This window comes from Apium graveolens, chromosome 2 (genome assembly GCF_009905375.1).
Source record: "Apium graveolens cultivar Ventura chromosome 2, ASM990537v1, whole genome shotgun sequence".
In the NCBI taxonomy this organism is placed as follows: Eukaryota; Viridiplantae; Streptophyta; class Magnoliopsida; order Apiales; family Apiaceae; genus Apium; species Apium graveolens.
Window position 1 is genome coordinate 318,491,107 of NC_133648.1, and position 72,089 is coordinate 318,563,195.

A 72,089-nucleotide genomic window follows, 5' to 3' on the forward strand; every position below is an offset into this window, starting at 1 on the left:
AAAACAGGTGGAAAACTGAAGCTTGCAATTTGATTTTCATGTGTAGCATGTATGTTAGGTGTTGTAACTTGGTTGTTCAAAAACTAAAATGAATATTGATGGAGATGATGATTGTGTGTAATCTTGTTCTTGCTTGATTTATATAAATTAGGATGTAAAAGAAAGATATATTGTGCAAAATGGTATAAGAAACAGTTGAAAATATGTAGAGAAAATAGTTGCAAAATGCGTAGATTAATAACATTTGGCCTCCCCAACTTCATGAACCTGACTTAATGCCCTCTGCCTCACTCTACAACATTTGGCCTCCCCAACTTTAATCTTTAATTCTTTTTTAAATTTTTCCTGCATCTCTTTAAGCTTCCAACTGGGATTTCTTCTTATTCTATTACCATACAACTCTGCTAGGTATTTAGTTGTGACCATCTTGTTATTATAGTGGTAGACACAGTTATGTTCAGAGGCGGATCTGGGGGGTTCAGAGGGGTCCCTGGCCCCCCTGATTTTCTAAATAAAATCTGAGTAGTATGCTTAAAAACACAGTTGTGATAGTAGTTGAGCTGGTTGTTAGTGGAGTTGTTTTCCTTTGTGAACAAGGTTCGAACCCCTCCTATTTTCTTTTATTAAATGTTTTGGTGTGCCCTTTTATCCCTACTTCATTTTTTTTCTTTGTACTCTTTTCTACTTGTATTTTATGTACGTTGATGTACTCTTCCTAATATATAAATCATGGTGAAGAGGTTAAATATGCAGAGTATTCTTATAATATATATATATATATATATATATATATATTTGACTAATTTGGCTTAAATGTCTTACAATTGAGTATATGTCCCAACAAATCTCGGGGGTGAACGAGAATCGAACCCAGAATCTGGGACGACAAGAGATAAGCCCTTAACCACTTGAGTTATATTTAATTTTGCATTAATGTTATATCAATTTTTCCAAAATTTAGGTAAATTAAAATTTTAATAATCGAAAGTTTAGCACGAATTTTTTTTTGGACCCCCCTAAAAAAAAGTTATGCGTCCGCCACTGGTTATGTTCATTATTAACTATCCTCACCTGCCAACATTGTTTATCCTCAAGAAATGACAACCACGTCTTAAATGGACACCCTTTATCACATACAACTTGGATCCTCCTCAAGTCATTCATCCTGTATTTAAGTGGTCTCCCGGTCTCAACAGAAAAGACCCTTACTGTTGCTTTTACTTGGGCCTTATCTTTAAACATGAGGCTTGCAACCCATTTTATATTCTTAGCAGGTGTGCCCTCATTAAATACCACATTTACCCTTTCTTTTATCCTTCTTGCTTTTGGTTCAGCATATGCAACATCTTCATCAATTTGATCCTCAGAATCAGAATGTTCAGAATATTCAAAATTAGAATCACTGTCATCCACAATTTGTTTACCCTTATACAGTGACAAAGTGTCTCTAATTTCCTGGCTCAGTTGAGATTCCAAATCTTTTTGCTCTTTCCTCACTTCAGCTATTATTCTTCTACAATCAGACAAATCAGAGTCACTCCCATCCCCTATTTCCTTTTCAAGATCATCTTCATCCTCCTCATCAGATTCCTCTTCATCATTACTATTAACCCTATTTTCATCATATTCTTCATCAAAATCCCAATCATCACCATATTCAAATGCATTGTCCTATGCCTCACTTTCATCACTTACAACCGGGGGATCAGCCTTAGACCATGAGTGGAACACATGTATCTTACATACTCCAGTTTTAGCTTTGGTAACTGCCTCAACCATTTTCTTAACATTACTATCTTTCCTGATTAATGCAAAACCTTCATCAGGGACATCTTTCGCAAAGTACAATCTATCATCATCACTAACTACAGTCCTAACCATATCCCTAATGTCTTTCACACTAAGATCCCCAACCTCAATTTATTTAAAAAGCTTAAATTTCGGCCCAGCGTATTCCCATTTTTTGCAAGTCATGAATTGACCCCCGTAATATACAACCAAGTCTTGTGGCCTGCCAAAATTAACTCTACCAATTAACAAATACTATGAACACATGACATATATTTACATGAGTATATATCAAACATACACAGAAATCACAAAAAAATTACAAAAATATATGGATATAATATATATATATATATATGTCTTGTGTACATAGTGATTTTGCATATATATATATGCAAAAATAGAGAGGACATAAGCGATTTACATGATTAAAAGAGAAGGAGAGATGATCGGTATCAGTCAAAACACGGAGTCGCCTGTGATTCACCTCCGATGTCGCCTCTGTTCGCCGCTCTTTGTATTAAACCGAATTTCACGATCAATTAAAAGTGATATGTCGGGTCGGGATGGGTATTAGACCCTACAACCGTGTATGCTGACATATGCTGATATTGAGCCTACTACACAGCTTATGTGGAGGCTTTTATCGGAAAACTGTTAAAAGTCAAATGATTTTAACGGTCGTGCAAGAAATTATAACTACAGTTACACGATCTAAACTTTTTTATAACTTTATTAGTTGACTGAAAGGTTTTTCAACTTGGTGATCTACTTGCAAGTTATGTATGAGTTTTGTGATCAATTAGCCATTTTACTGTATACTTTAGCATCAGAGATGTACTATAAAAATTTCACATTTTTCGTAACTTTTACAGGTTACTACTTAATGCGATGCACAAATATTCTTTTAATGATATATATTTTTTAAAAATTTAATTTGACCTGAATTTTTAAATTTGTTCGTTAACTTTTTTTAAAATAATAGAATATTATGATAAAAATATTAATACATATATATGTTCATATTTTATTTATAAGAGTTATTTTAAAGATACAATATTACTGATTGGAAAATATTTTTTATTGTTATTTCAACGTGTATTTACAAAAAATATTCATATTTAATTATAATTAAAGTTTTAGTTCATATTAATATTATACGATTGTTTGATCTGTTGTTTATTTTATTTTATCCAGGATCAATAATTTAAATGTTTTGACCTGAGCCCAGGATCAATAATTTAAATGTTTTGACCTGAGCCCTGTTACACCAACCAAATTTGATTAATTATTTTTGGTTTTATTTAAAAAAATGTAAGCCCGCACCAATAAGATACTCTGGTTTTAGCTCATAAATAGTATATATGATTTTTTTTGCTAAATAGTATATATGATTTTGTTTTAGTTGATCAATGAATTAGAATTTAAATTTGCAGGCAAAGTTGACTTTAAATATTAATTAGAATAGTATAGAATTTGATATTAATTAGAATATAAATTGATAGAGTAAGTTGACTTTAATTGCTAATTATAATTAGAATACAACCAACCAAATTTTTAATATTTTATCTCCTATAACCTAACACATAGTATAGATTGATAGACGTACGCGGAACCATTATTACTCCATCGTTCCACTCATTTGTTTACATTTGGGTAGGCACAAAGGTTAAGAAAAATGATAAATAAATAAAATAAAGTTGGAAAATTGAATAAAGTGATGTGAGTTATTAATATTATATGTATAAAGTAGGTATAGGCCGGGGAGATAAGCAGTTAATTTTTATATTATAAAAAATTTACTACTTTTGAAAAAGTTTGAAATGTAAGTGCAAGTCCAACAATATTTTAACACAATTTTTAAATATAATATAAAAAAATTATTTTTAGTAAGTTAAAATATGAGTAAGTATGTTTGTGTGCAACAATACTACATAAACTTGTTTCTTATATAATATTTTACTATTAAAAATATATTGAATCAATTAAAATATAATGTAAAGAGAGAGAAAGGGACAGTGGTCCCTATATTATATTATAAAATAATATTTAGAGGATTCTTAAAAAAATGGTACTAGTTTTTAAAAATAAAAAGTTAATAAATGATCTCAGTAATTTAAGAAATCACTAAATTACTTTAGAACATATTTTTTGTCCTCGTTCCTTAAATTTGCAATTTAAGAATTTGAATAATTAATTTATGGAACTTTATTCAAAAAATTGAAAGACACATCCGGTAAAAAAATGGTTCAGACAATGGAGTATATACTAGCCAATTGCAAATCCTACAAATCCTATCTGTTACATATCCAGTCAGCTGAATCAGCCGTTCATTTTTTATTGTGCTCTTTCAAAAAAATACTCAAAAACAAATGTCAAAAACACATAGCATAAAATTAAGCTTAAAATAATAGCATTATGAATAACGGCAGATGTATCAAAATGTCACTATGTCGATTATTATTAATAATTGTATTATTATGTATCCATCAATTTTGGTATCAATTTACGATCTTTATCATTATTTATGTTTTAAGGTTGTATATATTAAACTAACTTTTAATATTAAAAAGAGATAACAAATAAATACTTAATGATATATGAATTAATATTGTATATGACATGAAATTCCTGTGTGCGAATAACGAGCAAAATTACTAGTTACTTAATAATAGACCATGTATTTACATAAACTCCATCAATAAACATCTTATTTAATTATTAAGTCAGCAATACCATATTATTAGAGATCAAATTTTGATACCCAATTTCTTAAGTCTAGCGCAACTTTAAAATTATATTGGTTATCTCACATGCACTTTTGATTCCGCTTTTGCTAAAAGTTCAAGTTGCTATAAATATTGTAATTTCATAAATAAATAAAACTTTATTATGTTGAATATTTGGAAATAAAATTTTTGAAAATTTTTGAGTATCCTATATCTACACGTTGACCGTAAGCGAAATACCATAATCCTTGCTCCTACAAATTGTCACTGCTATTCTGATATTTTTCATCACCAAATATATTGTGTAGAAGGATGACATCATTTTCTGTTTCATGTTTTGTCTCTCTACTACTCATCATCTGTCTTCCAATTGTAGTTCACTCACAAGATGATCAATCTGGTAAGTAAAAATTTATATTTATAATTTCAGTGGTGTTTCCTACAAAAATAGGTCAAGACTAATACATTTTATGGTCTCTCAGGGTTTATAAGCATAGACTGTGGGATTCCTGAAAATTCCTACTTCACAGACCAACGGACTAGCTTAAACTACGTATCAGATTCCGGCTTCACTGATGCTGGTGAAAGCAAGACCATCCTACTACCAACTTACGACACTTCAACCCTTTCACGACGGCTTTTGACAGTAAGAAGCTTTCCTCGAGGAACCAGAAACTGTTACAAACTAAAACCTGTTCAGGGACCAGGTAATAGGTATTTAATTCGTGCCAGGTTTATGTACGGAAATTACGACTCTAAAGGCCAAGCGCCAAAATTTGATATACATCTCGGAGTTGAAAAATGGGATACAATCACATTCAACAAAATGCTTTCGCGTGTGCTAAGAGAGATCATCCATGTCCCAACATCAGAATACATCCATGTTTGCCTGGTAAATTTTGGTCAAACACTTCAAAATTACAGGTACGCCAATCTATGCTTGAATGTGTAACTATAATAAATGCCTTGGAGATTTTTTCTGTTAAGAAATTTCAGCAATCACAAACTCATGATCAAGATGGTAAGCTGCAGCTATCTTAAGCTTTCATTTCATACACTTAAAGTATAGGCTGTTTTAAATTAAAAAAAAGGTAATTAATTAGTTTATATTCATCCTCATCCATATATATAACTAGAGATCGTATCGTTTTGTATATTTCCGTGTCGTGTATTTTCGTATTCCGTAGTGAATGACAAACATATACTTTAACATTAGTGTACAGAAGGATAAACACATATCATAAACCATGATTTCGTGTATATTTCGTGTATAAAAATAAATAAATATATAAATAAATAAATATATAAAAATATTACTGGATATAATTATACACATATATATATATATATTACTTATATATTTTTACATATAATGATATATTTTTGGATATGTTTTTACATATAATATTACAAAAATATGTATATTTATATAAATGAATATATAAATATCTTATATATATATATATAGGCAAGTGCTCAAATACAAACCAATATTAAAATACAAACTACAAACCAATAAGACCCATATGTTTAATTACTTTCCCCTTCGTTTTTAATTTTACTTTTCCCGTTAGTTGGTTAACTTTTTTAAAAAATTAATTTCACCGTATTTTTATTCATCTCTCACTCATCGATTTGCATAATATATTTGCTATATTTTGACGACAAATCAATATTTACTAATTCTAGAACCAGTACTTTTAGTGATTCTCGTAGACATAATTAGTGATTTATCGTCGAAACATATCAAATATGATATTCATACTGATTGTTAGATGATGTAGAAAAATATAGTGAAGTTAGATTTTAAAAAGAATTCATTAATTGACGGGAAAAATTCAATTAAAAATGGAGGGAATTATGTGTAGTTGTGTGTGGGAGGTGTAGTTTGTAATTTGTATTTTAATTTAGTTTATATTGGAGTAAGACTCTCTCTATATATATATAAATATTTATTAATTTTGTGTACTTTCATGTCGTGTACCGAAGGATAAACACATATCTGTACCTGTTTAGATTTCGTGTTCCATAGTATCGTGTACTTTCGTATCAATGTACCGAAAAACTTAACACATATTCATTTATATCATGTTGTTCTCGTATCATTTTATCGTGTCGTATATCAAATTGTCAACTCTGTATATTACTCATTCTCTTCAAATTCTTTATGTTTTCTATTTTAGCACAACTCTCTCAATTCTTTACGTAATTCCATTTCTAAATTTTTCAAAAATGAAAAGTTTTAGTGACTAAACAAATCGATTAAGTCCACTATTTCCCGCAATTAAGAAAAATAAATTAAGTGATGGAAGGAGCGACTGTGTGTTTGTTGGGTAAAGGTTAAGTAGAACTCCGATAATGAGTGTAAGAAAGAGGGTGTCAAAGTCACCTGACATGACTTTGATAGGTTGCATGCAGTTTGTCAAAAGTTGACATTCCAATTTTCAAGGGAGGTGGGAATTTCATTTATATCTCCATGATAGAATAAAATATTACTCCTCCGTCTCATATTACTTTTTCAGTTTGTCTTGTACAGGTTCTTGAATACATTTTTAATTGTTAATATTTTTAATTTTTTATTAGTATTAAATATAAAAAAATAATTATATTAAAGTACCGATATATACGAATCCAACAAAAATATCATAAATAATGTAAAAAGTCAAAACTGTATTTAGGAACGGAGGGAGTATTGCGGGAATATTGCGGGTTAAACTAGTGAACTTGTCATCTTGTTTTGTCAATTATTTGGAGGGTTTTTTAAAATAAGGGTGTTAAAAATGAAGTGAAAGATTGAAAACATTTAAAAATATTTTTAATAATTATTTGAAGGATGCAAACCATTATAGTTCCTTTTACAAGATAATACCGTACATCAACGTTCTCTAGTTTGGTTATTACTTTAAACAAGATTTGTATTTGGTTTTTTTTTTGGTTTTATAAATCAATTGTGGACATTAAAGTTCACTGGTTTTAACCGGTGTGATGTACGAGTTTCTTTAATACTTATATATTTTTATTTTTATTATATTAATTTTATTAAAAAATTGATGTGTAAATACTAAATAATTATTATATAAATATTATTTTAATTTAAATGTTTATAATTTCAAGATTATCAAATAGTATAAAATAGTATTTGATTGGAACTTGAATTATTAAATTAATTTTTAACATTATAAATAATATAAATACTTATTAATTGTGTGATTCGAACATGAGAAATATAATTTTTTGTTGTAGGAGGGATTCAAACTTGATAGTTTGGGAAATGCATTATTTTAATATTAAATAATATTTATTGTTGGTGGTATTCGAACATTGAAACTTAATGAATAATAATATAAATTGTTAATAAAATCTGACGATCTTGAAATGTGATAACTAAAATAGTGGTTGAACTAAATTATATCTCATTCCAGTTATAGTTTGGTATAGATAGATATATAAAGTCAGCATGAGTTAGTGTTATACATTTACAGGGTTGAGACTGAGAAAAAATAAGATTTTAGCGAATTTATTATTTTATCAAGAGTAAAAATACAATGAGTTCATTATGTTGGGACGGAGAAATATATTATTTTAATGAGATTATTACTTTATAGATTATTATTCTGATTCACTAAATACAAACCACATAATTCAGTTGTTATAAATACTCTCTCTTCCCCATTTTTCTCTCCTCCATTCCACTAATTCTTTAATTCTTTCTCCTCTTTTTTTATTTTTCAATTTATTTTTAAACATATACATATATATATTAATATATTCATTAATAACAATAATGATTAATGTTTCTAATATTTTTACAATATTATAATTAAATTTTGGTTAAAGATCAAATTGTACCCATTCGAATAAAAAATAAAATACTTATATCACATTAATTGATATTATCAATATTAATACCTAAAATCTTGAAATAAATATTCAAATGGTATATAACAACAACAACAATAATAATAATAATAATAATAATAATAATAATAATAATAATAAAATTTATTGTATTCTTTTGAGTAAAACTTGCATTGTTACATAGTAGTAGACTAATTAATAATTTTTAGTACCGAGCTTTATAAACCTTGCTTACTAGTTTATCCGGGAATTGTAGTAGTCTCCAGCTTTATTTTCCAATAAGAATTAAAAGTGTATTGGATTGTTATACTCTCAAAACAAGAAACTATCGAGGCACGTGAGTGAGACCGAATAAAAGGAGAACGGTCTTTCTAACGTGTGTTCAAGGGCACACAATATTTATGATTAGAGAACCAACAACAAATGGGAGTTGTGTGCCACATTAGAAAACCCGAAATGAGAAATAGGTAAAAAGGGATTGAAGTAAACAATCCTGGATCTTTATTTAAAAATTATATGCAGTTCATCCTTTGTGACCTTTCAGCTAGTTCCATGATGGACATCAAATCGATTTATAAAGTTCAAAAAGGTAACTGGCAAGGAGATCCATGTAGACCACAGACTTATGCATGGGAGGGTATTGAATGCAGCTATACTGATTCTGATTTGCCTAGGATCACATCCTTGTAAGCACTTGCTTAAAAATTATTTATAAAACATGAACTCTTTATCATCACATTTACTAAATTCAAAATATAACTTGTATTCAGGAATTTATCCTCAAGCGGATTAAATGGGAAAATTGCTTTATCTATAGCCAACCTCACAATGATAAGATCTCTGTAAGAATATTGGACCTTTAATCATGCAGACGAACTAGTTACAGTAACTTGTGCTAATGCAGCTTAACACACAACAATCACATAATTTTTCAGGGATATGTCAAACAACTTCTTGTTCGGAGAGATACCTGATTTCCTGTCGCAGCTGACCTTCTTGAGGATTCTGTAAGTTTATTTTGAAGGGTGCTATTAACTTTTTACCCTCAGTTTATTTGTACGGACTCTTGAAGCATGTCAATGTTGTCCAATCACTGCAATACTACAATTTCGTATACCTCCTCTCAGTTTAGCTCAACGTTTTAACTTGCACGATATAGAATATGTCTGTGCATCTTGTCTGCAAATACATTTATGAGATCAGTTAAACACTAGTGGTTGAACTTTGGGGAATTTCACGATATAGAATATGTCTGTGCATCTCGTCTGCAAATACATTTATGAGATCAGTTAAACACTAGTGGTTGAACTTTGGGGAATTATGAGTGAAGTACTAACAGTTGTTTTAATTATGCAGAAACATTAAAGGAAACAATTTCACAGGGTCAATTCCCTCGGACCTCCTATTAAAGTATAAAAGTGGACTTTTGTTACTAAGGTAGCTTGACCTCCATAATATTATAATAGACTAAAAATGTATTCTAATTATTGGTATAACAGAGGAAATTGCATGCATATTGTGCATAGATAATAGATCTTACTGTTTGCTATAATACATAAATAGCACGGATGCAAGTCTGGGAGGTGGAGATACAAATCAATGTCTGTCATCTTCGTGCAAAAAGAGCAGTAACAAAACAACAGTTCAAATTGCAGCTTCAGTTGTTTCAGCATTCATACTGATTGTTATTTCCATGACAATAATCTGGTGGATAGTAAAAAGAAGAAAACAAAAAGGTATAAAATTACTGATGCTGTTATTTAAAAGGATAAATGAAAAATACAGTGTGATTAGACAGTAAATTTTGCAGGACGTAGCTCCTTGGAGACCATAAATCGTCGGTTCACTTACTCCGAAATCCTAAGAATCACTAACAATTTGGAAAAAAATATTGGACAAGGAGGATTTGGCACCGTATATCATGGCCAGATTGGTAATACCCAAGTTGCTGTTAAAATGCTCTCCGCGACATCAGCTCAGGGGTACCAGGAGTTTCAGACTGAGGCAAGTTATACAACACATTTAACCCCCCCCCCCCCTATATATGCAAGAGCTATCCTTTGGTGATAAGTTTTTAGTTTAAAAGACTAACTCACACAGAAGTTTCACTTACCACACAGCTTCTGCAGAAGGATGTAACCATCAACTATTGTTGCATAACCAACCAGCTGAGAACTTTCCCAAAATATTTTTAGGAAAACAAATTAGATGTACCAGTTGCCTGCATCTTTGTTAGCATAATGTCTTTTTACCTATTAACAAGTGACTCTAATTGCAGGCTAGGCTTCTTTTGAGAATTCATCATAAAAATTTAACAGCTCTTGTTGGCTACTGTGATGAAGACAACCACTTGGGGATTATCTATGAATACATGGTCAATGGTGATCTAAATAGGTTCCTAACAGGTATATGCTACACTGGAATCATCACTACAAATTCCACTTAAAGGCTACAAAAAAAACTAATGGAGAATAAAACCCTAAGAAATAGCCAATAGCAGACTACTTGGTTCATATCATACCAAATGAATGTGAACTAAATAGACTGCATAAATTCAATATGACTAATTATGATTTCTTACTAATCCCTAGTATCCATGCAACCGATATATGAATTCACGCAAATTACCAATACCAAGTCAATCTACATATAACAAACAAAACTACTACAAATAACTACCAACACAGACGGATACATGAAGAAGCTGAACACTAGAACATTAAACCAGTATGATCTTAATAGAAGATTAGTACAAAAATTGAAGGGACAGTTAAGAAGTAGTACATAATAATATTAGTTAAGAAGATTTTGACATAATAGGAGATTTTGACATCTAATATACTAATACACACTTAAGTAAAATGCTTTCCAACCTGCTTTATTAACGCATAACTGCTTTCTTATTAAGGCTACCAAGTTCCATCTTCTTCCTCTCCTTAAGGAGCCCTTTTTAGCACAAAGCTAACTAGCAATGTACAAGCTATTTAACTTCCAAGTAGTTGGACGAACACATAATACTACTTACAAATCTAAAGGACTGATGTAACTCAGGAGGTTCAATTTTTAGCTTATGATAATTACTGACTGCACTTGGATACAGGTAGAAAGTCATATGTCTTGAGTTGGGAACAGAGAATTCATATAGCAATTAACGCAGCAGAAGGTTAGCTGATAAGCTGATATTATTTTCCCTCACATGTCAGTTTTCACACTACCATTTATTGGTTATTACAAGAGATTTTGACACCAGTGCATAAATAATTTTTTACAGGCTTTGATTATCTGCATCATGGTTGCAAGCCACCAATTATACACAGAGATATTAAATCAACAAATATCTTACTCACGGAGAATTTTCAAGGTAAAGTTGCAGATTTTGGCTTGTCCAGAATCATCCCGTACGAAGCTGCTAGTCACGTTACCACAGAAGTTGCTGGAACTCTGGGCTACCTTGATCCTGAGTACGTATTAACACTATACCTATGTGTATACGAACCTATGCCCTTGTAATTAGTCCAACTGCCTTAATGTTATTTCTGGCTTGCAGGTACTACAGAACAAGTCGATTGACTGAGAAAACTGATGTATATAGTTTTGGAATAGTCCTCCTAGAAATTATCACAGCGCGGCCAGCTGTAGGGACTGATTATGACCGTGAGCATATAGTTAAGTGGGTTACCTCTAGAATTAAGGAAGGGGACGCCAAAGTTATTGTTGATTCGAGGATAAGGGATAATGTTGACGTTAGTTCTGTCTGGAAAGCTGTAGAAATAGCATTAATGTGTGTAGCACTCGCTTCTAACGATAGACCGCCTATGAATTTTGTGGCGACTCGCTTGATAGAAAGCTTAACGACAGATTTAGCTTGGGATGAGACAAGAATAATAGATTTAATGTCTCTTAATTTAAGCAGTGATGTATTAAGTCCTCAGGCACGATGAGGCCTTCGTCCTTTAGTGCTGGCACTGGTTTGTTTCTCTCAGGAAAATATGGACAATGGTGCAATATTCGTAGATGTGTTCTTTTGCTGTTTTTCGATTTGGGTTGGTTTAGGCTCAGTTTGTGCCTTTCCTACTCTTGGTAGTTAGGTTTGTTTATTCAGTTGTTATATCTGCATCACTTGTCTTCAAATAACATAGACATCAGAATAACACGGGATGATGTTATTGTTTCTTTTAACATCAGTGGCAACATCAACCGATGTTTAATATATGATGTCTATTCAACTTTTTCTTGTAATGTGTGATGTGCTTTTACATTTATAGTTTTCATGTTACTAGCTTTCAATCACTACAACATTGTAAATTTATGGTTACTGCTTCGGTTATATAATGTGTCTGGCTACTGGTTTTGTAAATAATTATTCTGGATTACTCTGCGGTGATTACTCTGCGGTGATGGTTGTCTCATATATTATTATATTATAAGTATTGTTATCACGAAAACGACTAGTCACTGACTAGTCGACGCGAAGGTACTCAGGCGCCGAGAGTCTCGAAACCCGACTTGTCATCGACTAGTTGACGTGAAGGTCGTCCAAGAGTCTCGTAGTCTGACTTGGGCCTTTCATAACCATAATTGTGGTGTACCATGCTTATTTTGAACTTATTATTCTATTAATTTTGATTTAAATATAAAACTAACATGGTCAGTTATATTATATATTAAATCTAGTAATTATATGTATAATGAACACTTTGTCGACTTTTACGACTAGTCGGACGACTTGTCGACTAATTTTCACGAAGGTACTCGAGCGTCGAGGGTCGACTTGACGCCGTGATAACCTTCATTATAAGTATCCAACGTAATCAACTATACGTTTAGCCTTTTAGTACAGAGGCAGGTTACGCTCTATCAAGATGCTTGTCTATCGATTTTGATAACTTTTGTCGTGATGGTTGTCTGATATATTTCTATAATATATCAAACAGAGTCAACTATATTCTTTCAAAAAAAAACCAGAGTCAAACTATACGTTTAGCCTTATATTACAGGGGCCGGTTGGTTGGGGTGAAGGACAAGAATAAACCTTTTTCATAACAAATTAACATAAATAGCATGTTGCGTGTAGATGGCCAATTTTGGCAGGTGGATTACGCATCTGTTACTGGCGTAAGCACAATAGGAATTCTGTGAGAGAGTATTGCTAATATAAAAGATGTAATACGTGTATAGTAATGTAGTAATTGCTAACACACATTCTATATTAATGTAATGCGTAATAATTTAAAAAAAAAAATAGATTACGCGTATAAGAAGGGAGTATTTTCATATATAATAAGTCATAATACACATTTTTTATAGGTGTAATGTACTCCCCAAAAGGGGTTATTGAATCCTAAAAAATTAAAATATATTAAATTAGGGTCCAAGATATAAATTAAAATCTGGTTCTTATGGTTTAGGGCCTTTATTAGAATTTGGTTCCTATGGTTTAGGGCCCTATATTAAATTGGGGTTAAGGCTCTATGCCCTAAACCCTAAATCGTTGTACCTTTTTATTAATTTATTTTTAAATATTTCTAAAATCCAAAAAACAGATCAGTGAACCCTAAAAATTTTAAAAAAAATATTTGTGTTTTTCATTCAAATTTTTAATATTTCTAAAATCTAAAAGGTGATTATTGAATCCTAAAAAATTAAAAACGGTTAAATTAGGGTATACACTTAAATTTAAAAATATCGGATATTGTTAAAGGATACGTAAGTGGCTGTAAAGTATTTTGCTGGGATACGCAAACTTCACCAGAGTATCGTTAGAGTGAAATAAGCATCATATTTATTAAAAATATCATATTACGCATTCATGGTTATGGTGAATCCTAATGCGCTGAATTGTAAAAGTTGGGTCACTATATTAAATTAGATATGCTTGGTTTGTATCTGTTACGCAAGCCCTAATGGCAGGTTCAAAAGGCCAAAATTGGCCAAGTTTGCCAAGTAGGCTATTTTCGTATTATTTTATAAAAAACAGTCTAAATTTGTCAATTTTTCGGTTGGTTACGCTCTACAAATAACACATTTTAGGCAAAACAATGAATACACTACAGTGGTTGAACACATTTTAGGTAAAAACAATGAATACAATACTATTGTGCACTTCTTAAAAAAGTGTAGAACAATTATTCTCGTTTTCAAATATAAATTATTCACAACAATCACTGCAACTATGCAACAATTGTTCTCCATAACTTTTTTTAGCCAACATGTGAATCTTTATCCAGTATACAATTCAATATAGTAATATCATAAAAAACAATTTCAGAAGAATTTTAATGTAAAAAGAAAAGAGAGCACAGAATAACCTTATGGTAATAAAGAGGACTTCGAGGAGGAAATGTGCGGTTCTGCATGATTGACACTCAGAGTGTTGATCTGCAACGCAGCACCTAAAAAACCCTTAGAGAGGTACCCAGTTCTTTTCATGTTTTTTGAGCAAGGGAATTTGTCGAAAAAATGACAAAAATACTCCTTTTTAGAGTTTGTTGACAAAAATACCAATTTTGAAATGTTCTACCTAATACGTATTTTAAAATTGGTTATTACTAATACGTATTTTAAAAATGCGTAATTTATGTAAAAATAAAATTTCAAAAAAATAATAAAAAAAAAGAATTTTTGATACTATGCGTGTCATAACTTTCCAATACATGATACACATGTTAGTAATGCGTATCATGTTTCTATGTTTCTGTTCTTTTTTTTTAATTTTTTTCATTTATTTATGTTTTTTTAAATAATACCAATTTCTCAAATGCGTAATAGAAATTTATTTTTGGCCATATCTTTCAAAAAGTGGTATTCTTGTTACATTTTCTAAAAAAAGCTATTTTTGGCCATCACCCGGATTTTTCTATTATATCCCAAATTAATAAGGCACTTTACAGATATGTCCCATTTTGTTCAATAATTATAAAAAAGTCCTATAGTTAATTTTTAACTCATGTATAACTTATAAAATAACATTAAATTATAAAAATAAATAATTGTATACTTTATATGACTAGAGTACCCATATGAGTATTATTATAGTTGGCCCTAGATAGTTTACTATCTTAGATTTTTGTTACTCCCTGTATCTCTTCGTATGTAAACATTTTCTATTTTGGCCATAAAAAAAATCCTCCCTGTATAAGATTTTAGAAATTTAGGTTTTTTTAGAGATTACATTGTGGCCAATTTTATATGTTGTGTGTATCACCTTAAGAAATAGAAATTAAGAAATAATAATTTTTAATTATTAATTTGTATTCTCTTTTTTGTGAAAAATGACATTTTTTATTATTTTAACATATTCAGCCGCTTTAGTAATAATAGTAATTTATTCTTCATAATAGGAATTCCAAAAAAAAAACTTCACATTTGTAGCTCACAAACTAGGGTATACAACACTTAAAAATATTATTGATTTGGATTACAAGAATTATAATCTTTTTTTGTTCTTTTTTAAACTTAAGTTTTTTTAATTTTCAATCTAACAACCTGCACATCATTGTTAATTTTTAAATAATTGATTTATATATTATTTTGTATCAACCAGCACTTAAAGTGTCTTGTTTATATTGTATCAGATCCTTATATTTGTAAAAAATATTTGTGAAAAATTAATCCGACCATTAGTAAGTAATTTATTGAAGAAAAAAAGTTCATTCATTTGTAAGTAATTATAAGGGTTATATAAGTCATTTACAGATATGAAATAGTAAATTTAACCATGGTTAATTTAAAGTGATAAAAAATTCAAATATAAGATATATTTATAAATACAATTATAAATGGGACATTTTTGTAAATCAGTTTTTAAAACGGGATATATCTGTAAAACACCCTTTAAATAAACTCACGCGCCCAAAATACCTAGGATCTGGAGATGCATTATCATTTTCTTCAAATTTTGTGTAAGAACGCGCTACTAATTCTGGTACAACAACTTACCAATTCTGACTTAAATAAGGCCTTGATAGGCTCGGTTCGAGATCGATTAAAAATGTCCGGTCTCGAACTCGAGCTCGAGTTTGACCGATCCTTAAATTTCAAGCTCGAACCTCAACTCGTAAAAAATTCAATAGACTCGAATTCGGCTCGAAATCTCGATTCAATTTCACCAAATATTGACAAAAACTCGAAATATGTCGGTTCGACTCAAGTTCGATTCGAATAGTAGCTTCATTTATGTCAGTGCTTGCGTTGATCTCGATTACATTGTGTTATAACCAAAATTTGGTATCGGATCATTTTGGGTCAGTAATGGGTTAATTGAAATCGAATTGGGGCAAAACAATGAAGGATTAGGTTTTAGACCGCAATGAATGAAGGGTGGACGCATTTAGGTGGAGAACGCGCCCTCTATGGGTAAGATACATGGTATGGATCGTTGGAGATTAAGATTGCAATGTAATATGAGGTAGGGGAATCTCATGGAGTGAGGACGCGCCTTCATAGAATGAAATACAGAAGATGGATAGTCTACATGTTTGAGTCACAATACATGAAAAATATGTGCATTCCACAAGGTGAGAATGCGTCATGGCCTAATGAAATGTATGGTTTTGGATTTACTTGGATATTTTGGGCTTGTCCTCATCTAGGACAAGGCAACCAAGAGCAAACTCAAGAAGAGTGCAAACATAGAGGGAACAATGGAGGATTATTTTTACTAACGTATTTGTTGTAGGTACTCTTTGAAGAATTCCCTCTTTGAGTCGGTCAAGGAAGGGATGTCCGTGAAAAGTTTAAACGCCTCCAGGGGTATGCCTGATGATTGAAGGTCTCATCCTGTATTCAACGAGTGTCCTCGTTGGGGATGCGGGGTTAATATTGGTGTGTGTTTTGGGAGCTCTGTTCTTGTATTCAACGGGTGTCCTCGTTGGAGAACTTGGAGTCATCCTGCACTTTACACCCAAGAGTTTGGGATCATCTGTCCTGCTATCTGGTGGGTTATCCTCATTCGGGGGACAGTGACGCGTCTGGTATTTGGGGTGAACCGTGGCTATACATGCGTTCATAGATCAAGGAAGATAGTTGTAGCGGAGTGTTATCCTTGTGCAGAGAGATGCACTATCCGTGAAGTCCTACAATTACGAATGAGCCTTGAGCCTTCGCGGTTGAGCCTCATAGTTGGACATTCCTAAAGCTACCGGAAGATGGATTCTGGAAGGACTTCTACCGGGCCTTGGAACAAGAAGTCTAAGCCCATTAAATTTCTTGTTTCCCAAAAACTACGCCAGGCTTGATCCCTGTATAAAGGGTACGTAGACACATTGAAAGGGGTTAGAAGTTGAGAGATGATAATGAGCCACCACTACCCTAATCAATCTCAGCCATCAATTAACATATAAACACCACACACCGCTTGATTTTATGGTAAAGAACCATTGTCACAGATCTTGATTCCGACGAGAAACCTCAAACTTTGTTGTTACCGGATTCCTCCGTCAACAAATTGATGCTTGAAGGAGGGGTGTTGATCAAGATCATAATCTTAGGAGAAAAATATGTCTTACAATCGTGATGAAAGTTCTTGTGATGGGAGCGATAGAAGATCTGAAGGAGATGTTGTGGGCGGCTACACTCAGCATGAAACCCACGTGCCCAGAAACGTGGCAGATCCTCCACGGGTTCCGGATGTTGGAGGGACACCACCTGTACTCATCAAAAACGCTGATATCTTGGAGTAGCCGTATCACATTGGGGATATCTTGAATAGGTTTAATTCAAGGTTAAACACGGTGGAACGTCGCAACACAAGAAGAGGCCGTCGTTATCCCCGTCATGGCCATGCTGTGGGGAACGCCCCTATGGTTGAAGGGAACACTCAGGATGTTTGTGGTTAAGCTAACGAAGAAAACCCTCAAATCACCCTGCATCGCTTGGAGTATTCTGATGATGTCGAGCCTATTGTGGAGCTTGTTGATGAAGATACTAATGGGAGAGAAAAGCCTCGTAATGATAAACAGTTAACCCCACATCCTCATAGATCTGAAAGTACGATGGACGAACGTCATCGTGCGAAAGACATTCAGAATCAAGGTGAAGAACAGAGAGATTTCTCAACCCTGAAATGAAGGTTGGCATAAAGTTGAGAAATGATGACTTGAGGATGTTGCTATTAGAATGACAAAAATAAGGTAACGATGGAGAAACGAGACCCCGTGATACAACGCGTGTGCCCCTAACATCCCAAACGGGTGATAGAGCGCGGTACCGCGAATACGAGCGTGCCCCTCCATATGGTTGGATTGGAGGTTATGGATGAGGTTATCAAAGGAATGGTCGAGGAAGATTAGGATATCATCAAGGGAGAACGACCCCTCATGAAAGGCGGGAGAGCGCGCCCTCAAAGGATAGAAGGGGCCTTGTCATTGTTCCTATTGCTTCTCATAGTACTACCTGCAATGGAGCTAGGAAGTGTCCTCCTGGTGAGGATGGCGCTCAAACTCAAGAGCAACCAAAAAATAATGGAGAAGCCCGAGGACGCGACCAAGGAGGACCTCATGTTCAAGGGAAAACTCAAAATCAAAATGGTGATATCCCACAACCACGACCTCATGACGAGGGGCGATACACCTAGAGGGCAATCATGCAGGACATCAACAACAACAACCGCCCCCACAACCTAATATGCAGACTATACTGGGATTTGGTACATTCAATGTAAATGATTTAAAGGAGTTTCTTAATTACTTGAAAGGATGAAGGGTTACAACAACTTCGCAAGCCCCGTCTCCCTTCTCTGCTGTTGTGAGAGAAGCACAGTTACCCACTGGTTGCATTTCCATGGGAATTCTGACCCCGTGGAGTTTATGGGGCGTTTCAACATTGAGATGGATGTATATCAAGTACCTGACTTAGCACGATGCCATCTTTTGGCGGCCACTTTTAGAGAAGGTGCTCAACAGTGGTTTCAGAAACTTGGTCCAGGAGTTATCACGTCATGGAAATAAATGAAAACTTTGTTTCTAACTCAGTTCCAAGCTGCTGTGAAATATACTCCACCCGTTACCATATTGGCAAATGTAAAACAAAAGGAAGGTGAAATCTTGACGTCATATTTCAAAAAGTTCAATGTGGGGTCTACCTTGGTGAGAGGTGCAACAGATGAGACGTTGAAGAGCTTTCTTATTGCTGGGTTGCGTGTGGGAACAGATTTCTGGAAATACTTACAAAGGAAGGATCCGGCGACATTCACTAATGTGCTTGCTCAAGTTGAGTCCTTCAAGGAAATTGAATAATCGCTTGCTGAGACTAAAAAGAATGATAGTGCAAGCAATCCAGTAGGGTGAGCTAAGGAAAGGGATAGGTCTACAAGTTCGGAATATCGACGAAACGCTCGAAGTTCCAATCGAGTGAATGCTACAAGTATGAGGAGAGAATGGAGCCCGCCGTCGAACTATGAAAAAAGGGTAAGCAACTATATCCCTTTGGCCGCGTCTATTGTTCGCCTCTTTGCAGTTAACAAAGACAGGGGACTCTTCAAGAAGCCGGAGCGTTTGACTTCATGGAAAAATAGTTACAAGAAGAAATATTGTGAATACCATGAGTCTACCAGACATGATACCCATGAGTGTCGTCACCTGAAGGATGAAGTTGAAAAATTGATCAAGGCTGGCTATATGAGAAAATGGATAGATAGGGTTAAATGATGCAGGGGAAATGATGAAAAAGGGAAAGATGAAGAGCATCATCCACGAGTAGACCCTGATGAGAAACCAGCGGATGTCAAGTTCCAGAGAGATGGAAGCATTAGGGAATTTTTTGGAGGATATCCAATTATTGATGATAGTAATCGGGCATTGGAGAGACATGCTAGGGAAGCAAAATACCAACCTCCGACTAACATTCATAGCTTGGAAGATAGACCACCAAAGGTATTTAAGGTAGAATCCGATGATATTACTTTCCGGGAAATGGAATCAAGATGGGTGCACTATCCTCATAATGATGCGCTATGATAACCATGTTCATCGGGTCAATGAACGGCCATCGAGTTTTCCTTGACAACGGAATTTTTGCAAATATCTTTTACTATAGCACTTACAAGAAGTTGGGATTTCCAGACAGTGATATGAATTATGAAGATGCACATGTCTATAGCTTATCGGGGAAGCAGTAAAAGTCATGGGTTCGATTAGACTCCCCGTCACACTTGGAGAATGAGCTCTTTCCGTTACACAGATATTATAGTTCAAGGTGTTGGACCAGTAATCTGTACATAATGTGTCGGTGCGCAGACCTTGGTTGCAAGCTTTCAGGGTGATAACATTAATACATCTTTTGATGATAAAGTTTCCTATACCTAATGGAGTGGGTAGTTTAAGAGGGTCGTAGTATGAAACACACGATTGCTATCGCAAGGATGTTAAAGAATTTCGCAGAAGAAGGTATGAAGGAAGGGGTCTCCCTGAGGAGGATGTAGAAGGAATGCAAGTTAGGCCAAGTGGGGAAATTCACACCAATTATTTTATGGAAGACCCAGAGGAGAAAAGCACTAATAAATTAAAAAAAAATATATAGGCAATAATTTTAATGGGGTGTGTTGTACTCTTTAACATCCTCCCTCAATCGTACGATACTTTTCGCTACAACACCAACAAACTCTGATATTATATTAAGTAACCAGTTCGTCTAAAATCTTAAGGTGGTCGAGAAAGGTCTAAACATGATCTTATACTCTTTAACATGATGAATCTGTACAACATATGTATGATCGACTTGAATCATGTCATATTAAATGAATCTAAAACGAATATAAGGGATGTTGGAAATGTGACAGGTAATTTGAGCTTTGAATTAGTTGCTCAACAGCGGGTAAATGATCATCTGTCGTGGTACAGATTGCGATCGGCTGCAATGCTAAAGAACTTGCTTAAGGGAGTGAGTTTCAGGTTTCCCGGTACAGGTAGCCAGGCAGGGCTGAATCCTATGGGGACGAAACGTAGTACATTGGGCTTCCATGTTTGATACTCCATCTTTGATTCCTGTCATAAACAAGTTTTCTGCATATTTCATGTTGTGAGAACCTGTTCTTCATTGTCAACAATAGCCTAACTAAAGCAAGGTCTTTCCATAACAACTAGCATCACTTATTAACCAAATATATTTTGCGGAGGCTGTTGGATCACGAGAGTTGACCCCGGTTAATGGGAAAGGGAATGACGAGGTTCTGATACATTTTTGTATTAAAATCTCAATCCTGGTAACCGTCTAAAATCTCCTAAACGACTACTAATATCCCGTTTGGAGGTCAATTAAAATACCAAATAATATGTTTGGATAAGTAAAAGAATTTGTATATGTTTTGTTTCCTTTTAATCAAATAATATATCACAACATTAAGGTAATACAGTTTCACTTCTGTTACATTTATGCCCTTTGGTATAAATCTAAATTGTTAGACGTCAAATTATACTTCTTCCGTTTCAAAATAAATATTCGAAAGTCTTTTTCCTCTTCATCTTATTTCATAATCTCCCAAATCTTCTGAGAAACTTCTTCTGTTTCAAAATAAATAAAGTTTGAATTGTGAGATCTCAAATCTGTTAACGAGAACGTGAATCAAATTTTTATACACCTTTGAACAATTCAGAACAATGGATACCGATGATTGATAAAGACTAGCATCTTAACACGTAAGCGGGGAAGTTCACATCCACAAAAATTAACAAATGAAATTTGTAAGCGTGTTCCTTAAATTTACTAGGTCAATTAATTATTGAGATGAAAAATAATAGTTAAATGAATTACATGTCATCATTCTTCATAGAGCCTTTCTTAAGAGTGAAAAAACCATTAATTCTATTTTGAAATCACATAAATAATTTAAAATTACGTCTCATAAAACATAAAATTTAATTCTACTAAATATATAGATTTTTTCTGAAAAATTAACACCTAAAACTTAAACAAAAAATTAACGCTTTTCAATGATTTTTTTAAGAAAAAACATTATTTTATTTTAATTTTACTAATTTAGTTTTATATATTTATACTTGATAAATAATATATATATATATAATCTTACTTTATTACAAACTAAACTAAAATACAAATGATAAAACTCTGTAAATCACTAATTCACATACTGAAAATCACTAAATATAAATATAAATTATATATTAATAATTTAATGATTATCACTAAACTATATAAATAATTACTAAATTATCGAAAATAACTAAATTACCGATCAATAAATAAATATACCAATGAATTTTTTTATAATCAATAATTATAACTTGAGTTATAATTTGTATATGTTGTAAATAACGTGTTGTAAATCTTGAATTACTAGATAATGTATGACTTAATAAATGCACATATAGAGAGGGTAGAAATTGAAGAGATAATTGTATTTCAATATATTTTTCAGTGTGTATGATTTCGATAATTGAAGTTCCTATTTATACTTACAGAAAGATATGATAGGATTGCACGTACTACGAAAAGATAAAATAGGATTACACGTACTACGGAAAAATAAGATAGGATTGCACGTACTACGAAAAGATAAGATAGGATTGCACGTGCTACGAAAAGATAAGATAGGATTTTAATCAAAATTCTTCCTTACTAAGTTTCTTCTCAGAGAAGCTGTGCAAGTCTTCCTCGATAAGTTTTGAGTCTACTTGAGTAAGTTTTGACAATTATTATTATATTATAACACTCCCCCTTGATTGTCAAATGTTAGTTTACTACAGAGATTAACTGCCTCGTTAAAACCTTGCAAGGAAAAACCCAGTGGGATAAAAACCTTGACGAAGGAAAAAGAGTACAGTCTCCCCCTAAATTTAACATCTCACACTTTGATATCTTATTATAGTAAGTTTCTCAATCTCCACATGCCAATATTATTCCGTAGCTTTTCAAATGTTGATGTGGGTAGTGACTTTGTAAGAAAATCAGCAAGATTATCACATGAGCGCACTTGTTGTACATCAATATCACCATTTTTCTACAGTTCATGCGTATAGAAGAATTTTGGTAAGATATGTTTGGTTCGATACCCTATGATATATCCTTCCTTTAACTATCTGATACAAGTTGTATTATCTTCGAACAAAATTGTGTCTGAAATACTTGATAATCCACACGATTCTCGAATATGTTGAATTACAGACCTTAGCCAAATGCATTCCCTACTTGCTTCATGAATTGCAAGTAACTCTGCGTGATTTGATGAAGTTGTTGCCATAGTCTGTTTTGTAGACTTCCAAGAGATTGCAGTGCCGTAATATGTGAATAGATAACATGTTTGTGATCGTCTAAGATGAGGATCTGACATGTACCCATCATCTGCATATCCAGTCAGTTGTGACCTTGAACTATGTGGAAAGAATAACCCGAGATCAATTGTCCCACGAAGATATCTGAATATGTGTTTGATCACATCCCAATGCCTTTTAGTTGGATTAGAACTGAATCTTGCCAACAGGTTCACAGAAAAAGCAATATCGAGTCTTGTGTTATTTGTAAGATACATAAGAGCTCCAATAGCACTAAGATATGGAACTTCAGGCCCAAGTGCATCTTCATCTTCTTTTCTGGGTCGGAATGGATCATTTTCAACTTCGAGTGATCGAACAACCATTGGTGTCGTTAATGGATAAGCTTTGTCCATGTAGAACCGATCAAGAAACTTTTCTATATAAGTGGACTGATGAACAAGTATACCCGAAGATAAGTGTTTCACTTGTATGCCTGAACAAAATCTTGTCTTTCCAAGATCTTTCATTTCAAACTCAGTTTTCAAATAAGCAGCGACGTTAGTAATATCTTCGGAAGTACCTACAATATTCAAATCATCCACATACACAACAATAATAATACAACCAATTGATGACCTTTTGATAAACACACATGGACACACTTGATTATTGACATACCCATCATTTAATAAATATTAACTAAGCCTGTTGTACCACATACGATCAGACTGTTTTAAGCCTTATAATGATCGTTGTAATTTAACTGAGTATAAATGTCGAGGCTTAATTTCATCTATCTTTAATCCTTCAGGTATTTTCATATAAATATCACTATCAAGTGATCCATAAAGGTAGGTTGTTACAACGTCCATGAGACGTCTTTCCAATCTTTCCATAAAATCTATACCTATCAGAAAATGAAAAGTGACTCCATCCATCATAGGAGAGTAAGTTTCCTTGTAATCAAATCCAGGCCTTTGAGAGAATCCCTGGGCTACCAGTCGGGCCTTATATCTCACAATTTTATTTCTCTCATTTCATTTTCATACAAACATCCATCTATTCCCGATGGGGATCACACCAGCTGAGGTTTAGACTGCAGGTCCAAATACATTTCTCTTGCGCAAGGATTGCAATTCTTCCTGTATTGCGATTTTCCATTTTGGCCAATCATCTCTTTGCCGACATTCTTCCACACTTTGTGGTTCGGGATCGGAGTTCATAATAATATCACATGTCACGGAAAAAGTATATACATCATCAACCTCAATACTCCCACGATCCAATAATTTCCCGTTATGTACATAACTCACTGAGATCTCATAATTTTCAGGTACCTTTGCTTCTATTGAAGCATGTGCCACTTCCGAGGCAATATCCTCTTCTGGAGGCAATACCACTTTTGATGGTTTTTTCACAGCCACTTCAGGGGTTTTAACCTCTTCAGGAGGTGATACCGCTTCTGGGGTATTTGATATAGCCATTTCTGGGGCTCGAGCCTTTTCAGGAGGTAATACCGCTTCTGGGGTATTTTCTGGAACACTTGCCACTTCAGGGGCATGTCCAATCAATTTCCGTTTTCGTGGTATAACATCTTTTGCACCAATAGGTCTACCACGTTTCTGGCGTGGTTTTAAATTGCCAATCAATTTTTCATGAATTGCTTTATGAATAGGGATTTCAACCCTTTCCGGTGCATTAACAGCAGGTATATGTGATTTTATGACATGTCTAGAATCATTAAAAGCATCTGGCATTTGATTAGCAATATTTTGCATATGAATGATTCTTATAACCTCGGATTCACATTGTTTAGTACATAGATTCATATCACTTAAACCTGATGCATTCCATGATAATTCAGAATTTAACTTATGCAAAACATTATCTCCCCCTAATTGAGGGAATACAGACTCATCAAAATGACAATCAACATATCGAGCAGTAAAGATATCACCAGTTAATGGTTCAAGATATCTTATAATAGATGGTGAATTAAAACCAACATATACACCTACTCTTCTTTGCGGTCCCATTTTAGATCTTTGTGGAGGGAGAATTGGAACATATACGACACTACCAAAGATCTTAAAATGTGAAATATAAGGGGTTTGACCAAAAACTAATTCATGAAGAGATTGTTTGTGGTAAGCAGATGATCTTATCTTAATTATATTTGCGACATGAAGTACTGCGTGACCCCAAATAAAAGTGGGTAATTTAGATCTTAGAAGTAAGGGTCGTGCAACTGAAGTATTTTAATTAACGATTTTGCTAAACCATTTTGTGTATGCACGTGAGTTATGCGGTGTTCGAGAGAGATTCCTACTAATATACAATAATCATTGAAAGTAGCAGATGTAAATTCAGTGGCATTATTAAGTCGAATTGATTTGATAGGATTATCAGGAAATTGGGCTCGTAATTTGATTATTTGAGCAAGAAGTTTGGCAAATGATGTATTTAGACAAACATGAGACCATCTAGTTGAAGCATCGATTAGGACCATGAAATATCTAAATGAACCAGATGATGGGTGAATAGTATCACATATATCACCTTGAATTCTTTCTAAGAAATCTGGAGACTCATTTTGAAGTTTAACTGGAGATGATCGAACAATTAGTTTTCCCAAAGAACATGTTGAACAAGGAAGTTCATCACGTGGCATGACCTTTTGATTCTTAAGGGGATGTCCCGTAGAATTTTCTATAATTCGACGCATCATTGATACTCCTGGATGACCAAGTCTTTCATGCCAAAGAGTGAGTGAATTCAGATCTATATTTTTGGGAGTAGTGATACCGTGAGACTCGATTACTCCAATTTCGGTATCATATAATCCAGATGAGGTTGATTGTAATTTTTCTAAGATCTTCTTATGTTCTGAGGTGATTGAGGTGATAAGGATATATTCTTTTTCATTTTCTCTAGTAGTTTCTATATGTAAACCATTAAGACAAATATCTTTAAAACTCAGAAGATTCCCAGTGGATTTGCTAGAATATAGAGTATCATGTATGTGAATTTGTGTCTCATTTGATAGTATAAAACTGGATTTCCCAAAAACCTCTATGATATTTGATGTTCCTGAAATCATCCAAACGTGTGAGTTGGTTTTAGTCAACTTTGAGAAATTTCTGATTTTGTAAAATTGTGTGAGTGGTCGCGCAGTCAGCAATACATATATCTCCTATATTTATACTGTGTATATAAAAGTGAACAACAATTTTATTATGCAAATAACGTACATAATACAAGAACATAAAACAAGTACATGAAAGCAGAATATTAAAACAAGCACGTTGAAAACATCACATCAAAGAAATACAAATAAAATCTACTTATCTAAATCATAATAAAGGTTAACACCAATGTCTGGTTCATTTGAGATCTTGTTGTTTTGTTCTTCACTTAGATTATGACTAGCAAAATTTATTTTCACCCTTTTTCCGTTATTCTTTTAATTTGCCTCGTAGAGGTCAACTAGATGTTTCGGTATGCGACAAGTACGTCGCCAGTGCCCATGTGCCCCACATCTGAGACAGATATCCCTATAATCTTCTTCTTGTGGTGCCTTCCTTTTATTTGGCACTCCATGTTGCCACTTCTGGTGGTCATAGTTGTTGTAACCATCACGCTGCCACTTCATGTGGCTAGAGTTATAATAATTTTGAAACCGACCTCGAAAGTTTCTATGCCCACGCTTTCGTCCGTAACCTCGTCCTCCTCTATGCCCTTTCCCACGCCCATTCTTCTGGAATGACGTGTTATGTACTTCAGGTAACTGGGCAGAGCCTGTGGGACGTATCTGATGATTTTTCAGTAACAACTCATTATTCTTTTTAGCGATAAGAAGAAGAGATATTAGCATGCTATACTTCCGAAAATTGCGCTCCCTATATAGTTGCGCCAGAATCATAGTGTTGGGGTGAAAGGTTGAAAAGGTCTTTTCTATCATGTCAGCATCAGTAATATTTTCACCACACAAAATTAGTTTTGAGCTTATTTTGAACAAGGTAGAATTATATTCAGCGACGGATTTAAAATCTTACAAACTTATATTTATCCAGTCATAACAGGCATGTGGCAAATGGGCTAGTTTTTGGTGATCAAACCTATACTTGAGATTGATCCAAAGGGTGAGTGGATTTTTCACAGTTAGATATTCGGATTTCAAATTTGCATGAATGTGGTGTCGATGAAAAATGATAGTTTTGGCATTTTGTTCAACAGTTGAGGTCTTTCCTGGTTCTATGGTGTCTTTTAGCCTGTTAGCACTAAGATGTAATTTTGCATCTAGCACCCAAGATAAATAATTATCCCTTGACACATCCAACGCAACAAACTCTAATTTTGCAAGGTTTGTCATTCTGAGTTTAAGACAAATATTTAAAATATGGTATAATATGTCACATAATTGAGGAAGTAAGTTTAAACAATATACATAATAATTTAGTACAAAAGTTACGACGACATAGCCAACCAGGAAACTTTTGATTACTACTTGACGAGAGAGCCATCTTTATAATATTTAAGCAATAATATAAATGAATCTGTAAAGACGATAAAATTAATATCTTAGCACAAAGATGAGCAAAATTAAGTCATACCTCTTTTGTGGAACAAGTTTGAGTTGACACGATTTCGCGAGTAAAATTAAGTTGTACCTCTTTCGTTAAATGAAACTTATTTGGGTAATACCTCCTTCGTGAATAGAGCTTACTTGGACAATACCTCCTTCGTAAATAAAACTTGCTCGGGCAGAGACTCGTGCTGATAACGTGTTGTAAACCTTGAATTACTAGATAATGTATGACTTAATAAATGCACATATAGAGAGAGTAGAATTTGAATAGATAATTGTATTTCAATATGATTTTCAGTGTGTATGATTTCAATAACTGAAGTTCCTATTTATACTTACAGAAAAATAGGATAGGATTGTACATATTACGAAAAGATAAGATAGGATTTTAATCAAAATTCTTCCTTAGTAAGTTTTTTATCTGAGAAGTTGTGCAAGTCTTGCTCGATAAGTTTTGAGTTTTCTTGATTAATTTTTGACAATCATTATTATATTATAACAGTATCATGTTTATATATAAGACAAATTATTCCCAACCAACTTGGTTGGGATACACCATCCACGATGTTTCATTGCAGGTTTTCGCAAAGTTTTATTGCGACAAAGTTTTATTGCGGCATGTGAGTACTACCGCAATGAAGCATTGCAGCAGCTGTATTCCATCCAACGATGGTCGGGGAACAACTTCCTATAAGGCAAATTATCCCCGAACAACTTAACATATGTATATAAATTAATTGTAGCTCTCGTTTAGACTTTAGACCCGGTCCTCAGTGCTAGCTAAGGTAAAAGATAGTAGATGTCATCCAAAAATAAATTAGTAACATTTGTTAAAGATTATTGCATTTAGTCCTAGTTGGCTATTTCCCTACGTGACGACGCAGTTGACGTAACATTTTATTCTGTTTATGTTATTTATATTTTTTTCAACTTATATGATTTGTACACTTCACATATTAAACAATTATCTTACATTCATAAACAAGTGAAAAATTACAATTGGGTAACTATTTTAGCTCAGAAACAGTGAGACTTGCATATTAGAAGTACTGCACTTGCATCATCCGTACTGTCATCGTCAACGATTTGCCTGAGGCAAAACAACTTATTAATATAAGATACCGGAAATGACTATTCTCTAACATCTCGAAATTTTAGAGTAATTGGTTTCTTGACATGGTATCAGAGTTCCCCTCACAGAGAACTCAGGTTCCCTAACACCTTGAGGTTTTAGAGTAACTGGTTCTTTAACACGTATCAGCCGCCAACAAAGGGTTGGTGTACTGGTAGAGCTCTTGCACGAGCCGTCAACGGCTCGAGTGCGTGAGGTTTACTTTGGAAAAAATAATTTCTTCATACATAAAATGAACTACTGAAACACATAGTAAAAAGATGAGATTGTTATTAGATGAGATTGTATTTCTTCATACTGGTATTGGTATTCATCATCACCAAATACTTGGTGCACAAAGATGAGATTGTTTTCTGTGGCATGTTTTGTGTCTCTACTACTTATCCTCCATCTTCCGCTTATAGTTCACTCACAACATGATCAATCAGGTAAGAAAAATTTAACAATCTACATAGGTATAACATGTTTGATTTGTTAAAGAGTATAATATAAGATCTTGTTCGGGCCTTCCTCTACCATCTTAAGGTTTTAGTGTGACTGGTTACTTAACATGATTTTCCTTGCAAAAATGCCAAAGCTAACACAGTTTCATGGTCATGTAGGTTTTATAAGCATAGACTGCGGAATTTCTGCAAATTCCAGCTACACGGACAAACTGACTAACTTAAACTACGTATCAGATTCCGGCTTCACTGATGCCGGTGAAAGCAAGACCATACTGCCAATTTACCAGACTTCAGACGTTCCACAACAGTTTTTGGCACTCAGAAGCTTTCCTCGGGGAATTAGAAACTGTTATACCCTGAAGCCTGTTCAAGGACCTGGTCATAGGTACTTGATTCGTGCATGGTTTATGTACGGAAACTATGACTCAAAAGGCCTAATCCCACAATTTGAGATACATCTTGGAGTTGAGAAATGGGATAAAATATCATTCAGTGAAACAAATTCTCGTGTATCAACAGAGATCATCCATGTCCAATCATCAGAATATATTTACGTTTGTCTGGTAAATACAGGACAAGGAACGCCTTTCATATCAGCACTCGAGTTGAGGTACGTTAGTTATACCTGGTATCCAGCTGAATTTGGATCCCTGCAGCTTTTTGCACGGGTAGATTTTGGTGAAACACTTCTATTCCACAGGTACTTCATCTATGCTTTGATGTGTAACATGTACAATTGTCTCTTGTTACCGAGTCATGTACTAATACTAAATTGAAATTACAAATAACAGGTACAACGACGACATATATGATAGAATATGGGATCCAATTATTTACCTCAACAGTTCGTTAGTAAATAATCTGGAAACATGGAGGGAATCAGATTTCAATGTACCCTATAAAGTCATGAGGACAGCTATTGTACCGGACAATAGTAGTGAACCGTTGAAAATTTCATGGGTACCTTTAAATGCATCTGATCGTTTTATAATCTGCTTGCACTATGGTGAGGTGCAGACACTGCAAAGCAATGAAACCAGAGAATTCAATATGTATTTGAATGGGAACCTCTGGACTCCTAACGATCTGCCTATAACTCCGTCTTATCAGACTCCTAGTTCAGTATTCAGTACTGGACCTGAGTTATCAGCGTCTAGGCATGAGATTGTGATGCAGAAAACCGAAAGGTCAACTCTACCCCCTATCATAAACGCATTAGAGGTTTATTCTGTTAGGAAATTTCAGCAATCACAAACTGATGATCAAGATGGTAATTTTTATTCCACTTTTTGTTATTTTTTTCCAAGGATTGAAAGTGTCATCAGATTGTTGTACTCTCAAAACATGAAACTATGAACTATCCATGCACATATATGAGAGTTGAGACTGGATAAGATGAAAAATAGATAACAGAACTGAAGTAAACAATCCTAGATCTTTATTTCAGCATAATATGCAGTTCATCCTTTGTCACCTTTTTAGCTAGTTCCATCATGGACATTAAGTCGGTTTATAAAGTTCAAAAAGAAAACTGGCAAGGAGATCCGTGTGCACCACAGGCTCATGCATGGAACGGTATTGGATGCAGCTATAATGACTCTGATTTGCCAAGGATCACATCCTTGTAAGCACTTGCTTTTAATTTAATTAAATTTACAAATCAGTAACTCTTCTTCATATTTACTAAATTCAAAATTCAACTTGTTTTTAGGAACTTATCCTCAAGCGGATTACATGGGAATATTGCGTCTTCTATAGCCAACCTCAGAATGATAAGATCTCTGTAAGAACATTGGATACTAATCCTGCTGACAAAGTTAAACTATGTTGTGCTAATGCAGCTAAACACATGGAAATCATATGAATTTTTAGGGATTTGTCAAACAATAACTTGTCGGGGAAGATACCTGATTTTTTATCGCAACTGACCTTCTTGAGGATCCTGTAAGTTTATCTTGAAGCCTGCTATTAGTTGTTCACCCTCAGTTTATTTGTACGATTTATTGAAGCATTTCAATGTTGTCCATTCACTGTAATGGCAATATTTTGTATACCTCCTCTTAATTCAAGGTAATGTTATAACTTGCACCATACAGATATGTCTGTGCATCTGCTATCTGGTGCACAAATACATTTATAAGATCAGTAAAAATTATAAGTGCAGTACTAATAGTTATTTTAATTTTGCAGAAACATAAAAGGAAACAATTTCACAGGTTCAGTTCCCTCGGACCTCCTAAAAAAGTCCGAAAGTGGACTTTTGTTACTAAGGTGTGCTTTACCTCCATCATATTAATGATAGACTAAAAATGTATTCCAGTTATGTCTTTAGTGAAACAAACAATACAAGACAGAGCCTCACTGATGATACCTAATATCATTTTTGCAAAATTTATTGGTAAAACAGAGCAAATTGAATGCAAATTGTGCATAGATAAGAAATCTTACTGTTTGGTTCATTACATATAGCACGGATGCAAGTCTGGGAGGTGGAGACACAAATCGATGCCAGTCATCTTCATGCAAAAAGAGCAGTAACAAGTCTACAATTAAGATAGCAGCTGCAGTTGCTTCTGCGGTTGTGCTGATCCTTATTGCTCTAATAATTATCCTGTTGATAGTAAGATATAGAAAACAAAAAGGTATAAATTATCAATGCTGCCTTTTTTTCAGGATAAATGGAAATTTCAGTGTGATTAGAAAGTAAATTTTGCAGAACTTAATAAGGATATCTCCTTGGAGACCATGAAGCGTCGCTTCACCTATTCTGAAATCCTAAAAATCACCAACAATTTGGAGAAAATTGTTGGAAGAGGAGGATTTGGCACAGTATATCATGGCCGTATTGGTAATAACCAAGTTGCTGTTAAAATGCTCTCAGCAACATCAGCTCAGGGCTACAAGGAGTTCCAGACCGAGGCAAGTTATACAAATAATTCAACCTCCACCTTACATCTGATAGAGCTATCCTTTGTTGATAAGTTTATAGTTTTATAGACCAACTCATACAGAATTGAAAATTCCAAACCATACAGTTTCAGCAAAAAGACATAACTATTATCTATTTTTGCATACTATCCTAACCGAGAACTGTCAAAAAATATTTTTAGCAAAACAAATTTGTCGTACCAGTTGCCTGCATCTTTTTGTTATCCTAATGTTCATTGACACATTAAATCTGACTCTAAATTGCAGGCTAAGCTTCTTATGGGAATTCATCATAAAAATTTAACAGCTCTTGTCGGCTACTGCAAGGAAAAAAAGCATTTAGGAATTATCTACGAATACATGGCCAATGGAGATCTAGAAAGATATCTAGCAGGTACATGCTATGGCAGAATCATCACTTATAAATTTTACCTTAAGTACAATTAGGAAGTTTTGAGACATGAAAAACCTAACAAATAGCCAAGGTTGGATAAAATTGTAACGCAGATTGAGAGCCCGAGACTATGTATGATTCACCTGGTTCATATTATACCAGAAGAATGTGAACTGAATAGGATCAATATAACTAACCGTCATTTCCTACCAACCTCTAGAACTGATGCAATCAGTATATGATTTCAAGCTATTTACCAACACCAAGTCAATCTTGAATCTACATATAACAAACAAAAACTATTGTCACGTATAGATTCAGGCAGAACTATAGAACATTGAACCAGTAGCAGTGCTGGATCCTTATTGTATTACCACAGAAGGCAGTGTCCAAATTGTATTACACCCTATTTAGGTCCAAATTGTAAAAGCTAATTAGCAAAAATATATAAGTTACTAAGTTCCAAGTAGCGGGACAAACACATATAACAACTTAGAAATTTGAAGGATAAAAGTACCTTGGGAGGTTTACTTTTTAGCTTGTGATAACCAGTTGCACTTGTATACAGGTAGAACTTCATATGTCCTGAGTTGGGAACAGAGAATTTGGATCGCGATTGATGCTGCAGAAGGTTAGCCAATAAGCTTAAATTGTCCACCCTCTCACGTGAATTTTCAGTTTAAAAAACATTTGTACGCGTTATTACCATAATGTTGACACCAGTACATAAACTATCACAGGCTTTGAGTATCTGCATCACGGTTGCAAGCGACCAATAATCCACAGAGACGTAAAATCAACAAATATCTTACTCACGGAGAATTTTCAAGGTAAACTTTCAGATTTTGGCTTGTCCAGAGTTATCCCATTCGAAGCTGCTAGTCACATAACCACAGAAGTTGCTGGAACTCCTGGCTACCTTGATCCTGAGTACGTATTAACCATACACATATATCGTCCTAATCCTAGCGCCTTATTATTTTCAAAGACTATGCATGCACTAATGTGACAAAGCTAAGTCTTATTGGATGTATCAGCTCAATTAGTAGCGTGTAAATTTTACCTTGTTTCTGGCTCGCAGGTATTACAGATCAAATCGATTGACTGAGAAAAGTGATGTTTATAGTTTTGGAATTGTCCTCCTAGAAATAATCACAGGACGGCCAGCTGTAGGGACCGATTATGACCGTGAGCACATAGTTCAGTGGGTCAGGTCCAGAATTAAGGAAGGGGACGCCAAAGTTATTGTTGATTCGAGGATAAGGGACAATGTTGATGTTAATTCTGTCTGGAAAGCTGTAGAAATAGCATTGTTGTGTGTAACCATTGCTTCTGACAAAAGGCCGCCTATGAATATTGTGGTTACTCAGTTGAAAGAGTGCTTAGCAACAGACTTAATTTGGGATGACGCAAGACAAAAAGAATTAATTGGAGTAATGTCCCTTAATTTAGAAAGCGATGTATTAAGTCCTCAGCCGCGATGAGGCCTTATGAAATGGTTTCATGGGATTCAGCCAATGGTGCAATTTCCTTGGTGTGGTTTATTGATGTATTGGATTTGGTTTGGTTTATAATTTGGATTGTGTATTTGCCTACATTTGGCGAGGTTTGATTCTTCAGTTGTCATACCTGCAGCTTCTATTCTGGGCTTATAATGTTGTACAAACATAGTCTTTGTATTACTAGCATTCATTATCAATAAAGTTGTATACAAACGTTTACTGTTTACATAAATTGAACAATCAATTAGACTGTAATGTTTCTGGTATTGGGATTCAGTGGTGATTATTCAGTAATGTTTCTGGTATTTATGTTTATTCTTGCTGAGCAGCTGGTGAACGATCATTTGTCGTGGTACAGACTGTGATCGGGTGCAATGCTGAAGAACTTGCTGAAGGGGTGAGTTTCAGGTTTCCCTGTACAGGGTAGCCAGGCTGGGTCGAATCCTGAAGGGACGAAGTTTTCTGCAGATCGAATACTTGTCATAAACAAGTTTTACGAGGTATTCAGAATCATGGATGTCACTCGAATGTTATTGAGAAGAACATTGAATTGAATTATACAAGACTTGGCCATATTTTACTCATTGACCTAATTGATGCAACACTATCTTCTCATATACAAATATAACTTAGATCAGCAACAAGATTATGCTAATTCCATTGTCAACGTTTGGACTGAGGAGGAAACAGTAGATTAGTTGATTGTGTATATTTCATGGCTTATTAAGATGAGGTTAAAACAGTTTAACAAGCTGACTCAGATATATCACAGGGTTTGAGTATCTGCATCATGGTTGCAAGCCACCAATAATCCACAGAGATGTCAAATCGACAAATATCTTACTGACAGAATTTTCAAGGCAAACTTGCGGATTTTGGCTTGTCTAGAGTTATTCCATTCGAAGCTGGTAGCCACATAACCACTGTAGTTGCTGGAACTCCTGGCTACCTTGACCCCGAGTACGTATGGAAATGTACTTATAAATTTGCATACTTATCTGGTCCTCTGCTAACACCTCCGAGTCGAGTCGAGTTTTTCCTTAACGAGTTCGAGTTCGAGTTTTTTCTTAACGAGTCGAGTCGAGTTCAAAAAGTTTAACGATCAGATTTTCATGTTCGAACTCGAGTTCGTTAACAACCGAGTCGAGTTCGAGTTGTTCACGAACTTTTTGAGTCGAGTTCGAGTTGGTCAATAATTTTTTAATTTTTTTGGTCTTTTTTCACAATTAGAGTCCAAACAAGACCCAACCCAAATAAAATAAAATTGAAGTCCAGTCCAATTAGGAAGACACATGTAGAGAATAGAGCATGCTCATGTATATATTTAGATTTTTTATGCATATTGCTTATCGAGTCGAGTTCGAGTCGAGTGTAACGAGTCGAGTCGATCTCGAGTCAATCTCGACTCGAGTTCAAGTCGACCACTTGTAAAACTCGGATCGACTCGATAAGTTGTACGAGCATATTTTCTTGTTCGAACTCGAGCTCGATTATTTAATGAGTCGAGTCGAGTTAAACGAGTCGAGTCGAGCCTAACGATCAGCTCGATTCGTTAACGGCCCTAACCTTAATATTTTGTTGCAGTAGGAAGTTACGCGACAAAGCTAAATACTAGTGAAAGCAGTGTTTATAACTTAATTTGCTTGTAGCTCGCAGATACTACAGATCAAATCGATTGACCGAGAAAAGTGATGTTTATAGTTTTGGAATCGTCCTCTTGGAAATAATCACAGGCCAACCAGCTATAGGGATCGACGATGAACGTGAGAACATTGTTCAGTGGGTTAAGTCTAGGATCGAGGACGGGGACATCAAAGTAGTTGTTGATTCGAGGATAAGGGAAAATGTTGACGGTAATTCTGTCTGGAAAGCTGTAGAAATAGCATTGTTGTGTGTTTCTACAGCTTCCGACAACAGACCTACGAATTTTGTGGTTACTCACTTGAAAGAGAGCTTATCAACAGATTTAGCTTGGGATGAGACAAGGGAAAAAGAATTAATCGGAATAATGTCTCTGAATTTAGACAGCGATGTATCAGGTCCTCAGCGATGTATCTGTATTTAATTAATCTATTAACCCCACGAATAAACCATATTTTGTGCAGAAAGGATGAGATTGGTTTCTGAATCAAGTTTTGGCTCTCTACCACTCATCCTCTTTATCTTGCACTGTAACATCACAAGATGATCAATCTGGTCAGGAAAAATTTGACAATTTATATTCATCATGCATTTCTGTGTTTTTTCTTACAAAGATAGGCCAAAACTAATACATTTCAAGAACTTTTGATCTTTAAATGCTACGATCTGCCAATGCATTTGTTATACACAAGCCTACTAATTATGATGTCGATTGTAACAAAAATATGGGTGAACTCAAAGACGGAACCAGGGAATTTACATTCTCTTACCAAATCACCTACAAATCTTATATTTATGAAATGGAGCTTTGAAACCCTGCAGATATCATTTGCTCTTCAACTCATCATTTGGTAATCAGATAGTGGTGTAACAGAACCATAATTTGCTTTAGGTCCTAAAAAATAGTAAACATCATATGTTAAGAAAATTCCACAGCATACTGAAATGTATAATTTTCATCAGAATATTCCAAACACTAACCTGTAGGGCTCACACTATTACTCCTTTTTCCATATGTTAATGAAAGCAGACTTCAAAGTCCCCCAAATAGATGATTTTGTCTGAATTTTTTCTACCGTCTGTTCTTTACTTAATTCCCTGTACAATCAGCTTTTAGCTTAATTTATGTAGTTCACAAGCATACACACAGTTACATACACATGGAGATTATAATCAATCTTCTTAAGGTAATTCCGGTCACAAATGTATACATGACTCAATCTTTTATCCAATAGCATCTTGCCGTCATAATCGTGTTATAGAAGTAGGGGGTTGAGGGCCCTAAGTACGTACTCATGTAACTTACGTGAGATGCAAAGTATTTTATATGTGAATGCAGAGGGGCATTTGGTAAAAGCAGGATTTGTGCATATTACTACAGTCAACCTACTAATCTACAGTCTACACTATGATTTTAGGTGACCCCCCTTAAGTATTTTCTCTTAAATAAACATATATTTGCAATCAGTTTACTTTGAGACTTGGGGTTTGGATCATTTACTTAGACTTGGATATAGACATTTTAAAAGTATGAACTATGAACGCAGTTGTAAAATCAAACAGAATAGTCTAAGACTACCAGAAAAACTAATACCACTATACCAAATATGATAGTTATTTATTCCCCATAATCCAACTATAGAAAGTCAAATACCAAAACCAACCCCTTTTCCCAACTTTTGAAAAAACACATCATCTGATGAAATGAAGCATATAATCCAAACGATATGTTTACTTAAGTTGAATGAGATTATATCATCTGAATCACCATTAATACCTATATCTTGCCCCAAAACAAATTAATTTTATGTCAGATCAAAAGCTTCGATGGAACTAACTAAACAAAATCAGGGCAAAGATACTTTTTATTAAGTTCTATTTTCGTACACAAAAGCTTATATATAATCTAAAGGGATCCGAGATACAAATGTTAAATACAATGTTAAATACAATGTCAAATCCAACTTCTTTTTATATATATACAAAACCTTGTAATCAAAAATATATTGGGTCATGGAATCCGATGTGAACATTAGTATAGAATCAATTGTAATAAACACTATTAAAGACACATTACACCACTGGCGTATCTTAACTCTTTCTGGTGGCTATAAGTTCAATTGTGCTTCACATCCACACCTTGATCTCTCTTAAATTTAATCTAGTCTAGTCACAGTATAAAGCAGCTTGAGAAAAAATTCAGAAGAATAAATAAACACTAACCTTGCAGAATTTTGATGTTCCTCTTTACTGTTCTCCGGTACATTCGGAATTGAATTTTCATGAGAAGGTTGATGTTCTTCATTTTGGCTTTCTGAACTATCAACATCAGGCACAGATTCACATGTCGTTTCCTCTTTACTGTTGTCTGGTATATTCGGAATTGAATTTTCATTAGAAGGTTGAAGTTCTTCATTTTGGCTTTCTGAACTATCAACATTAGACACGGATTCAAAGTGTGTTTCCTCTTCAGCATCTTCAGATTTTTTTGCACATGAAACATCAACCAATGGTTGCCGAATGCATTGATTAAATTCTTCCTTTTGAGCTTTCTCAGCATTGCTTTTTAAGCCAGATGAAGAATGACTATCCCTCACTTCTGTTTCGGATGAAACTTCCTTCCTGGCATTTGAGGAAGGCAACTTGGAATTGTATTCCAGCTCCTGCATTATTTTCTTTACAACGTAGTACGATCCCCCCACTTCTTGCATAGCACGAGAAACAGTTGGGAACTTCCCTAAATTATCACCTCGGTATCTATACAAAAATAATATTTTCCTTGCTTTAGATGTACGTGTCAGGATAACAAGTAGAAGTGGCTGCATCTACAAATAAAGTTGTGTCTTTACTATGAAAAAACATAATGTTGAAACTTAAAAACAATACTGATCGAGCATAATGCACTTTATACTTTTTGCACTCTCGCCACAATTCAAATGGGACAGAATTATAATAAGCATTCATTTATGCACTTGATAGTAGCGATGTTGATTGAGCATCACCTACTCATAGCAGAATTGTTCCTCTTTCTCTTCAATTTATTTGAAAATGTAAGGCTATAAATGTCTGTATTAACTTTCTGGTGACTTGATTCTTTACCGTAAAATTGAAGGATCTCTCTTGTTATATCCGTTATATATCTGGTTAAGAAAGATAGTTATAATATTGGATAATAAGACACATATGTGGACATTTAGCTCACCGCATAAGACCACTACTAAAATATAGAGAAAAACTGCATATGACAAGTTTCTGCAAATATATATATATATATATAAAGTATTCTCATTACAGAGAAGGCTATAACCTAAACTTTAACAGCTCTAGTGTAAGTTACCTAATTATAAGTAGACTTGTGAAATAATCGACCTTATTTTGTGAATCAATGGGTTGAAACAACACATAGTATAATATATTTTGCCATGCTTGGTCAAGGTAGAGATATGGGTGACGATCCTTACTACTGGAGTAAGTCTACTTCATATATTTATAAACCATAACATACATAAGCAGAAAAGGTTGCGGCCATTCAAGCCAGAGATTGATAACAAAAAACTGTTAACAAATATCTTTTATGTAAGAAATAACCTAAATAAGAAGGGTGGTCTTGAAAAACCTATCAAAAGACCGTGGAGGAATATAAGACTGCACGAAAATTTTTATTTAAGGTATGTAGGCAAAAAATAATTCATGAGCAATTCAGTGAGGGTTTTGGGCCTTTCGAGTTTTGACTAGAAATTGTTCAGATATTCTTTCCTCACTCAGCCAAAATAAAAATAGGTTAACAACCTTAATGAACTGAATGATGCAGCAGAACCCCATTGACTTGTTAAGGAATGACCACTAGATGTCTCTGCTAAAGTTGCTATCACAAGTGATACGTAACTTGGGTGAAAATTACTTATTAAGTAATTGAAGGATGAATAATACCTGTTCACAAATGATTCGACCATGACACGTCTCTCGCCTATAGGCATCCGTTTCCCTGTCCTTTTAACTTTTGGTGCATCACAAGGAACTGAAGCAGCATATGACGACCTTGCACGACACCAAGCTTTCGATCCACGAGCAAGATTAGAGATCTCCTTCACTATCATCCAACACCATTAAATACGCAAATTAGAACCTAACAATTTCTTGCCCCCAATTTATTCTAAATTCCAAATCTAGTTGAGAGGCTGCTTAGACAGCTTTGCATTCAAAATAATTGCAACAATACATCTGTCTGTATTTAGAATAATGTAACTGAATTATTGAATGATAAATTTAATACATTCACATATAAAACTAAAAAACCTAGAGCCTAACAAGAAAAAGTCGTAACTATTAATTTATTTAGAACAGAAACACAAAGACAAGAAAACACAAATCGTTTAAAGGTCATAACAAGACTTCCCTAGCACCAGAGACTATAAAGCTTTTCGGAAGAGTCCAAAAAGGCATGCATAGTAACACTGGGACTCCTAGGTCTATAATGTAATATTCGAAGATCGTTTTAATAAAATTGCAACAGCACAATTCTTAATAACTGCAAAATCCGTAAATCAAGTCCAGATATTAACCATCTCTTCGCGATTACATAACGCAATTTCAATCACATAACTAATCACTACAAAACAAACACAATCACATTCAATATCTAACCAAAAAGATCACAGATCAGCTTAAAATATATTTTATATTCACCACCTAAAAAATTAAACACGAGATCTATCATAACCACACTAACATCAAACATGCAAATCAAGTTCATAGACTGCGCACAGAGCATACATTTAACAACAAACATACATTTTCATAAATATTGCAAAAATTACATAAGTAAATAATGATCCGTGTATAAACACATACATATAGAGGATACATATATACACTAAAGAAGGGATTGAACCTCGTTTAAGAGCCTGCATTGCTAGAGAGCTTGGCGGACTCGAACCTGAAACCATTGTTTAGAATAATTAACTACTACATCTAACTGTTCTCGTAAATTTAATTTAAAATATTTTACAATTACGATTGAAAGAGATCACTAAAAACAAGGCGTAAATCAAACTACAAAATTATACCCCATTTCTCGTATTATAGTTTAACCGCACCAAGTAGATGACATTTGTCGACAAAATGTCGTCTACGTTAAGGTCATAATAAAATGAACACTAATCTAAACAACTTTCAATATTCATGAATTAAGCTAAAAATAGGGATCAATTAAAGTACGCACAAAAAGCATACACAATTATATGAAATTACATGGCAAGTGTGTGTGTGTAAGAAGACTTACAGAGATTCAAAGTAGAGAGCGAGAAAGGATGTCAGTGATAAACCCTAAACCCCCAATTCTAACAGCTGGGAGAGGTTTTGAATATTTGGTACGGGTTCAGTATTAACATATTTTATTTTATTTGGTATGTTCAGTGTTTGTAAAAGTTTTACAAAGTTGGCGATTATTAATCGCTAATCGGTAGAAAATCAAAATAATTAAGTGAAAATCGGGTTAAAAATATTTTTTACAGAAAATTATTTTTTACAGAAAATTATTTTTTATTTAGTATTTTTAGTGTTTGTAAAAGTTGGTGATTAATTGGGATTAATCGGCAATTAATCGTTATTCGGTAGAAAATCGAATTGATTAAGCGAAAATCGGGTTAAAAATTATTTTTTACGAAAATCGGTTAAAAATCGAAAAATAGCGGATTAGTCGGTCAAAAATCGGATTAATTGGTCAAAAATTGGGTATTGCTTGTTCATTTTTTCAATGTGAGCTTTTACTTTAGCACAAATATTTTGAAATATTTCAAATCTCTTCTTCGATTCTACATGTATCATGTCACTTTTTGGAAAAGAAAGTAGATTCACCGGAATGAATGGATTGATGTCATACACCACCTCAAAAGGAGAACGATTTGTAGTTGTTACGTCCAGAATCCTTCGATAAGAAAGAACAACCTTCGACCTGCAAAGAACGCCCTTCGGCTGCTACCTGAAAAGGAAGCGAATGCGAGGGAGAGTCCCTCCGATTCACCTCGGGTGTAAGAATAAGTGATCTGGATGTAGAATGGGTTTTGGAAATATAAGAAAGTAGAGAGAATATAAGAGTATGTTGATAGAATTGTTCGCGTCTTACTTTCCCAGGGGTATTTATACTCAAACCCACCATAAATGCTCGCTCGTTACTTCTGGAGTAAAGACGAGGAGTGAAATTGGGTCGTTATGATCGAGGAATCTCAACGGTAGGAGGATAATGGGCCTTGACCTGTAGAACGGTGTGGGCCTTCGGTCTTAAGGTACGCTGGAAATTCGGCCCAATAGTATGCTCGACCAATGGGCCTTCGTTCATCGAGTCTTACTAGGCTCATAGCTAATATGTCCCTGTCTTTTGGTTGAGCCTACGGTCGGGCCGATGAACATCGATCTTGGCCCATTTTGGGGTCCGTAAACCCTAGGACAATCCTTCAGTTTTGTCGTGGTCTTCACTCATCCATGTGGTAGTATCGTGGGTGCATTGATGGGGTTAACTGTCTATCCGTCGTTTCATGGCACCATCTTAACCGTTGAATTCCAATCGTTTTCATCTGGGACGTCCATTTTAAAAAGCTCGGGAGGGGGTTTTTTGGCACCCAAACATTTAGGTTCCTTTTTTGGGCGGCAATATAAATACTTCCCTGCAACTTAGTTTATTTTTTACTTTCTGCCTCCAAGTACCAGAAAAACACTCTCAAATTTTAGCAAGACGGCCAACGCAAACTCCATTATTCCAGATCACCCAATCTCCGGAGAACAACATCTCGAAATCAGTAAGTGATGTTCCGTTTTTTTTCCTTTTGCCTGTTGAGTTTAAAGATGGCATGCGAAGGGTTCTGCGGGCAAGAACTTCCTTCGGAAAACTTCGTATGTAGAACATCCTTCGGGAGCCGACTCTAAGCGCTTTCTTTTTGGGTCGTTCGTTCGGTCTCAGGACATGTAATCGGTCACTTGTCTTTTTAATTTTTTCTTTGTCGTTTATCTGAGTAAATGGACTAATTTGTCTCTTTATTTTCGAATACAGGGACATGGACCGAGCGAACACCCTTGTTGGAACCTCTACCTCTCGTTCTGAGCTAACTGGGAGGGATCACTTTGGCTCGCTAGCGGCGTACCCTATGGCTAACAACCGTTCGGAGCTGTCGAAGGAGAGAGTGGGGCAGATGTATTTCGACTACTCCGTTCCCCGAGCCTACTTCTGGTTGTATGCCGCAAAGGGGGACGAGCGGATCTACGATACTACGGGTGTGCCGAAGGGCAACGGAGATTGTGTTGTGGGTATTTCCAAGGCAACATTCAAATGCGGTTTTAGAGTTCCATTGTTGAAGATTCTCAAGCGTCTCTTCAGCCAGATGGGAATCGCCTTGGGGCAGATGGACCCAAATGGGTTCATTCATATAAACTGCTTCCAAAATTGGTGCCTTCAAGCCGGTATTCAACTGCTCACCCGGCTCTTCCGGTTCCACTACGACTTCCAGAGGAACCCGAAGAGCCCGGGTTTTTACAACATTGCTCGCCAGGCTGGCCGAGCAGACTGGACAACACAAAATTCCAGTAATAAGACCACCCACACCCACTAGTGCTTTATCAGTGGGCCAAAGTTATCCAAGATATCGGTGTGGCATGAGGTCAACCCTTCAGCGCTCCTGATGCCAAACCTGAGCGACGTAGAGAAAGATTTATATTCATCCTTGATGGATGCGAAGGTCGACAAGCTCGATCCTGATGAGTTTCGGGATAAGGATTGGATCATCAGTTTGTGGGGTGGGGGTAACAGCTTTTTTCCTTGTATTTCTTTTTATATACATAACTTCCTTTTGTCTTCATTCTACAGTTAATTCTTCATTATGTTTTTATGCATTGTACACTTAACATTTGTAGCATTAGCTTGCTCATATCTTTCTTCTGTTTTCCCTTTTTCAGTGTCTTCCCGTGAAGCCTTTATCGAGAGGAAGAAGGCTAGGGCAGCCGGGAAGAGGGCTGCAGAGAAAGCGAAGAAGGCCGAGGAGGCCGGGAAGAAGGTTGTCCCAAACCCCTCGGTGAATGAAGGAGATTGGGGGCTGAGAGGGCGGTCCCGCTTCAGAAGGCCCCTCCTGCTTCTAAGGACATCCAGATGGATGACCTGGAATTTATGAGAGAAGAAGGCCCTCCCAAACGGCTCTGGAATCAAGAGGGGGTCGTTCAGACCTTTGTCCTTAACTGGGCGGTTCTGATGACTGACCACGCGGTGTACCCGGTGAGGCAGGCTACAAAGGAGGTGGCTTCAGACCTCTGCCACGGTCTTCATCTTCCAGCCGACCGGTCATTTTTTACAGCGGCCTCTCCGACCGAAGCCTACACAGAGCTTATGTCCTTCTTATCCCTTGTAAATATTTATTTTGCTTCTACTTGTTTAGTCCTTCATCGTCTTTTATCCTTCGGTTATCTGACATATTTCTTGGCTTGTGTATTTTTTGTAGGTCACTCCTTGAGCCGCTGTTGTGGAGGACAGGGTTCGTGATATGAAGGGGCGTATGGTCAGAGTTCATGAGCTAGAGTGGACGGTTACTTTCGGTCGAGGAGGAGCTGAGGAGAGTTCAGCTACAGAATAAAACCCCGATCGACCAGGCGACCGTGCTACAAAATGACAAGCAGTGGATGAAGGAGGATCTGGCCCGGGTGAATACGAGGACCGCTAATAGGAATGGCCAGCTTAAGAAGTACCCCAAGGAGTTTCGCACGACAAAGAAACAACTGGACCAGACCGAAGAGCGTTGCTTCCAGTTCAGCGCTGATTATGTCCTGGAGAAGGCCCACGACCTTGGCTAGGATTATAAGCAGTTGTTGGACGACATCTTGAAGGACCCCATAGGTCGGGAGGCCGTGGAAGCTCCTCCGGTCTCCTCCGCCGAAGACGAAGAGCTCTCCGGTGAAGACCTTCAGTCTTAGATTTTTTAACTTTTTATTTGTTACTCGATAGTCTTACCTTCGGGCCTTGTATCTTAACTCGCCTTGGGGCAAATTTTTATTTTTAAATATATCTTTTATTTGTCAGCATTTTGTTATTTTTATTCGTATTGTATCTTTGGCTTTATTTTTTGCCTTAATAATTTTTGCGTAGTATTTCTGCATCTTCGGCTTTATTTTTGCCTTAGCAGTTTTTTATGCAGTGTCCATCTTCGGCCCCGAGTGTTAAGGGGGCAAGTTTAGCCGGAAGAGAGACCTTGGGCCGTTAACACGAAAGAGATTTTGTCTTTTGGGTGAATGAACAAGGGGATGCCTTCTTTGGGTTGCCCCTAGGCGAGTGAGCCTTCGTTCCATCGGCCAAAAAGTATACTTAGAGAAATTTAAGTGAAACTTTAATTATTATTTTTATCCTGGGAGAGGAAGAGCTCGTTTTCTTCAGGATCGCCCCTAGACGAGACCTTATTCGCTCTTAAAGTTTACTTGTAAAAATTTTGTGTCAAGTTTTTAGGTTGAGGACGAAGGACTTGTCTTTTTTTGGATCGTCCCTAGACAATACCTTCTTCGTTCCTTCGGCAATAGTGTGCATTTATCGACAGAAATTATAAAGGTAAGGATGAAGGCGAATGTATTTTTCTAGGATTGCCCTTAAATATTCTTCGTTCATCCTAGTCGTGTCAATCCAAGTTATATTATTATAGCAGTCGTAGAGGGAAGGATATTATTCCTTTTAAGATTGCCCTTTGATAATATTTATTCGCCCTTTCGTTTTAAGCAAACCAAATGTGGCGGGTAAAGGGTTTATCGTCTTCGATATCGCCCCTAGATAATACTCATTCTCCCACTCAATTTGTCATAATTTTAAGTAATAAAGTTGTGTGAAGGAAGTGCATTTTCATTGATGATTAAGTCGTAACACTTTTTAATCATTAAATACAAATGAGAATAAAAGAATTTTTTCTTACTGATAAAATTTCTGAAGGCGACTAGCATGCCAAGTGTTCTTGATGGTTTCTCCAGCCAGTGTCTCCAACTTGTAAGTTTCGGGATGAATGACCTCAATCACCTCTTAAGGTCCTTCCCAATTTTGCTGAAGTTTCCCTTGTCTTGTTGGCATGGATGTAGCTAATTCCCATAGGACTAAGTCACCAACACCGAATGACCTCTTCTTAATTCTCGAATTATAGTGTTGGGCGATCCGCAGTAGATATTTTACGTTTCTTTGGTGAGCAGCCTCTCTTTCTTCTTCTAAGAAGTCTACGTTCTCCCTTAGTCCAAAGTTATTGACTTCCACATTGTAGACTTCTGTTCTATAAGACTCTAAGCCCACTTTGATCAAAAATAGGGCATCTGTTCCATAAGCCATTCTAAAGGGTGTTTCCTCGGTGGATGACCTGGGAGTTGTTCGGTAAGGCCATAAAACCCAAGGAGCTCATTGGCCCATTTTCCTTTGGCCTCGCCCAATCTTTTCTTAATTCCTTGAAATATTATCTTCGTTACTGCTTTGATAGCCCTGTTTCCTTATGGGTGTGCAATCGAGATGAACTTTTGTTAGACTCCGAAGTGATGCAGAAACTTTCAGAATTTATTCCCGACGAACTGTGTTCCATTTTTCGAGACACATACCTTTGGAATTCCGAACCTTAGGATGACTTGTTTAAGAAAGAATTTCTTGGCAGCTTCTTAGGTTATGGCGGAAAGTGGCTTGGCTTCGACCCACTTGGTCATGTAATCGATAGTGATGATACAGTATTTCACCTGTATTGTGCTGGTGGGAAGAATGTCGACAATGTCTAAGGCCCATATGGTGAAGGGTATGGGACTCAGAACCGATGCCATTTCCTCTTGAGGCTGCTTTGGCACTATGGCGAACAGTTTACACTGTTTGTACTTCTTTGCATATTCGCTCGCATCGGCTCACAAAGTCGGCCAAAAAAATCCTTGACGAAGGATCTTAAAGGCAATTGACCAACCGGCCAGATGTTCTCCGCAAATTCCTTTATGTGCCGCTTCCAAGGCCTGTTGTTGCTCTTCGGGATTCAAGCACCTTAAAAGGGGCTGACTAGCCAAGTGACGATACATCTTTCCGCTGATAATACTGTAGCTTGATGCCCTATACTTTACTTTTTGGGCTTCCCTTCGGTCCAGGGGAGGATTTCTTTTTCTAGGAAATTCCGAATTGGGGCCATCTAATCGGCGCCTTGGTGTATTTTGAGGCAGTCTTTCCTTTCGATCGAAGGCGTCTTGGCTTCGGTGAGGTAGATGGAACTAGTTAGGCTATGTGTATCAGCCGAAGCTAGCCTGGATAGGGCATATGCCTGACTGTTATTTTCCCTGCCTATCCGACTTAGTTCAAAGGTTTCAAATGACATAGATGAATCTTTTACCTTGGTGGCGTAGGCTTTCGTTCGGGGATCCCATTGCTCGTACTCTCCCGAGAAGTGCTTAACCACCAGTATGGAGTCACTAAAGGCCTCTAAGTGCTTCGCTTCGAGGTTTCGGGCCAGCTCCATTCCAGTTAAAAGAGCTTCATATTCTGCTTTATTGTTGGTGGGGGGAAGGTTAATCGATGGCTTGACATATTTCAAACCTGTTAGGGCTAGAGAGGATTAAGCTTGCCCCAAACTTCTTCCTGGTGACCGAACCGTCTATAAAGAGCTTCCATTTTGCGGGGGTCTGAATGAGTTGTTCCTCGGGTGCAAGGTCCTTTGGTCCTGAGAACGTACATTCGACCATAAAATCCAACAGTGTTTGAGCTTTGATCGCTGTTCGGGGGATGAATTCGAGGTCATATTTTCCCTACTCGATGGACCAAGCTACAACCCTTCCCAAAACTTCTGGTCTTGTCAGAATTTTCTTTAATGGTTGATCAGTGACTACTTGGATTTTTCGGCCGCGGAAATAGTGACGCAATTTTTGGGAGGCCATGACCAACCCTTATGTGAACTTCTCGGCATTGGACTACCTCGTTTTTGCGTCCTTAAGCACATAGGACACGTAGAAGACATAATTTTGGTTCCCCTCATGATTTTTAACTATCACCTCCCCAAGTATTCGGTCGGACACGGCAAGGTAGAGCTAGACAGTTTCCTTCGAATCAGGTCTCATTAAGAGTGAGGCCTTGGTGAGATATTCTTTTACTTCCTCAAATGCCTTTTGACATTCGGGCCCCAACTCGAAATTTTTTGACCCCTTGAGTACGGCGAAGAATGGAAGTACTTTCTCGGCTGATCGGGAGATGAACCGTCGAAGGGCTTCCAGTCGGCTGGTTAATTTTTGGATATCTCGGATGCATTTAAGAGCTTCCATGTTGATAACTGCCTCAATTCTCTTTGGTTTCACCTCTATCCCTCGGGGACTGACCATGTAGCCCAGAAACTTTCCACTTGTCACTCCGAAGGTGCACTTGTTCGGATTAATCCTCATATTGTTCCTTCGGAGAGTCGCGAAGCACTCTCTCAGATATTCGGCATGATCTTCGAACAATGATTTCACGATCATATCATCCACATAGGCTTCCATGTTTTGGCCAATCTGTTCCTTGAACACTTTGTTCACCATTTGCTGAAATGTGGCTCCAGCGTTCTTAAGTACGAAAGGAATTTTAATATATGCATGGGTTCCCTTAAGAGCTATGAACGCTGTCTTGGGCACAACTTTGTCGTTCATAGCAATTTGATGATAACCAGAAAAATCATCAAGAAAACTAAGTACCTGATATCCGGCCGTGGCGTCTATTAATTGGTCAATGCTGGGAAGAGGATAGTGGTCCTTAAGACAAGCCTTATTGAGATCTGTGTAGTCTACGAACATTATCCACTTTCCGTTGGATTTTTTGACGACTACCACATTAGTCAACCAATCAAGATACTCGATTTCTTCGATAAACTTGGCCTTCAACGGATTTTCCACTCTGGTCTCAATGACCTTCCATCATTCGACTGCAAATGTCCTTTTCTTCTGCTTGATCGGTTGGCCTCGGGCTGTACATTAAGGCAATGCTTAGCCGTCTTAGGATCCAAACCAGGCAAGTCCTCCGGCCCCAGGCGAACATATCATAATACTGTCGAATGACCGAATAACCCTTTCCTTCAGATCTTGTTCCATGTTTCTCCCAATCTGAACCATTTTTCCCGAATGCCCAGCATATAGTTCAACCTCTTCAACTTCGGCAGCTGGCTTAATGATCGGACTTGAGAGATCCACCCCGAATTTCTCCAGTTCATTATTCGGGGTTTCTCGGCTCCCACTCGGTTCAGTTTCGGCCCTTTTTCTTTTTTCCAGTCTTATCTGGTCTTTCGTAGGCCTGATCTTTTTCCAAGTATTCCAGCATGATTATTCGGGCGGTTTTATGATCGCCCCTCATCTCCCCTACCCCTTTCTCAGTCGGAAATTTAAGCTTGAGGTGGGTTATGGACTCCACCGCCTCAAAGGTTGACAAGAACGACCTTCCCAGAATTACATTGTAGGGACACTCAATCCGAACCACATATAATTTTACTGGCTTCTCAACAATGTATGGTAATTTACCCAAAATGATAGGAAGAGTGATTTTACCTTCAAATTGTATTGGGTGTCCTCCGAAGGCGTAGAGAGGTGCTTCATTGCAGGGTTCCAATTGTTCGCCCGCCAAGTTCATCTTACAGCAAGTCTTGTGGAACAGGATGTTGGCCAAGCTGCCAATATCTACAAGTACCTTCCAAATTTTATTTTTCCCAATGAGGGGATTGATGATAAGAGGGTCTTCGTGCGGACGAATGACATCCTCGTAGTCCTTGGTACTAAAGGTCATGGGCATGTGGGGCTTCGCTTGACCAAACTGGTAGAGGTTGTATACTTTTCTAGCTTACTTCTTCTTCTCTATCTTACTGTCTCTATCCAGCACACTACCCCCCCCCCCCCGAGATTGTCTTCACTTCGCCCCGTATCATGTCTCTTCTTTTAGGCTCCTCGACTTCTGGTTCTTCCTGATTGTCCTTCAGCCCCATTCTATCTCTTAGATCTCGGATGAACTGATTGAGTTTGCCTTCGTTCAATAAGCTTTTTGAGGTGGTAGCACTCATCAGTATTATACCCCTTATCTCTGTGATAATCACAGTACTTGTTGGGATTCTTCTTGTGATTTGGGACCTTCATCTTTGATGGCCGAACGAACCCAGGCTTTCCCATAATCCCATAGAGAATCTTGGAGATTGGTGCATTCAAAGGGGTGAATACAGCTGAATCTATATCTCGTCTACGTTCATCCCCACGGTCTTTTTCCATTCTTCCTTCTTTCCTACTGTCCCTTCAGTCACCCCCAGATCTTGAGCTATCACACCTTCAGTCTGCTTCGACCGGTCATCACTTCGAGAATCTTTGTAACCCTCGATACTTTCCATCTTTCTACGAATATTCTCTCCCCTCACATAGATATCATTGAGGGATTTGGGTGGAAAATCGTAAAGAGAGAAGCAAAGCTTTTTAACTGTATAGAGGTCCAGCCTCCACCGTAAGGAAGCCCATTTCCTTGACCTTCTCTAGATTGCTGACCATTCCAGCTTCCTCCTTGAACCGATCCAAATAATTCTCAAGTTCCTCATTCACCCTCTGTCTACAGTGGATCAAATTCTCTTCAACTGCTCATACGACCCAATAAACCCGGGTTTTAGGGACTTATACCACATCGAAGCTGATCCATTCAGGTAAGTTTTGAACATTTTGCAAAGCATGATGTCATTATGACCCATCCCAACCATCAACAGCTCATATTTTTCACAGTGGTCCTCTGGATCGCCCTTTCCATTAAACCCACTCATCTTCGGGAACTGTTTTTCCTCGCCCAGAGGAGATCGGTACTGTTCAATCTCTTCGATCACGATCGGTTCTCGGTCAACCCTCATGTCGTCGAACATGGCCTTTTTCAAACGAGTTAGTCTGATTCGGGACCCATCAAGTTCTTCATCCGAATCAGAGGAAAAGTGTTGCTTCGTTCGCTTTCTCTTAGGGTGCGAATAATGGCTCGTCGTCTTGCAATGCTTCATGGAGTGCCTTCTCTTGTAACTCAATTTCTTCTCTTTGGAGCTGCAAGGCCTTTAATCGCAACACATCGGCTTCCCTTCGTTTTCCCCTGGCTTTCGCCTCTTTTTCGGCCTGATCATCTTTTGCCCTTCTCCGAAGCTAGTTTTTCTGCACAGATCTTGAGAAGCAAAGCTTCCTTCTCGATAGTTAACTTGATGAGTCCGTCAGCATCAACTAAGGAGGATGTCTACCCCCCATCGTGAGGAGTGAAACCATGTGGTGGTGATTTCTCATGGATTGTGTTCGTCATCCTCTCAGTATCTCGTTTATGATTCTTGTAGTTCCCATAGATGGTATCAAATGTTACACCTAGAATCCTTCGATAAGAAAGAACAGCCTTCGGCCCGCAAAGAATATCCTTAGGCTGCTACTTGAAAAGGAAGAGAATGCGAGGGATAGTCCCCCCGATTCACCTCCGGTGTGAGAATAAGTGATCTGGATGTAGAATGGGTTTTGGGAATACAATAAGTAGAGAGACTATGAGAGTATGTGGGTAGAATTTTCCGTGTCATACTTTCCCAGGAGTATTTATAATCAAACCCACCATAAATGCTCACCCGTTACTTATGGAGTAAAGAAGAGGAGTGAAATTGGGGCGATATAATCGAGGGATCCCAACGGTAGAAGCACAATGAGCCTTGACATGTAGAACGGTGTGGGCCTTCGGTCTTAAGGTACGCTGGTCCTTCGGCTCAATAGTATGGTTGACCATGGGCCTTCATTCATTGGGCCTTACTAGTAGTAGAATAAAACCTGTTATATGCGAACTCAGCGTGACCACGCTTTAAGTCCCAGTCATTCCACGTCGTGCTAAATAACCCACGCAGCAAGTTACCTAATGTTCGATTAGTAACCTCCATTTGACCATCGGTCTGAGGATGATAAGAAGTACTGAACAACAACCTCGTGCCTATAAACTTCCATAAAGTTTGTTAAAAATGACTAAGAAACTTACTATCACGATCAGAAATAATGCTTCTAGGAATTCCGTGTAATTTAACTACCTCTCTGAAATATAAATCACCAACATACAATGCGTTATTTATTTTATGGCAGGGCAGAAAGTTTTCCATTTTAGAGAACCGGTCAATAACAGCCATGATAGCATCTTTACCTCTTTGAGTTCGTGGAAGTACAACAATACAAATCATGTTAGGCCAGTAAAAATGTTCTCTCGGCATGTCAACTATTTTGTGAACACCAAAGTGACCTGCCAAACCATCAATATGAACATCTCGAATAAGTAATTCACGTACACCAGAAAGAGAAATGCACAACCTGTTTTCCTTAAATAAAAACCCATCGTGCACAACATATAATTTGGTAAGATGTTCAAACATTTTATAGGTACATTTTATAGATGTGTGAGTGGGATCAATATGCCAACCTGTTTTTCTTTTGGAATAAACATCTTTTGTTTCTCAGGCCTTTTAGTGTCTTTAGTTGAAGTACTATTGAATACACTTGTCGGCTATGATTTGTAATTGTTCGAAGACGGACAAGATTTGAATTTACTTTGTACTTATGACCCCTTTTTTTAGATAGAGGAAGTACCTTTGTAACTACTGTAGGGAGTTCTCGAGACATCTTCTTTCATTTGTACTTCATACTTAAAAGCTAGCTTGCACACATCTTCAAAGGTAGTATAATGAGCAACATCTACTTTGTTGGAGATCATTTTTGACAACCCCTAACTTTAGGTATCTGACACTTTTTAAACTCTCATTTTCTTGCATATAACACACTATGCATAAGCTTTCAAAGTCTCTGGTATAGTCAGCTACACTTAGGTCTTCCTGCATAAGAGGAGTTAATTTAATTTATTTTTCCTGTTCATATCCTTTGGGAATAATTTTTTCTTTCATTTTCTTTTTAGTTTCTCCCATGTGTCAATCCTCTCCTTCCTATTTCTTCTTCTTTGAGCTTTTAAATTATCAAACCAAATAGCAACATATTTTTTCATCTTTATAATAGTAAATTTGTATTTCTTTTTCTCATCAATTCCCATATCTTCAAAATATTGGGTTTGTGGAGTTTATTAATTAATCCCATAAAAATAGACTATTCAGATTTAGATGCAGATTAGTTTATAGGTTAGTCTACTTTTCAGATTTGAACTATGACCTGATTTAGGCCTATTTCTTCTATTATAAATACTCGTATAATTGTAAAATCATAACACAACAAATTGTGATAGATCAATACAAAATTAGTGTGGCTTGTCGAGCAAGAATTTTTGAACCATGTAAATCTTTGTCTTGTGTGATTGTCGTTTTTTTTGTTCTTATTTATTCGTTTTGGATTTTTCTTTCATTGTTGTTTACTCAACAACTGGTATTAAGAGACTAAGTTTTCAAGCGAGTGGAAGCGATGGCAGAAGACGGGAAGATAAAGATCGACAAATTTGATGGCAAAGATTATGGGTTTTGGAAAATGCAAATTGAAGATTATTGTATCGAAAAAAATATGTGAACCGTTGAAAGAGAAGAAACTGACTTCAAATGAAGGATGGAGACCGGAAGCAATTGGACAGACAGGCTCTGGGGGGTTGTCAGGTTGATTTTGGCGAAGAACGTTTCTTACAATATCATCAAGAAAATGATAACTTATGGTTTGATCAAGGCTTTGTACAACATGTATGAGAAGTCATTTGCTTCAAATAAGGTATATTTGATTCGCTTGTTAGTTGCCACGAGATTAAATGAAGTCGATTATAGTGTTGATCATGTGAACGAATATTATTGGGAGTCATCCCATATCGTTTGTGGGAGGGGCAGATTGCAAGAATATAAGCAGTCAGTTAACTCCATTAGTACGAGACCTTTTGGGAGTGACCCAAAAACAAATTCGTGTGGGTTTGGCCCAAAGCGGACAATATCATACTAATATGGAGTTAAGGCTTGCTCGCGGATCAATAAGTGGTATCAGAGCTAAGTTTATAATGGTCCATAATAATCTCATATGTGCTCCATAATGGACCTAGTAAGCGGCAGATGGGCTACCCCAGGATGGGCTTAAGGGGGAGGCAGACGGGCCTTCCAGTATGAGCCTAGGGGGAAAGCAGATGGATTTCCAGCATGGGTCAAAGGGGGCCATATCACACAATCAGGAGGCAGATCCGACAGGTGTCGAGCTCGATGTGTGAAAGGGAAATTGTTGGGAGTCTTCCCATATTATTTGTGAGAGGGGCGGATTGCTAGAATATAAGCTGTTGGTTAACTCCATTAGTATGAGATTTATTGGAAGTGACCCAAAAACAAATATGTGTGGGCTTGGCTCGAATCGGATAATATCATACTAATATGATAGTTAAGTTAAGGCTTGCTCGCGACCCAAGACAAAAACCCTTTCCATTTCGCTAACCTATTCAAGAAACACTTCAGGGTCCATATCACCTAAAAACTCAGGCAAGTCCAATATCACACCCCTGTCATCGTCATAATTGATTCTAGGAGATGGACCATAAGAATACACATCATAATCATCATCAAAATCTAAGCCAGGTGCATAGTTCCTCCTATTAAGCATGTTCACAACACCAGTAACACGAGCATCATTCTTCCGACAATACTCATCGAAGTATAATAGATTATTAAACTGATTTTTCTCAATCCTTTCCATCCTCCTGTCAAATTTATCAAACCGACTATTAATTTTTTTCAGAACTTTGTTAAGTTCATCCCCACCAGCCATACTTCAAGAATCTCCGATAATACTTATTGCAATATACTACTCCCTCCGTCCCAATCAATTCTTAACATTTGAAATAGAGTGTTCGACACACATTTTAGACTCTTATCTATTATAGTTACATAAATTATTTTATAAACTTTTTCGTTGGAATAAAATTAAATATTTAAATTTTTATTCAAAAAAAAATCTTAAAAAAAAGTTATGAAACTATACTAAATAAGAGTCTTAAAATACGTGTCAAACTCTTCATTTTAAATGTTAAGAACACACTGGGACGTAGGGAGTAACAAATATATATATATATATATGTGTGTGTGTGTGTGTGTGTGTGTGTGTGTGTGTGTGTTGTATATTTATCTGAATTAAAACCCAAGCTATGACGCCAAAATTGATATGATTCTTAGCAACACAATATAAATTTATTAACAACAATATGTTCAATCTCCCCAAAAAGAACGGATTAAATCTTGAACCCCTTAATTCACTCCTGAAATAAGTGTTCAATCGATAATCTTAATCACTCCTGAGAAAGATTAAACGTTTGAATATCACTTCTGACACTGAAAGTAATGAACAATAATATTTATTATATCAGATAGAGTGTGGAAGAGGATTCAAAACTGGAATGCTAAATTAATGTCTCGTGCAGGAAAGGCAGTCTTGATTAAAAGTGTAGCTCAGACCATTCCGTCATACACTATGTGGTATTTTCTTCTTCTGAAATCGATCTGTCAAAAGATAGAGAAATTACTCAATGGTTTTTGGTGGAAGTCCGGGGGTTCAAATACGAAGGGTGTTCATTGGTTAACATGGGATATAATGAGTATGGCGAAATCGAAGAGAGAGTTGGGCTTTCGAAACTTGACTTGTTATATTTAGCCATGCTGGGGAAACATGTGTGAAATTATATTAATAATAGTGGTACGCTGGTTGCAAAAGTTTTCAAAGTAAAGTATTTCTCGGATTCCCATGTTCTTGAAGCAAGGAAAACGGAAGGTGCCAGTTTTATTTGGTCTGGTATTTTGCAGGAAAAGGAGGAGATTAAGAAAGGTTTTCGATGGGTATTAGGGGATAGAAGTAACATTAAGGTGTTTATTGATATTTGGTTAAAGAGCAGAACTAATTATCTGGTTAAAGATAAGAATTATAGTGTAGATGGAGATACTAAAGTTTTCTATTTCTTCAAACATGATGCTCATTTGTGGGAGGAGGATCGTGTTAAAGAGGTGTTTGATGAGGTAGATGCCAAAGCCATCTTATAAACGAGAATTCCACATAATTCAGTTCATGACAGATTAGCGTGGATTCACATGAAGGATGGTTATTATTCAGTAAAGTCTGGTTATCATGTCTGGCAGGAAAGAAATTTGGCCCAGGTAAAAGAGGCTCAATCAGTAGGCTGGAAGAGATGGTGGAATTTGAAAATCCCACCTAAAGTGAAGTATTTTTTGTGGCGTTTATGTCGTAATAATGTCCCTGTTCGTGTGGTTCTGCAAAGGAGATGTAATGGCGTTCCTAGGATTTGTCCGATGTATAATATTGATGTGGAGCATGTGTTTCATTTGTTCTTTCATTGCGACTTTGCAGCTCTGTGTTGGCAATATATGGGAATGCAATATGATATGTGGGAGATGGAAGATGTTTTATTATGGTTGCTGGATAAGCTTAGTTCTGAATCCTATGAGAGACTGAAAATGATTGCAATGGCACTATGGGGTATCTGTTTTTTAAGAAATAAGAAGGTCTTGGAGCATAAAGTGGTAACGTCAAAATTTGCTACGGATTGGAGCTTAATGTAGCTAAAGGAATGGATTGATGACAACAGTTAAATGCACCAGAAAGAGATGCACTAGTAGGCCGAAGGAACGACTCAATGAGGTGGCGACAGATGGGTGGCACCAGAAAGTGGCTCACTCAAACTTAACGTTGATGCTTTAATAGTGGAAGGAACTTCATTTTTTTGGGTAGGCATGGTTTTGCGCGATCACAGAGGTCACTATCTGGGGGGTAAGGTCATGAGTTTGCAGAAACTGTGAATGTCTTGGAAGCAGAGGCAATCGGTATTGATGAAGCTTTGTCTTTGATTAGTTCGAGGACAACGGAAAGGGTTATTGTTGAGTCTGAATCATTTACTGCGGTACAGGCTATAAATAGTTAGTCTGGGTATCATTTGGAGATTGGACATATTTTTAATGCTTGCAGAATGAAGTTGAGTGTTAGACCGAATATTTGTGTTAATTATGTGAGAAGGTTAGCCAATAAGACAGCCCACTTTGTGGCTCGAATTCCTTGTGAGCTAAATTGCTGTATTGATCTTGTTTCTCCTCCACAAAATGTGTTGGAGTCTTTGATGTATGATGCTTTGATTGAGTAATATATTTAACTTTTTTTCAAAAAAAATAATATTTATTATATCAACTATAGTTGTCCCTTGAATGAGGTTAGATATATTTAATTTATATAGTAAACTTCCGCTGTTACAACCCTAATTTTTACTGGCCCAAGAAAAAGCCCAGTATACATAATTGTGCCAGGTAAAACCATGGGCTTATTATTAACTAATAATAAATATTTAACTAATATAAGGCCATATTATATCATAAGGTTACTGAGTACTCCAAGTAATACAACACAAAAACTCCTGCCTTGATGCAAATAAATTAAAACCAACGGAATCGAGAACTGAAGTAACAAATTCTTCAACTGGTGTCGATTCTACGTCAATATACATACAAGTTACATAGATTTTCTTGGTGAATTGAGTTGCTGGTCGTTGTTGAGCCTTTTCGTATCTATGAACAGATCTCTCCGAGCTGTTTTATCCTGAAAGTAATATTGTGGCAACTCATTACAGCGTAAATGAGGCAATTATCTCTTCAAGAACAGTCAAGTCTTCTCGAGGGTTTGACAACTCAGCCGGTTCTCGATTTTTGATAAACCTTCTTAGAGCTAAGTGATTTACCCTTTCGTTGTTTAAATATAGTTGCTAATTATTTGTTTGTTTGGACCTTCGTGATTGTAACGTTAGTTTGTTTAATTTGCTTGTTCTTATTAATTTATCATATATAATAGTCTCATTGTTGTGTGTTTAGCTAATATTCTCAACATCATTAAATTCGCATATGATTTTAAATATTATTGAAGATGGAGTTCTTTAAAATCTTGATAAAATATCAGGAAAATAATCATCTAACCGATACTAAATATGCATAATTAAACACCGTTTAAAATGTTAACACGTAATAACAATACATCTTATACATGTGTTAAGTGTTTGCTACATTTATTACCATTTTACTTGGACCCATATTCATTATAATTATCAATATACTTATATAAAGGAGAAGACGGGGGCGTTTAGGTGGCGCCTCTTAGATCGTCTCATTCTATTTTTCTAATTTTCTCAATTTTTTGAGTTAATAAATATCAAAAACTACAATTATCATATATTCTCCTAAATATTTTATCAACATTCGTAATATTTTCCTAAAGTTTCTACAAAATCTTCCATTAAAATTTTTGAAATCAACTTACCATCATAATATTCTCCTACAACTTCCCCTTTTGAAAGGCATATGTCATAGCCTATTTGTTTATTCGATGATTTAACTCAACTCAAATAAGAATGTAACAAGTAAATAGTGGATCTACCATCAAAGAGATCTCACAAAGTAACATCTATCAAAGGATTCAGAAACAAGGTTCATCTACAGACTTGAGGAATTACTTCACTAGAAGAAGTTCAAGAAATTGATCAAGTCTCGGTGATATAAATCAAGATTGTGGATTTAATCAAGTGACAGAGATCTTGTCAGGTTATCAAATAATTACAGGGATTTAATCTGAAGAAAATCAAGTTATCAAAGTCAAGACATGAAGAAACGTCACGTAAGTTAGTCACTCATGAACCAGACAGTACATCGAGTGTCAACATTGAAGTGGTGGAATTGATTCATAATTGACAGTGATTTTCAGAAGATTTTCAGAAGAATGGTTGTTGTTGAAGAGTAGTATTAATTCTCTATTAATTAATTAAGTCATATAGTTTAATTAAGAAAATAAATTATATCTGCAAAGATTAATTTATTGATTAATTGAATTAATTGATTAATTAATTCAGAATTAATATTATGAATTTTCAGAATTGATTTTGAATTTATATTCAATATTAATTCATCATGACAATCAATTGAACTTGTATGACAATCTGGATTGTCATACTGAGAGTCATACTAGTTCAACAGATTGTCATACCGAAAGTTCTACCAGCTATGGGATTGTCTTGCTAGTTTAGGAGATAGTCATACCGATTGTCGTGCTAGTTCAGGAGATAGTCATACCGATTGTCATGCTAGTTCAGGAGATAGTCATACCGATTGCCATGCTAGTTTAGGAGATTGTCTCACCGAAAGTCATGCCAAGTCACAGATTGTCTTACCAGTTCATTTCAGTTCTGTTGATTAATTTAAAAGACAAGCAGCAGACATTCAACCGACAATCAATCTTCAACAACACAAGAACAGAAGCAGCCGCCCAAAAACATTTCATCTCTTTGTTGAATTCAAGATTATACATTTCTAGTTTTAAAGTTAAATCCAAACCACTAGAAATCATTCTCTTGTTCTTGTGTAACTATCTAGCGGATCAAAATCCCTAGAACTTAATCTCAAATTGCTTTTAGCATTTGATTCTTTTTATTACAAAAATAGAAAAAGTTCATGTCAAATTTATTATAGATAATTAATTTGAGATTAATCCCCTGTAATCGATACCGTTGTTATAACACCTTTCAAGTTTAATAATATTTTTATTTAACTTGAATTTTGTTTCAATTTTTTATTCCGCACTAAATTTGATTAAACGGTATAGTTTGTATCCAACCCCCCTTCGACAAACATATTGGGACCTAACAATTGATATCAGAGCCTTCTGATTAACGAATAAATCAAGATCCTAGACTTTTGTGATTTTTCAACTCCTTGAATTTTTATTTATTCAAAAATTCATAATGATTTCACAAAAAGTTGGAACCGTTTAAATTCCACTATTTGATAAAGAAAATTATATTATGTGGAAGAAGAAGATGCTCTTGTTTTTACAAGTTGCAAATCCCAAATATATGAACTTGTTAAAGAAGGGTCCAAAAATTCTGATGGTTATTGAACCAGAGGTGATAGAAGATGATGTTGTAATTACCAAAGCTAGAACCTATGCAAAAGAGCCTGAGGATTTTACTCCTGCTGAAAAGAAAGAAGCCTCCTTGGATGCCAGCCTTCAATTAATTTTAGTTGATTCCCTTGTTTCCTTGATGAACAGACATGTGATGAACTGTAAAAATTCCAAACACATCTAGGAAACTATTGAAGTGATTAATGAAGGTACATTGGAAGTTAGGGAGAACAAGTTAGAGATCCTAACCTCTGAGTATGAACATTTTAAATCCAATCCAGGAGAAGGAATTACTGAAGTGTTCGAGAAGTACAATGCATTGATCAACAACCTGAACATAAATGGAAAATATTATTCAATCAGGGAGATCAACAAAAAGTTCCTTTTAACACTGTCAACTCATCTTGAACATAGAATCACTGCCATAAGAGAAGTTAGAGATCTGAGTGAGATTTCTTTGGACAGACTCTATGGTGTGTTAAAAACCTATGAGTTGGAGCAGATTCAGCAGAAGGAAGTCTACGGGAAAGATAGAGTGGTCAGCACATCTACTGCTCTAGTAGCTGAAGGTCAATAAATGTTAGTCCCTTAACAATATAGCAAGAATTACAGAAGGGGGGTTGAATGGAATTCTTGAACCTTTTTCCTAAAATAAAAATGTTCAAACTCGAATATAAATATAAGTGTATTGATTAGCACAATGCGGAATAAAAACTTAAGTGAATCAAAACACAAGTAATTAAAAACAAGAGTCTTTAAAAACTTTCTGGTGGATTTAAACAATTCCACCAGAGATATATATTATATCGAGAGAACTCTGTGTGCAAGAATGCTCACAGCTGCTTACAAATATGAACTACTGAGAATACAGAGAAATGCTAATAATTCTGCTTACAAATGTTTCTCACTTTTTGTATCTCAGTTATGTGTTTCTATTTGCTACTTCTTGGTTTATATATTACCAAGATTACAAAGTCAAAAGACAGGATCATTATAAAAACTATCAGGTCTAATGCTTTGTTACTTTGTTCTCTATTACCCAGTTAATAGGTTTCCTCATTCCATTTATATACACTTCGACGCATGTGACCAGTTGTCACTGTCAACTAATATTTGAATTCTTTATCCGTTGAGTACATGATCATCCATCGAATTTATGATCATCCGTTGATGGCTTCATTGATCATCCATCGACTGCTATATTAAACATCTGTTGATAGCTATTTGATCATCCGTCGATGGCTTTGTTAATCATCCGCCGGTAGCTATTTTGGCACTTGACTTCAATTCATTTATGCAGAATTACAAGACATCAACTATGTACAATTAATCAACATATTCTGCATATCTGATTAAAATCAACATGACTTATATGCTACTACAGAATCTATACAAAGGTGTATGCAGAAATGTGCTACAGACTCATTATTACATAAGCTACTCACTCGATGGATAATAAGTCATCATCCATCGGGACTATAATGATTTATCCGTCGGGACTATAATCCTTATCCGTCGAGTGCTACATTATTTCACTAAGTAAAATCTACTTAGGTGTTTTGTTTGAGTAATCATCAAGTACGCAACATATGCACAACAATCTCCCCCAATTTATGTCTACTGGAATTATAGCCATAAATTAAGAGATACTTGATGATAACAAAACACCCTAAATATACAGCTTTAAAGACAAGTAGATAATACTGAAAAGTGCTTCAATTAATCAAAATGTATAAAGTACAGCTCACAGTCATTTTCAAAATGCTCCTCTAGCCTAAGCAGATTTTTCTAGTTTCTTGAAGGTCTGGATCTTCTTCCAAGCTTTCTGTTGTTTTCATCAATCTGATTTTGGAGCTACCTGTGGAATTCCTGTTCATCAGATTCTGAGAGATTTAGCTTTTCTTGCATTTCCAAGAGAGTCTCATTGTTGGAGATGCTCAATTGGTCTTCTAATCTGAAGAATCTTCTCACCCCTTTGTCATCTATGAACTTCATCAGCCAGTAGGGCCTTAGATGCACTATTCTCCCTGTGTATGGGATGATAAGAGTATTTGGGAGTGCATCTTTAGCTCTAACACTCCTTAGTTCTTCAATCTTCTTCAATACTAGTCTTCTTGCAGTGATATTGAACCCGAAGTTCTTCTTGAAGGATGAATAAACTTTAATCAGTACAGTTTGGCTCTCTTGAAGAATCATGTGAAGTGGCCACTGAATCTCCTTTCCTCCTTTTTACTTGAACACTAACCTTTCAGGTAGCTTCATGTATGCATCAATACTTCTTACTTCATCTAGTTCATCCAGATAGAGGTTTAGATCGGAAAATTCTTTGATGTCACACAAGTACAAGTAGTCTCCCTTATTGGCTTTGGGCCGAGCTTTAACTACAGACTTGGATTTTAAAGGTGACAACTTCACTTTCTTGACTGCTCTTGACTTTGTCCTTTTTGGCTTGCTAAGGATTGGTAGATTGAAGTCTGGAATTGGTATGTTCTCCCATTTTATTGGCTCATCCTTGGGCACAATAGGTTCACCATGAATATTCCTGTAGGGATTCACCATCTTTATGTCTTCAAATACCACAGAGGGCTTTGATGCTTGAGTTGTAGCTGGTGTGGATACCTTAGGGAATTGATCTTCCAATTCCTTGTCAACAATATCCAGTTTCCTTTTAGTTCTTTTAGCCAATTGCTTCTTTCTTAAAGATTTCTTCTGTTCTTCAACTTGCTTCCTTGATTCAGTTGCTTCAGATGGTTGAGAGAGAATTTATTGTGATGAATTTACAGCATGTAGCTTGGCCAAGATAGCAATCTGCCCTCTCTTTTGTTTAGCCTTTTTAGCATCTAGAGCAACCTGCTTCTTTTCCTGCTTCAATCTAGCTTTTTCTTCTCTCTTTTCTTGAGCAAATTGAGGGTGTCCAGCCACAACAAAATTTCTTTCCCATTTCTGAAAATCTTAGCAATCCTCCTTTTAGAAACTGAATCAGCTGGATCTTTATAGAAGACAATTGATCTTGACAGAAGCTTCTTCTCATCAGGTTTGGGTGTCTCATACACAGTGTCCAATGGGTTCTTCAAGGATGATTTTGAGTAGTTTGCCCTTGGTTTAAGAATCATTTCAGCCTTTGGAGACTTGATGCAGGAAGATTGTCCTCTTTCCAAATAGTTCATGCTCATCTCATTCACACTAATTTGCTTGAATTGAGAGTGATGGATGGCTGACTTAACTGGCTCCTTGACAAGTTTAAACTTTTTCTGTATCTCCTCATCAATCTTCTTCCAGTTGACCAAACTCAACTGTTCTTTCTCAGCAACTTTCAAGTTAGCTGCTGCTGCTTGAATCAGATCTATACCATCTGCAACTGGTGGTTTGAGACAGTAATTGAAGGCACAATTACTTTACTGATTTGTATCTGAAGTTTCTCCCCCTCACTTGGTCCTTTCTCCCCCTTTTTGTTATCATCAAGTTGAGGAGTCAAGCCTTGAGCTTTAGCCAGTTGCATTAGAAGACTGGTCTGAGACTGTTGATTTTGTAGAATAGTGGCCACAGAGTTTTCAATAACTTGAACTCTGTCCTCCAATTTGGCCAGCTTCTTTTCAGCATCTGATTCTCTTCTCAATATCAGGAGCAGATCTTGCATGGTACCATAGGGCATTATTGAATCCAACTTCTCAGAATTGTAGGTCTTCAAGTCAGCTATATCCTTTTTGATTTCATCCACACTCAGATTTTGTCTTAATTGTTGTAGCTTAATGAGATGTAGAGAATCTAGGTGGGCTTGAAGAATAGCCTTGGTACTAGCATTTGAGGTGTTCTGAATGGCCTTTTGGATAGACATGATTTGTTTGACTAAGGATACATTGAATTGTCCTGGTGTAGACTCCTTTGTCAATGCCCATTCAGGTAGATCTGGAATGGAACTTGGGCCTTCACCTCCCCCTAAGTTCATGCTTCCATCAAATGAAACAGAGTCATCATCATTAGAATTTACTCCAAATTCTTCAGATGGCTCACCAGCTGTAGAAGGCATTAAATTGATAATAGCTTTATCCCTTTATAGAGATTCTGAAGTATGTACTAGATTTAAAGTCTTCTCTGCCTCCTCATTGCCCTGAGCAGCCAACAGTTGATAGGCTGACACAGGATGAGTAAAAGTGTCAGCATCCAAGGAAATGTTATCAATTACAGCTTTGTAATGTTGCTGAAATTGTCTTTCCTTTTATGCATCATCCACAATCATTGACTCGTGAGCAATGGATGGATCCACCCTTATATCCACTGTACCTGCTTTTCTCTCATGTTCTCTCTTTTGTTGCATCAGGGTCTCACCCTGGCTCCCCACCCTCACCTTCACCTACTAAGGTGGGACTCTTCTCACTCCCTTTTGCCAATCCTGAAGAAATGGATTGGAGATTTTCACTCATTTCCTCTCCTTTTGCCTGGGAGCAACCCAGCCTCTCACTCAAGACACTCTGCTCTCTCAATCCTAAGAGTGACTGTACAACCACTAAATCTTCTGCACTTGAAATAATTGAAGTTTGAAGTTGTGCAGAGATACTCGACGGATGAGTGATATCCATCGAGTGAGTGGTTTTGTTATCCGACGGATAACTGCTGTTAGGCTTATCCGTCGGGATACAATTACTACTCGACGGATGAGCAATATCCGTCGAGAGAGTAGAAATGAATGAGGTGGGAAGAGAAACTATTATTGACTCTGTGCTGATTGAAGAAATTTTAGGCACAGATGACACAACAGTTTCTGAAAGAATTGGCAAGTGAGCCAACAAATCATCTAAAAGATGATGCTCACTTGCATTAGATATTGACTTCCCCAACAGAGTTAAAGAAGGGGAATCAGGGATTGATGTGTTTATCATATCCACATCCAGAGAATTTGTTGGTGAGTATGGTGTTTGAGGTGCTTCTATAACTAGAGATTTTGGCTATGACTTCACATTTATTGGAGTCACATCAAACTGAACTTGAGAAGGTGCAGTGACTGTGTCTTTAGCACCAGTTTGCACTGTATGTATATCCTGTGCATCCCCAGAGATTTTAGATTTTTTCTTTCTTGTATAAGTTTGGGGTGAGCTTGTGTCCCTAACCCTCTTGGCATGTGCTTTTGGTTGAGAGCTTTGTTTAATAACTACATCCTTTTGGGAGGATGCAACTAGAAGTGAACTTTTATCCTTTTTAAGCACTGCAGTTTGTTGGGAAACTGCAGTGTGGCTAGGCTGGGATTCACTCAACTCTCCAACCTTATTCTTGGGGTTTCTTTGATGTTCACCCCTTCCCTCACCTGACTTTCCCTCCTTCACACTCCCCTCCTTGGCTTTTGTGGATTTTTCAACTGACATCTTTTGAGAGATACCAGAGGGGGTTTTCTTTGATTTGGATTTGGAAATGGTAGTAGGTTTGGCAACTTTGGTAGGCAACTGGTTGGTCATTGGCATAGTTGCCATAGCTACTCCTGAACTCAAAGAAAGTGTGGAGGTTGGAATAGTTGTAGGGATGGATGAACTTACCTCACTTACCTGAGGTGCCTGCATTACAGGAAAATAGAACATTGGCACATCCTTGTGATGATTGGCCCTGTTCAAATCTGCAATGAGCCTTCTCTCTTGAACCCAACAATCCAGTTTGTTGTTAGGGTTCTCAAGCACAATTTATTCACAGAGGTGGTTAGCCAATAACATAAGAAATCTAGCATAATACACATTCTTACCTCTTTTAGCTAACTCACCTAATTTAAAGCCTAACTCAAACAAGACAAGGTCACTGAAATTATACAATTTATCTGTGACTAGCATATATAGCATGTTGAGCATGGAAATATTCACTGAATCAAAATTACTGATCTTTCCTGAGAAAACCTTTGTAACTACATCACACAAGAAACTCCACTCCTTCCTAAGACCCATTCTCCTAATATCACTCAGTTTAGAAGTAGGAAGTGCATAGTGCATGGAATTAAGCATATTTATGATATCAGTGTCATTGTGTGGTGAAGTTATATTGTTATCAGGAATTTTGAAATATGCTTTTATTACATCACTATTGATAAAGAATTCTTTACCTTTCATGGTTAGAGTAATGGTCTTGTCAGTAGAGTTGTGGGTAGCAGTGGTCCACATCTCTTCAACAACTTCACAGAAGATTGTGGGTGATTCCAGCATGGCATAATTGAGCTTGCAATTCTTCACAAAATCCATCATCTTGTGATAGTCATCCGATTGCTGAATACCCTAGTTAACTAATGCAGTGAAATTGTTCTTCTCATAAATGTACCCAGTTTGAGACATAATTTTTACAACAGGTGCCATTGTTTAGAGAATAAAAGCTTGAAGAGAAGGAGAGTAAGTGCTTGAGAGAGAATGAAATTAGAGCAGTTGAATTTGAGAATGATAAAAGAAAACAATTGCAATGAAATAAGCTTTTATACTATCTCAAAAATAACTGATAAAAATAATAAAGTAAAATAAATTAACCAATAGAAATTGCCTAAAATAGCCGTTTAAAAATAAACTGTAAAAATTCCACCCATTATCCGTCGTGTAATGCTTACAAACTGTAAGTATACTCGATGAATAATGTACAGGGAATTAACGACTGAGATTAAGACAATTCGACGGATGAGGATAAACTGTTATCCGTCGAATCATAAAATATTCCAGAAAAGTAATTGATTTTTATTAGCAAATTGTGTGTCGACGGATGACCAAACTCGATGGATAAGGGTCATTCGTCGAGATGTAAATTTTGACTTAGCCAAAATTTCATCCAGGACTGAAAAATCAATTAAATTTCTGGCTACATATCAACTTGCAAAATAACTCAGATAGATTTAAGAGTAATTAAGCATACCTAACTCACTTACCAACTTTGAAAAGGTGGATTCATCCGGTGGCTTGGTAAAGATATCTGCAAGTTACTTCTCACTTGGAATAAAATGAAGCTCCAAAGTACCATTCACTACATGTTCCCTTATGAAATGGTACTTGATATCTATGTGCTTTGTCCTTGAATGTTGTACTGGATTTTCAGTGATAGCAATTGCACTTGTATTATCACAGAAAATTGGAATCCTCTCAACTTGCATACCATAGTCCAGCAATTGATTTCTCATCCATAAAATCTGTGCACAGCAACTGCAAGCAGCAATATATTCAGCTTCAGTTGTAGAAGTAGAAACTGAATTTTGTTTTTTACTGAATCAAGACACAAGCTTGTTTCCTAGAAATTGACAGGTTCCTGTTGTACTCTTTCTATCAATTCTACAACCTGCATAATCTGCATCTGAATAACCAGTTAGATCAAAACCAGAATCTCTAGGGTACCAAATGCCAAGGTTTGGTGTTCCCTTGAGATATCTGAAAATTCTCTTAATAGCTATTAAGTGAGATTCTCTAGGATCAGCCTGAAATCTAGCACATAAACAAGTAGCAAACATTATATCTGGCCTACTAGCTGTTAAGTACAGAAGTGAGCCAACCATGCCTCTATAACTTGAAATATCCACAGACTTTTCAGTAGTGTTTAATTCAAGCTTAGTTGCTGTGGCCATGGGAGTTTTTGCAGATGTACAATCCATTAGATCAAACTTCTTTAAAAGATCAAAAATATATTTAGTTTGACTAATGAAAATTCCATCACTAACTTGCTTAACTTGTAAACCAAGAAAGTAAGTTAGTTCTCCCATCATACTGATTTCATACTTACTTTGCATCAATTTGGCAAACTTTTTGCAAAGTTTCTCATCTGTAGAGCCAAAAATAATATCATCTACATAAATTTGAACAAGTATACTAGAGCCATTAACATTCCTGAAAAATAAAGTTTTATATACAGTACCTCTTGTGAAGTGATTTTCCAAAAGGAACTTTGATAAAGTGTCATACCAGGCTCTAGGTGCTTGCTTCAGTCCATAAAGTGCTTTCAAAAGATAATAGACATGTTCTGGAAAATTTGGATCTTCAAAACCAGGAGGTTGACTGACATATACTTCTTCCTCCAAATCTCCATTCAGAAAGGCACTTTTGACATCCATTTGACAGACCTTGAAATTGGCATGGGCTGCATAGGCTAAGAAGATTCTGATGGCTTCAATTCTTGCAACAGGAGCAAATGTTTCATCAAAATCTATTCCTTCTTGTTGGCAATAGCCTTTAGCAACCAATCTAGCTTTATTCCTGACAACTATGCCATTTTCATCCATCTTATTTCTGAATACCCACTTGGTGTCTATTGGATTCTTTCCTTTAGGATTGGGTACCAGCTTCCACACATTATTCCTTTCAATTTGGTTTAGCTCCTCCTGCATAGCTAATATCCAATCAGGATCCAACAAAGCTTCTTCTACCTTCTTTGGTTCTTCCTTGGAAAGAAAGCTGTTGTATAGACATTCTTCCTGAGTTGCTCTTCTTATTTGAACTCTAGCAGAAACATCACCAATGATGAGCTCAAAGGGATGATCTTTTGTCCATTTCCTTTGTTGAGGTAGATTAGCTCTAGATGAAGAGACCTCATTGTTGTCTTGATGTGTAATTGAGTTTTGACTATTTCAAACTCCCCCTGAGTTTGTGGATCTTTGATTTGAGAAAGGAGAACTTTCTATAGGTGGTCTGTCTTGAATTCCTTCTCCTTTTGATAACCCGTCGGATGGTGAATTTTGAGTACCGACGGATGAAGTAGGTTGTCTCCCGACGGATAACACAGATTGCCTTCCGACGGATGAAGCATTGTACAACTCGACAAATGTTGAGTTTTGTGCTTCATTGGTGGTAGATTTATCTGAATTATCCTTAAATACATTCTCTTGATCACTTCATCATCACTATCATCACTAACCATCTCCACATTGTCAAATTTGAGGCTCTCATGGTAATCTCCATCTTTCAGTCCTTCAATCTTTTTATCATCAAACACAACATGTATTGATTCCACAACAATGTTGGTTCTTAGATTGTAGACTCTGTATGCTTTACCAACAACATATCCAACAAAAATTCCTTCATCTGCTTTAGCATCAAACTTCCCATTTTGATCAGTTTAATTTCTCAGAATATAGCATTTGCAGCCAAAGACATGAAGAAAGTTTAGAGTTGGCTTCTTGTTCTTGAACAATTGATAGGGAGTCATGCATCTTGCTTGATTAACCATAGAAATATTTTGAGTGTAGCATGCAGTATTTACAGCTTCAGCCCAGAAATATGTTGGCAGTTTAGATTTTTCAAGCATTGTCCTTGCAGCTTCAATAGTGATCTGTTCTTCCTTTCCACTACTCCATTCTGTTGTGGAGTCCTTGCTACTGAAAACTCGTGCAGAATCCCATTTTCTTCACAAAATGCTCTCATGACAGAATTATTGAACTCAGTTCCATTGTCACTCCTAATTCTTCTAACCTTGAAATTAGGATGATTATTGACTTGCCTTATGTGATTGATGATGATTTCACTAGCCTCATCTTTAGATTTTAGGAAATATGTCCAAGAGAACTTTGAGAAATCATCTACAATTACTAGGCAAAATCTTTTCCTTGAGATGGACAATACATTGACTGGTCCAAACAAATCCATGTGAAGCAGTTGCAAAGGCTCTTCAATTGTTGAATAAAGTTTCTTCCTGAATGATGCTTTAATCTGCTTCCCTTTTTGGCAGGCATCACACAGTCCATCCTTTGAAAACTCCACTAGAGGAATGCCTCTTACCAGTTCTTTCTTTACCAGCTCATTCATGGTCTTGAAGTTTAAATGAGATAGCTTCTTGTGCCATAGCCAACTTTCATCTTGACTTACTTTACTGAGAAGACAAGTTACAGATTCTGCATTAGATGAGTTGAAATCAGCTAGGTATACATTTCCTTTTCTCATACCAGTGAGAACCACTTTGTTGCTTCTTTTATTAATCACAACACAGGCTTCTGAGTTGAAGGTTACTGAATTGCCTTTGTCACAAAGCTGGCTGATACTCAACAGATTGTGTTTGAGACCATCTACTAAGGAAACCTCCTCAATGATGATATTGTCCTTTGAAATCAAGCCATATCCCACAGTATAACCCTTGCTGTCATCTCCAAAAGTAATATACTTGAGCCAGCTCTTTCTTTGAACTCTGTGAGCAGGGTAGAATCACCAGTCATGTGTCTTGAACAACCATTATCCAAGTACCAAAGATTCTTTCTGTTTCCCTGCACACATCAAAATCAAATCAAGTTGATTTTGGTACCCAAGTTTTCTTGGGTCCTGCCTTGTTAGCTTTCTTTTTCTGTTTCTTAGGCCTTATTTCATTTGACTTAGGAATTTCAAATTCATTCTTAGTCATTTGAGTTGAGCCTTTGAAACCATTCATTGCAACAAAATTATCATGCATACTATGACTAACAGGAAATGGCATGCTATGGGTAAACATATTATTCCAGTAAGGTATGCTAAATGGCATTTGTGGCATACTGTATGCAGCGTAATAAGGATTAGGTGCAAATGGCATATTAGCAAACTGTGCATTCATGTTCTGTGTAGACATAGCATTAACAGGCATGGGAGGCTTGACATTCATGTTAGGAAATTGAGGCTGCAAAGACATGGAAGTAGGCATGGCAGATTTGCAATTAACAGACAGATGATTTATACTACCACATTTGACACAAATTTTTTTGGGAGCATATTTATCAGGTGTGTAGTTATTGTGTTTGTTAATCCCTACTTTACCATTCCTATTGTTTTTCTTTTTAGTTTCTATTTTTACCTCAATCTTTTCAAGTCTGTCACTTAACTGTTTGACAGTCATGTGACCAACATTAGCCTTTTTCCCTTTCTTAACTTGACTTGACTCTCCTGAAACATAGTTCTTGGAAACAGACCCATACTTCTCATTCATCTTAACTAGTTTGGCTTTGCTAATGGGCTTTCTCACAGCCGACGGATGAGGATTTTCATCATTCGACGGATAACAATTTTTTTTATCCGACGGATATTCCTCATCATCTGTCGAGTCTACATCTGTTAGTAGTCCATCTACCAAATTAGGTTCTAGTTTCTCTTTGTTCTTTTTTCAGGATTCATCACAGAAAGACTCGATTCCTTGAACTTTGGTGATTTGAGCATGGACATCCCTGGATGTTTTCCATACTTTAATCACCTCTTGTTCACGCTCGAGCTGCTTCTTTAAAATTTCTTCCTTTTTCAAGGACTCAGTTAATTCCTCCTTAGCAATCTTACACTCAATTCTTAATTTCTCAAAATCAATAAACTGAGACTCAAACACATTATTCCTCTCACTTAAAAACATATTGTTTTCTTTGATTTTAGCATTTTCTTTAGTAAGAGACTTAAGTGTAACACGCAAATGATATAATTCTGTAGACATGTCATTTATGGCATCATTACACTCAGCTTTAGATAGATGTGCAAGGTTTGTGGTGATTACCTGATTGCTTGAGGAACTTGTCTCTGTCTCATCAGACTTGGCCATTAGGGCTAGATTGACATAGCTGACATCTTCATCTTCATCCAGACAATCTGTTGCCCAGTCATTTTCTTGTGTAATAAAAGCCCTTTCCTTTTGCTTGAGTAGATCAAAATATTTTTGCTTATAATCCACAGACTCAAACTTTTTCTTACTGGAATCTGACTTCCTACACTCACTGGCAAAATACCCTGCCAAGCCACATTTGAAACATTTAAATTTTGACTTATCCACCATGTTTCTATTTGGCTTGGCTGCTCCAAAGTTCTTCTTGAACTTGAGTTTGGCAAATCTCCTGGAAAGAAATGCTAGGTGCTCATCAATGTCCTCCATGTCATCTTGGCTTAATGAATCTTCACTTTCTACTGCAAGCCCCTTGCCCTTATTCTCACAGACCTTTGAAGTTGATTCAACAGCTTCCATCTTCACTTCCTTCTCCTTTTCCAACTCAACAACTAGTGCAATGGATCCTCCTTTATTCTTTCCTCTCTCCATCCTTTCATCCTGCTCTATTTCAAGCTCATAGGT

General features: G+C 36.1%; 6 protein-coding genes across 6 annotated transcripts; 2 read left to right on the top strand and 4 right to left on the bottom strand.

The window, feature by feature from the left end:
* Positions 1-4,829: 4,829 nt before the first annotated feature.
* LOC141704722 (putative leucine-rich repeat receptor-like protein kinase At2g19210) lies at positions 4,830-12,316 on the top strand. Its single transcript, XM_074507913.1, has 13 exons — positions 4,830-4,917; positions 5,000-5,431; positions 5,470-5,538; positions 8,920-9,061; positions 9,146-9,217; positions 9,311-9,382; positions 9,732-9,812; positions 9,939-10,111; positions 10,186-10,379; positions 10,654-10,780; positions 11,476-11,538; positions 11,647-11,836; positions 11,923-12,316. Exons 1-13 carry the CDS (start codon positions 4,830-4,832, stop codon positions 12,314-12,316), a joined length of 2,097 nt encoding a protein of 698 aa, XP_074364014.1.
* Positions 12,317-23,403: 11,087 nt separating this feature from the next.
* On the bottom strand, positions 23,404-24,263 carry LOC141704732 (secreted RxLR effector protein 161-like). The gene is made up of 2 exons (XM_074507921.1): positions 24,260-24,263; positions 23,404-24,161 (listed from the first exon to the last, which is right to left on the bottom strand). The coding sequence occupies exons 1-2, from the start codon at positions 24,261-24,263 to the stop codon at positions 23,404-23,406; spliced, it is 762 nt and encodes a 253-aa protein (XP_074364022.1).
* Positions 24,264-27,044: 2,781 nt separating this feature from the next.
* LOC141704740 (uncharacterized) lies at positions 27,045-27,503 on the bottom strand. Its single transcript, XM_074507926.1, has one exon. It carries the CDS (start codon positions 27,501-27,503, stop codon positions 27,045-27,047), a length of 459 nt encoding a protein of 152 aa, XP_074364027.1.
* A 2,366-nt stretch (positions 27,504-29,869) lies between these two features.
* On the top strand, positions 29,870-34,710 carry LOC141704749 (putative leucine-rich repeat receptor-like protein kinase At2g19210). The gene is made up of 12 exons (XM_074507935.1): positions 29,870-30,447; positions 30,539-31,017; positions 31,230-31,371; positions 31,459-31,530; positions 31,620-31,691; positions 31,938-32,018; positions 32,187-32,389; positions 32,464-32,666; positions 32,943-33,069; positions 33,638-33,700; positions 33,810-33,999; positions 34,151-34,710. The coding sequence occupies exons 1-12, from the start codon at positions 29,870-29,872 to the stop codon at positions 34,551-34,553; spliced, it is 2,613 nt and encodes an 870-aa protein (XP_074364036.1). The 3' UTR covers positions 34,554-34,710.
* Positions 34,711-36,740: 2,030 nt separating this feature from the next.
* LOC141708940 (uncharacterized) lies at positions 36,741-41,626 on the bottom strand. Its single transcript, XM_074512791.1, has 6 exons — positions 41,494-41,626; positions 41,104-41,148; positions 40,143-40,302; positions 38,436-38,969; positions 37,194-37,310; positions 36,741-37,107 (listed from the first exon to the last, which is right to left on the bottom strand). The coding sequence occupies exons 2-5, from the start codon at positions 41,120-41,122 to the stop codon at positions 37,211-37,213; spliced, it is 813 nt and encodes a 270-aa protein (XP_074368892.1). The 5' UTR covers positions 41,123-41,148; positions 41,494-41,626; the 3' UTR covers positions 36,741-37,107; positions 37,194-37,210.
* Positions 41,627-49,431: 7,805 nt separating this feature from the next.
* Positions 49,432-49,974, bottom strand: LOC141704770 (uncharacterized). The gene has a single exon (XM_074507952.1). The coding sequence runs from the start codon at positions 49,972-49,974 to the stop codon at positions 49,432-49,434; it is 543 nt and encodes a 180-aa protein (XP_074364053.1).
* Positions 49,975-72,089: the final 22,115 nt, after the last annotated feature.

Bases quoted from the DNA above. Each gene is read 5' to 3' on its own strand.
- LOC141704722 (XM_074507913.1), top strand. From the start codon at position 4,830: ATGACATCATTTTCTGTTTCATGTTTTGTCTCTCTACTACTCATCATC. The intron at 5,432-5,469 runs AAAATTACAGGT...TTGAATGTGTAA, and splicing joins AAATTTTGGTCAAACACTTC to CTATAATAAATGCCTTGGAG. The intron at 10,112-10,185 runs GTATAAAATTAC...TAAATTTTGCAG, and splicing joins AAAAAGAAGAAAACAAAAAG to GACGTAGCTCCTTGGAGACC.
- LOC141704740 (XM_074507926.1), bottom strand. From the start codon at position 27,503: ATGATTCTGGCGCAACTATATAGGGAGCGCAATTTTCGGAAGTATAGC.
- LOC141704749 (XM_074507935.1), top strand. From the start codon at position 29,870: ATGCCAAAGCTAACACAGTTTCATGGTCATGTAGGTTTTATAAGCATA. The intron at 30,448-30,538 runs GTACTTCATCTA...TACAAATAACAG, and splicing joins GAAACACTTCTATTCCACAG to GTACAACGACGACATATATG. The intron at 32,019-32,186 runs GTGTGCTTTACC...TGCATAGATAAG, and splicing joins AGTGGACTTTTGTTACTAAG to AAATCTTACTGTTTGGTTCA.
- LOC141708940 (XM_074512791.1), bottom strand. The intron at 38,970-40,142 runs GTATTATTCATC...ATTTTTGTATAG, and splicing joins GTCGAATCATTTGTGAACAG to ATACCGAGGTGATAATTTAG. The intron at 37,311-38,435 runs GTTAGTGTTTAT...CTGATTGTACAG, and splicing joins GAACATCAAAATTCTGCAAG to GGAATTAAGTAAAGAACAGA.
- LOC141704770 (XM_074507952.1), bottom strand. From the start codon at position 49,974: ATGCCCATGACCTTTAGTACCAAGGACTACGAGGATGTCATTCGTCCG.